This window comes from Bos taurus, chromosome 6 (genome assembly GCF_002263795.3).
Source record: "Bos taurus isolate L1 Dominette 01449 registration number 42190680 breed Hereford chromosome 6, ARS-UCD2.0, whole genome shotgun sequence".
NCBI lineage: Eukaryota > Metazoa > Chordata > Mammalia > Artiodactyla > Bovidae > Bos > Bos taurus.
In genome coordinates this window covers 104,271,680-104,342,609 of record NC_037333.1, presented here as the reverse complement: position 1 = coordinate 104,342,609, position 70,930 = coordinate 104,271,680, and the positions used below count along the sequence as shown (strand labels likewise).

Sequence of the window (70,930 nt, the reverse complement as noted above, 5' to 3'; positions counted from 1 at the left end):
AGAAGAACTACAATAATAGCTAAAAAACCTTCTAATTTGATGAAAACTTTAACCAGCAGAGTCAGGAAGCGCAATGAATCCCAAGTATAAGAAACATCAAGAAAACTTCAGCAAGGCACATCATAACCAAATTGCTTAAAGCAAGTGATAAATGGAAAATCTTAAAAAATAATCTATTTTTTAAAAAATACATTATATAGAGAGAAACAATAAGAACAATAACCACAGATTTCTCATTGGAAACAATACAAGCCAGAAAGAAGTGGAGCAAAATCTTTAAAGAACTAAAAGAAAAGAAAACACAAATACATTTTTATATCCAGTGAAAATACCTCTAAAAAGAGAGGTGAACTATAAAAAGAAGTTTAAGGTTAGGAGAAAGGACATACAAAAAAGCAGAGCGGAAAACAATACTACAAGGAGTATTAAAGGAAGCCATTCAGGCAGAAGAAAAGGTATTAAATGGAAATCTGGATCTACACAAAAGAAAACAGAGCCCCAGTAAATATGTTGTTAACTATAAGATTTCTTTCCTTATCTTTGCTGCCCTTAAAACACAATGAGCAGTTTAAAGCCAAAATGCAACAATAGCTGTGTATTATGTGGTTTGTAATGTGTGGAAGTTGACTGCATGATAACAACAGTAGAAAGGCCCGGAGGGGTTGAGTCCTACCCTGTATGTGAAGCGGCATAACTTGAGGATAGACTGCGGTAAGTTACAAATGTAAACCATCCGTCCTAAAGCATCGCTAAAAAACAAAACACAATTGTAACAAATGAGCCAACACAAAACTTATAAAAGCACCGTAAAAATAGTAATAAAATAGATACAACAGAAAAGGGAAAGGAAGGATAAAGAACAAATGAGACAATTTATAAAGCAAATAGTAAGATGGTAGATTTAAAGCCAACAATATAAATAATTGCATTAAATGTAAATAGTCTAAACACTCCAATTAAAAGGAACAGGTTGTCAGATTGGATTTAAGAAAACAAAACCCAACTATTATTCCCTACATACACCATTCATTTTTATAAAAAGGATAGGAAAAGATCATCCTTAAACTAAGCAAAAGAAAGCTAGCATAATTACCTTAATATCAGACAAAGTAGATATCAGAGAGAAGAATATTACCAAGGATAAGAAGAATGATTTCAAAATGATAAAGTGGTCATTCATCAGGAGGAAATAACAATCCTAAAGATTTAGGCTTCTATTAATAAAATTTTTAAATACATGAAGTAAAACTGATAGAATTAAAAGGAGAAATAAACAAAGGCATAATTAGTGACAGACCGGAACACCCCCTCTCAGTCTTGCTGGAAAAAGTAGAACAAAAATCACTGAGAACATAGAAGAGCTGAATAACTCTATCACCTAAGTTGGCCCAGCTAAGTCCTAATAAATTTAAAAGGATTCATCCTATATAAAGTATGTTCTCTAATCATGATGGAATTAAATTAGAAATTAATAGCAGAAAAATACTTGGTGAACTCATTTTTCAGTGGTACTTCCATACCGACATTCTCCATCCCCTATCATTTCCTTTTTAGCATCTCGTATAGCTGCTACACACCTTCTGTCAGGACCAACAACTGATTCTTGCCAAAGTGACAAGGTAACTCAAGGAGGAAAGGATAATTTTACAATCCATGATGCCAAAACAGTTGGATAGCCATATGCAAGAAGATGAGCCCTGATGTTTACCTCAAAGCACATGCTAAAACTGAGAGGAAATAGATAATAAATCTAAATGTACGTGTAATCTACACGTAAGAGCTAAAACTATAGAGCTTCAAGAAGAAAGCATAGGAGAAAATCACAGTGACTGTGGATTTGGCAGAGTTCTTAAATAAGACACAGAAGCCACAACGCATAAAGAAAATATAAAATCAAGCTGCATTTCATCAAGTAAAAAGATGTGCTTTTCAAAAGACACTCATAAGTGAAAATATAAGCCACAAACTGGGCAAAGTGTTTTACAAAATGCCTATCAAAAAAGGGCTTTAAAATACATAAAGAATTCTTACAACTCACTAATAACTCAAATTATTTTTTTAATGGGCAAAAGATGTGGATAGTCAGTTTACAAAAGATAAATGTAGATGGCAAATATTCACATGAAAAAATGCCCAACATGATTAACCATTAGGGAAGAGCAGATTAAAACCACAAGGACATATTAACACTACTCATCCTCTAGAATGACTCAGTGTAAAGAGAGAGAGACTGCGCCAAGTGCTGGAGAGGATACAGAGCAACCAAAGGCTCATGTTTTCCTCTCTGGAAAATAGTTTGGCAGTTTCTCAAAAAACTATACATCTACAGAGACGCACCCATTCTATGATTAGGTGTTTTTCCAGGAGAGATGAAAACATATGTCCAGACAGACTAAACACAAATGTTCATAGCAGCTTCACTTGTAATAGCCACAATCTAGAGAAAATTCAAATGTCCATTGGCGGGAAAATGTGCAAACTAATTGTGGTATATCTATCAATGAAATATTACTTAGCAGTTAAAAAGGAATGATCTTTTGATACATGCAACAGCATAGATGAATCTCAAGTTCATTACACTAAGTAAAAGAGGCCGGACAAAATGGTACATCCTGTATGATACCATTGACATAAAATTCTAGAAAATCTGTAGTAACAAAAAGTCTGCAGTTGCCTGGGGTATGAAGTAACGAGGAGTAGCAAGAAATTCCAAAGAAACATCAGGAAGTTTTGAGAGAGGATGATTCTTATGTTAATCAATTTCATATGATATATTCAAGGCCATGCACATTCATAAATATTCATAATATTTTATGAAGTTATACACTTGAAATATATACAATTTTTTACATCAATTATATATAAGAAAAAGGTATTTTTAAAAAAGGTTGCCAGGAAGAAAAACTGAAATAATGGATAAGAAAGATATAACAACATAAATTATAAATTCCAAATATAACATCATTTTCAGTAAGAAGAAAATAGTCCCAAAGTAAAACGGGATCCTAAGGAGAAGACCAACGAGATCAGATGTCTGAATGCTTTTCCTGTTCCAAAGCTTGGCCTTAGACGTCTGCAGAAACCAACCCAGTGCATCCCTTTCAATAGTCTCCTAGGAAGAGTAAAGAAACAGAATCACAGAGAAGTGAAGTAACTTGCCCAAAGTCACATAGCTAGGAAGTAGTCAAACGTAGAATATGGATCCAAGCAGTGTGACTCAGGACCCTGGACTCCTAACAATGGCACTTTTACCACGTCCCTTCCTCTCTCGTGTGTGTGCTTAGTCACTCAGTCATGTTCAACTCTTTGTGACCTCCAGGCTGTAGCCTGACAGGCTTTTCTGTCCACAGAACATTCTGGGCAAGAATACCAGAGTGGGTTGCCATTTCTTACTCCAGGGGATCTTCCTGACCCAGGGATCAAACCTGCATCTCTTGGATCTCCTGCAGTTCGCAGATGATTCTTTACCACTGTGCCACCTGGGAAGCCCTCAGATTTGAATAGTCTGAAAATTAAAAGTGGTAAACAAACTTGGGAACTAAAGTTAAATATTACAGAGGTAGATAAAGTAAGTCTGAGATAAAGTCAAATATTTAATTCTTATCTTTTGCCCATCTAATTATGTTGATATTTTATTCACTGGATTCGCCGACTTAAGAGTCTGTAACCATAATTGATAAAATGAATTCTCCCTGTATTTGAATAAATAGCTTACTGAGCAAATTAATAGTATAAATATGACTTCAAGGGGAACTACATAAGAAAATAACCATTTACATGCATCATTGGAAAAGACTCTGATGCTGGGAGGGATTGGGGGCAGGAGGAGAAGGGGACGACAGAGGATGAGATGGCTGGATGGCATCACTGACTCGATGGACATGAGTCTGGGTGAACTCCGGGAGTTGGTGATGGACAGGGAGGCCTGGCGTGCTGCGATTCATGGGGTCGCAAAGAGTCGGACACGACTGAGCGACTGATCTGATCTGATCTGATCTTAATCAACACGCCCATGCACTCTTTGACTAATTATCTCTTATTCACCCTTCAAGTCATAAATCAAGCACCATGTTGTCAGACTTGGTTTCCTTCAGTAGATGAAATCGCTCCTGTCTCTTAATGCTTCTCATTCAGTGAGCTGAAAGTAGCTGCAATTCTGTTCACAGTCTTACCTCACAGATGGGTTCTTTGTGGGAAGCTCCACGGTTCTTGTCACCACGCCCCTCCTACCTGGGCTGTAATGTACTTTACTTCTTATTCCTGCTGCTCCTGCTGCTGCTGAGTCGCTTCAGTCGTGCCCGACTCTGTGCGACCCCATAGACGGCAGCCCACCAGGCTCCCCCGTCCCTGGGATTCTCCAGGCAAGAACACTGGAATGGGTTGCCATTTCCTTCTCCAATGCATGAAAGTGAAAAGTGAAAGGGAAGTCGCTCAGTCGTGTCTGACTCTTCGAGACCCCATGGACTACAGCCTACCAGGCTCCTCCATCCATGGGATTTTCCAGGCAAGAGTACTGGAGTGGGGTGCCATTGCCTTCTCCTTCTCATTCCTAGTACCCCCATTACCACTGCACCCTTTGGGGGTTGCATAGAGTTCCAGAACCTTCCAGAACTTTCTGGGTGTTTCCACGCATCTAGGCTAACACTCTTGTGAACCCCCTGCCTGACACATGCCCCCTGTCTTGCTGGCTGCAGCAGAACCACATCACAGGATCAGCTCATCTGTGAAGGGCTCTGACCCAAGCTCCTGCCTCCCAGCAGAACGGCCCCCTCCTCCTGTGCTCCAGTCCAGTGCCTTGCGGAGACTCTGGGCCCTGCTGCTGTTTGCAAGCAGGAGGCCTTGCTGTCAAGGATGCAGGATTCTGGGACAGGGACCAAAAAGTCATAGTAAGTCATGTGGGAGACAGAAAGAGGCTAATTGGGGTCGGTCTTGTAAATGAAATTTTACATTGGGAAAAACAGCTTATACTTCAAAAATTTAGTCTATTAAAACTATGGATTGATTCCTGGGACTGGTCCAGACAGATGAAGGCTGACCCTTCAGGAGATCTTGACAAAGTGAGGACAATGAGGCACACCACATAAATGGCATCATTTTTTTTTTTTTAACCAAAATGCTGGAGGAATTCATCAGGGCTTGCAGAGGCCTCTCCCAAGGTTTAGCTATTCAAATTGCTCTCCTTGAAAGCTCCAATAAAGTCCTCGTGGCACTGGGTTTGCTCTTCATCAAATGTGCTCTGATTTAATGCCACCAGGTCTTCATTTGTCTCCATTTTGCTTGTGGCTGGAGAAATTCTTGAAAACAACTAGTAGGCAGCATTATAATCCCAAAGATGTCCATGTCCTAGTCCGAGGAACCTGGGACTATGTCACCATGCATAGAAAGGGGGACCTTGAAGATGTGATTAAGGTTGATGAACCTCAGAGATGGAGGTTACCCTGGATTATCCAGGGTAAGCCCAATGTAGACACAAGGGTCCTTTTAAAAAAAGAGGCAAAGAGTCAGATGTAGAGAGAGACATACAAGAATGGAAGCCGAGACCAGAAGAAATAAAAGATACTACACTGCTGGCTTTGAAGATGGAAGGGTTGGCCACAAGCTAAGAAATGCGGGTGATCTCTAGATGCTGGAAAAGGCAAGGAAGTGGATTCCCCCTAAAGCTTCTAGAAGGAATTTATCTCAATATTAGCCCCAGCCAGACTCATTTCAGATTTCTGACCTCCAGAACTGTAAGATAATATATTTCTGTTGCCACTAAGTTTGTGACAATTTGTTGCAACAGCCACAGGAAACTAAGAAAAAAACATTTTTACACTTTTGTCCACTTCCAGGAAGTCATCTTTGAAAGCTTTATGCCACAAACTGAACTACGACCCCATTCCCCCAAATTGATGTGCTGAACCCTAACTCCAGTGTGACTCTGTGTGTGTGTGTGTGTGTGTGTGTGTGTGTGTGTGTGTGTGTGTGTAGTTGTGACCAACTCTGCAACTCCATGGACCGTAGCCTGCCAGGTTCCTCTGTCCATGGGGTTCTCCAGGCAAGAATACTGGAGTGGGGTGCCATTCCCTTCTCCAGGGGATCTCCCCGACCCAGGAATCAAACCAGGGTGTCTCTTATGTCTCCTATATTGGAGGGCGGGTTCTTTACTACTAGCCCCACCTGGGAAGCCCTTGAAGTTAATTAAGGAGATTGTCTTAGATCTTAGCGTGTGTGCTCAGTTGCAGTCATAAGGATGGGCTTCAGTCTCATAGGATTGGTGACCTTATTAGAAGAGGCTGAGGCTCTCTCTCGCACAGCAAGAAGGCAGCCGTCTGCAAGTCAGGAAGAGTGTTCTCACCAGGATGTGCTGACGCTTTGATCTCAGATTTGCAGCCTCCAGAACTGTGAGAAAATAACTGCCAGCCGTTGAGCCCCCAGTCTGCGGTATTCTGTTACAGTGGCCCAAGCAATTTCCTTTGCAACTGCAGTAGATGCTGTGATGCGTTCCAATACCAGCATCCCTCCTGTCATCCCAGCCCTCACCTGGCTGACAGCAGCCTCACCCGGGTGGCATCTCCTTCACTGGGGCAGATTGAATGGAATGACTGGTCAGTGCCAGGGCGGGCAGAAGCCTGGCCTTGATTCTGAAGGTCAGCCCAGTCACAGAACCTCTGCAGAGATTGTATCAAAGTTCAGCTTCTCTGCCCAGAGTTTCTCCCCTCACTCCCTGAAAGCTGGTGTTGCCTGGATCACTCCTCAATAAATTCCCTGCCCGCAAATCGTTGTCTCGGAGGCCATTTCCCAGGAACTCCACCTAATACAGCAAATGCTGAGCTTGCATTGCTTACTGCCAGGAGGGGCAGATGGCCTGGGGAGCTGATCCAGCTTCCGCAGAGAGAGATGCAGGTTTGCGCTTTTGGCCAAATGACTTCTGGAGTTAGAGAGAGGGCTGCTGGCTGGAGATGACGTCACAGGGGTCATTCCATCAGCGTCACTCGCTCTTTGGAGAGGCCAAGACTCGGATAATGAACCCAGGTGTAGAGGGGAGCACCTTGAACTTGTCTTTCTGTGTTTGCACGTCGCCTTCAGGTCGGCCCAGCTGCCTGCGGAATATTAGCCAAAGCCAAATGGAGCTTGAGAATCACCCCACAAACCCTGCCTGGATCTCTGACCCCCACATCATGACATGAAACAAAATGATGTTTTCAGTTGCTAAGTTTGGGGTCCTTTTTTTTATCTGGCAGTAGCCAATGGGACCACGATTCCCTCTACCTTTGGATAGTCACTCAGAGCCGTGAGGTCTTATGAGATGACTAGCAAGTACCCCTGCAGAGTCGTGGGGAAATCAGAAGGGCCAGGAAAACAGTTCAAGGCCCGAAGAAACGTGAGGCCCCACACTAAGTGCTCCCAAGTCTGCTTCCCTGGAGTCTGACACTAGCTGGAGGAGGTAGCAACGCCTCTCCCCATTCCACAGAGCGGCACATGGAGGCCTGGAGAGGGGTAAGGTGACTTACTCAAGGACACGCCACTATCAGTGGCGCCCCAGTACTCCTATTTTAGGCATCCTTTAGCACTGCCCTTCTTTGGAATTTGGATGAAAACGGACCTTTTCCAGTCCTCTGACCACTGCTGGGTTTTCCAAAGTTGCTGACATTTTGAGTGCATCACTGATTCAATGGATATGAACTCAGACAAACTCCGGGAGATGGTGAGGGATAGGGAGGCTTGGCATGCTGCAGTCCCAGGGGGTCTCGAAGAGTCAGACATGACTTGACGCCTGAACAGCAGTGCTCCTGTGTTCATTCATTCACCCGGGGTCTGCTGAATGTCTCCTGGAAGCCAGGCTTCAGATGAGGTGATGGGGAGACATAGGTCAAAAGAAAGACGAGTTAAGTTAGTACCAGGGGTTGGGAGTGGCTTTGAAGGTAGAGGGTACAGATTTCATTGGGGTAGTCAGAGTGGGCCCCTCTGAGAAGGGGAGGCTTGAGCCAGTATGGAAATGGTGAGGGTCTAGAGCTGTACCACCCTGAACACACCCCACCTTGTCTGATTCAGAAGCTAAGCAGGATCGGGCCTGGTTAGTACTTGGGTGGGAAATGATGAGGGCTGGAGCCAGTGGGTCTGGGGCCCAAATGGCAGCCTGCAGCGGAGAGATGTCCCACAAGCTCCCTAGCCTGGTTTGAGAAGCCCAGGCCCCACTGGCCGTGTTGGGCACCAACCAGGCCCTCAGTCTGGGACAGGGCCGGGCAGGCTCCCTGGCTCCAGATAATGATGCCTCCTCGTCGCCCACGCGGGCGGGAGCACCAGCTCCGGTGGCTCCGTGTTAATTGCTCCTAGCACAAAGGGCCATGTAATTTGGATCAAAAGGCCCTTCCTTCCCAGCAAAGTCTTAATTGTGGCACGTCCCACTGCCCAGGGGTGAGCAGAGTCAGGAGCGCTGCCTCTGGAGCCGTGCGGTCAGCGTGCTGGTCTCGGTTCACCCACTGGCCGATGTGTGTTGCTTAAACCTCTTCAGTCCTCAGTTTCTTCGCCTATAAAATGGAAATGAAACCTGCCTCCTGACCACGTCATGGCCCTGGAAGTGAGGATCAAGTCAGGAAGATGGTATAATTCCTTAAATATGTTCCGAATCCTAAGTTCCAGCTACACCGACAATTCACTGATCTCTGTACTCACACTGAGTGCTCATTCATCCATCTTCATCTGTTAAGCATTTCCTATGTGCCCATTTTGTGAGAGGTATGGGTTTTGGAGTTGCAGAGATCACTAGAATGGGGTCACTGGCCTCTAAAGCCTGACAATCTGGAGAGGAGATAAATAAGGAAACAGGAAAGGATAAATAGAGAACCACCACCCTGCAGAGAAGGGGAGCTTGGGGTTGGGCTTTCGAGCTTGAATAGGAGTCTCCCCTCAAAGAAGTGAGGGAGGAACCCAGTGCAGAGAAGCAAAGCAAGTTATGTGTGTTGTGAATGGCAGGCAGTGAAGGGTAGACCAGGGGCTTCCCTGGTGGCTCAGATGGTAAAGAATCCGCCTGCCGATGCTGGAGACAAAGGTTCAGTCCCTGGATCAGAAAGATCCCTTGGAGGAGGGCATGCAACCCACTCCAGTATTCTTGCCTGGAGAATCCCATGGACAGAGGAGCCTGGTGGGCTTCAGTCCATGGGATTGCAAAGAGTCAGATATAGCTGAGCGACAAACACTTTCACACTTTCACAAGGGCAGACCAAGTGAGCAGGGGAGGATGCATAGGAGATGAGCCCGAGCATGCAACATCTGGATTCAAGGGGTCTCTGCAGGCTGGCAGGAGGTTTGGACTTGATCCTTCAGCAACTGGGAGCCATGGGAAGATTCACCGGGGAGAGAGGGAATGAGCTTCATTCTGGGAGAAGGATCCCGAGTGGCAGGCAGTGTGGAGGGTGAAGTGGTGAAAGGCTGGGGTCAGAGCAATTGGTGGGAGGCAGATGCAATGGTGTATGTAAACCAGACAACATTTATCCATTCAACAAATACTCTTTGGACACTTACTGAAGGCCCTGTCCTGGATAGGTGCTGTGGGTACATTCTCGTGGGAGAAGAGCATAAATAGAAACATATAAGGAAGTGTGGGATCCTGAAAGGAGCCACAGAACTGCAGCATGAATTGATGTGGAACACATGGATGTGGTTGGCTGGCTTGGCTCCAGTATCCCTGCTCACCTCAGCTGCAGGGACTGCAAAGCCCAAAACTACATTTCCCAGAATTCCTTGCAACTGGGCTCCGAGACAAACTTGGTTCCATTAAATCCATATGATTACTGGAACAGAAAAAAAAAAAAACGGAATTGAGGCTGGGCCTTCTTTCCAGTGATTTAGGCTACTTTTTATTGGCATCCAGGGTGCTTTTCTGCAGCTAGCAGCCTTATAGTGAGTCTGGGTAGGGAGAGAGGGCTGGGATTGTTTCCTTCCTCTGTGTTCCGGTGCACAGCACTGGCATCAAGTTTGGGGAAGAGAACTGTTGACATTATCAGTCTCCCTAGAGATGATGTGAGCCGTAGGTCTGCAGGGACTGCATCTTTATCATCTGAGTCCCCGTGGACGGACAAGTGGTATCCCATCCTTCCCCTCTGGCAGGGGCGCCAGGAACCTCATGGTCTAGGCCAAGGTGGCAGGTCTATTACCAGGAGCTGTGGGCACTGCAGGGAGGCACAGGGAGGGAAGAATGGCTTGGGAGGTCTGCAGAGTGGCCACATGGTCAGCGCTGCCACCCAAGCTGCCTTCTTCACATTCCAGGCTTCCCTGTGCACAGGAGGCCCATGTGTCTGGTGGGCTGGGGGTGGGCCGCACCATGTGGGCACACAGCAGGTGTCTACTGACGCCGGTAAAGAATCTGCCTGCAATGCAGGAGACCTGGGTTCAATCCCTGGGTCAGGAAGATCCCCTGGAGAAGGAAATGGCAACCCAACTACAGTATTCTTACCTGAAGAATTCCACTGTCAGAGGAGCCCGGCAGGCTACAGTCCATGGACTCCCAAGAGTCGGACACGACTTAGTGACCAAACCAGCACCTGATGCCGAGTGCCCAGCACACCTCCCTGAGGGCCAGAAGCTCTCGGTTCCAATCCCAACTCTGCCGATTTCCGGCTGTGGAACCTCATTGAGTCTCTTACCTTCTTTTTCTTTTTTATCGAAGTAAATTTGACCTAGAGTCAAATTTATAATATTGGGCTATATATATATAATAATACCTATATAATATTGGGCTTCCCAGGTGGCTCAGTGATAAAGAATCTACCTGCCAGTGCAGAAGACACAAGTTCGATCCCAGGGTTGGAAAGATCCCCTGGAGTAGGAAATGGCAACCCACTCCAGTATTCTTGCCTGGAAGATCCCACGGAGAGAGAAGCCTGGCGAGTTACTGTCCACAAGAGTCGCAAAGAGTGACTGCATACACATACACATACATTATATCAGAGTGGTTTCAGGTGTATGTCATGGTGATTGGATAGTTTTGTCCATTATGAAATTATTACTATGATAAGTCTAATAACCATCGCTTACCATACAGAGTTATGACAATACTGTTGACTATATTCACTATGCTGTACATCCCATCCCTGTGACTTATTTATTTTATAGCTGGACATTTGTACCCCTTAATCCCCTTCACCTATCTTGCCTTCCCCCCTATACCCTCCCCTCTGGCACCACCAGTTATGAGCAAGGTTTTTCTCCAGCTTCATCTGTAATGGCAAAAGCTAGAAGCAACATAAATCTCTGTTAGAGGAGAACATTAAAAGTTGTTTAAAGTAGTAAGTTGGCTCAATGTGTGTTTTGGTATGGAAGATACTCAAGATAACCAAAAAAGGTACATTTCAGGTCAGTATATATTATCCCACTTATGTGAAAAAAGGGAGATTGAACCATATATTTATGAACTCATACTCTATGCCTCAGTTTTCCCATCTCTGAAGTGGGCCAGCTGCTCTTAGGGTTTGTCACAGGTCCAGTTCCCTGGGAAACAGATTCATGTGCAGACAGAAAGAGGGAAGGAAGCAAGACCTGGCAGCACTGCAGTTATTAATACACTATGGGCTCAGGAGAGGGACCCAGGAGAAGGGGTGGCCCTTTAAATAGAGCTGGCCCCTCCCTGCACTGGGGCTTCTCCTCCGTCCTCCCCTTGAGCAAGATGGATCTCTAGCTGAGGGCCTGTCTGGAGAAGGACTCAGGAGACAGCGTGGGCCACCAAAGCTCCCTCTCCAAAGGTGGGAAATGAGGGATCCCTCCCGAAGGAGGATCAGGTCCAGAACCTGTCCATCCACTGCGGCCCTGCTGGGAGAATCGGCTGTTGCTATTTGTCTGTTAATGAATCCAGCAGCCACACCTCTTCTGGTGTGAAAAGTTACTGTTTTATTTGTAGGGGAGCTGAGTTTGGCTTCCCAGGTGGCACAGTGTTCAAGAATCCGCCTGTCAATGCAGGAAACCTGGGTTCAATCCCTAGGTCGGGAAGATCCCCTGGAGGAGTGCATGGCAACCCACTCCAGTATTCTTGCCTGGAGAATCCCCATGGACAGAGGAGCCTGGCGGGCTACAGTCCATGGGGTCACAAAGAATCAGATGCAACTGAGCACGCACACACGCTTAAGTATGGGGCAGGCTGCCCGACCCTGCAGCTGAGAGAGGTAAGGGAGGCAGTGACCTTGGGTGAAAACAGCCTTGTTCCCAGATTCTGGAAAGTGCCTCCACTGTGAACAGAAGGATCGGTCAGAGCAAACTCAGGGGCAATGCCAAGTTGAGAGCCGGGTGACTGGGGCTGCCTTGGATCCAGCCATGTTTCCCAGATAAATAAACTGCACACCATGCAATTCCCCACTTAAAATAAACCCGATTTCCCCGTGGAACATAAACTACAGCTTAGCATTTCTTGGCAGCCAACAGTTTCCAGAATTTCATGCAGGTTAAAAATAAAAATGTAAAGCATTATGATAATCCCTCCTGTTCTTGTGGCACTTTGCAGTTTGTAAAGTACTTTCCCGACCATGTTTCACCACACAGCCCCAAAACCAGCTTCGGAGGGTGCTTGTTTTGTTCCCCACGATAGATGAGGAAACTGAGGTCCAGAAGGCAAAGTGGGTGAAACAAGGTCGCTGGGAGGAGCAGCTCCCTTTCGAGCTCCCTTCCACTTTGCAAGTCGTTTTCATTAAGGAGCAGGGGTTGGGTTTAGAGAATGAGCCGCCTGTGTGATGTTCTTGTCCATGAGTTAGGTGAGACTGGGAAAAATATTCAGCCTCAAATCAGAAGAAGCCCAAAGCTCACTGACCCAAATAAGGTTGGAATCGGTGTTCTCATCGTTTGAATCTAAACCTAGGGGACATGTTTCAGTCTATATTTTATTTGGTGTTGATACCAGTTATGGTTCAACAGGAAAGAGGTGGTATTTTTTGTGTATGGCGATTCAGAATATTTAATCAGGAGACAGCTTCCGGGGTGGGTGGTGTATAACACAGGGCTTCCCAGGTGGCACTAGTGGTAAAGAATCTGCCTGCCAATGCAGGAGACTCTGGACTTGTGAGTGTGATCCCTAGGTCTGGAAGATCCCATGGAGGAAGAAATGGCAACCCACTCCAGTATTCTTGCTGAGAGAATCTCATGGACAGAGGAGCCTGGCAGGCTACCTTCCACGGGGTCATAAAAAATCAGACACAACGGAGCATCTGAGCACACACACCATGTACACACAGAGATCTGTTGGTGGCAGCTCAGCCTTGATTCCAGACCCATTTGGGGGCCAAGTTCCAAAGACCTGGGGGATTGGTCCACCCTGGAGGAGAGAGAGAAGGAGATTCTCTTTCCGTTGACGGGGGACTGCGTAGCCTGGGAGGCCAGACCAAGGTCACAGCTGGGCTCAGGCAAAGAGGTGTGGATAAATGAAGGCCTTGCCAGAATTCAGGTCTCCAGAAGGAGTGACTTGGAAGGCCTCTCCCACAGGTAGAACCCAGAAGAGGATGGGATCTGGGGTCTGTGGCCATCACTGCCAGCTGTTCACCAGGCTATGGGCCATGGTGCCTGGAGTCCCAAGTTTGAACACACATCTTGCAGAGTTGTCAGCCCCAGATTCACTATCTGCTCCGCCATCTACTAGCTGGGTGGCTGTGGGCCTGTTACCCTCTTTGAACTCCAGGCTCTTAATCTATAGCAGTAGATGCCTTACCTGTGGTTGTCAGTCTTGGGTAACAGCAAGGTATTCCCAAAGTGTGCTCACAAATAAGCATCTGAGAAAGAAATGTTGCCATGGGATGTGCTGGGTTGATGCCACGGGGGATCTCAGCCATGCTGACGTACAACATAAGCATGTAATTCCTGTCTCCTCTTCCAGGAAGTCCTCCTGACTGATGCGATCCTCTGGCTAGTTAGGCGGCCCCTTCAGGCTCCTACCCACCAACCCCAAAGCCTCTAGCATGGTGTTGTCCAGTCTACTTCTTCAGGGTCTCTTCATCTGCCATCCATCAAGACTGCGAGATCCTTGAGGGAGAGCAGGACCTTGAGTTTTTCTCCCTGTAGCCCCAGACCTGGCACATTCCTGGCACCTAGGAAGCTAATATGTTATGGTGCTGATGACTCGGCCCATAGTGGTAGAACGAACGAATGAATGAACCGATGCTCCAGCATCCCTGTAAGGCAGATGGAGCAACCAAGTGCATCTTAGAGGAAGGGAAACGGGAGCCCTAAGAGTTGAGGTGACTCACTAAGGACGCATGGAGGCCACTCAGTAGTTGACTTTGGGTGAGAAAGTTCCAAGGACTTCTGTAGGATGATAAATCCTGGGGCTGTCTTTTTCCAACTGACGACGGAGAGCACTGCTCCATGACCCTTGAGAATGACTCCTGGCCCGAGAAAAACCAGAGGAGGCCCAGCGGCCTGCAACTGGCCAAGGGAGCAAAAGGGGGCTGTTTCTCAGAAAATAATGGTGCCCAAATCCCTGTTCACCTTGTTTAATGCTCCAAATTTTCTGAGAGGCCTAATTGAACATTCCTCCATGGAACCCTCTAGGTGGAACAATTAACCGGCCTCTTAGCAGCGAGCAGTTCCCTGGGCAGGCCCCAGATTTATGTCTCGTGGGGAGGCAGCCTATTAGCTGTGGTCATAAATCTCAGGGCCCTGGCTGGCAAGGTGGATTTTAATAAAATCATAGGGGACAGAGCCAGGCTAGGGCGGCAGATTTCCGGGGGGAGAGCCAACATTTGCCTGTAATTAATCGGGGCCCTTTTGAGCTCTGGGGAGATGCCCAGGATTTTAATGAAAATTCAGGAGCTGGAAGCAGTGACCAGTTGGCAATCAAGCCGGTCCTGCTGGGAGGAAGATCAAGAAACTGGGGGGAGCCCAGGTCGCCCCTGCCAAGGAGTTTTGGTGGTAGGTGATATTCAGTGGACTCTGGGGTGATTATTCTGGTTGTTTAACTAGCAGAATACTTTCATACCAGTTAGCAAATTGTTTCTCCAAGCCCCAAAGGGCCTCTATTTTTCAGGGACCCTTGTCCAAGAATCCTTGGACCTCCCCATAAGCCAGAAACAAAAGTGGGAATGCCTGGCCTGGCAAGGGGCTTTCTGACTCTGACATAGGCCTTCATTCCTCTTGGTCAGTGCTCAGGGCCTTCGTTTGAACTTGGCTGACCTGTTAGCCAAACTCTCCCATGCTGGAGACCCCAAAAGCCCATCCCAAAGCTTCTTTTCATCTCTCCCCTTATCTCCTACCTGCATTCTCATGCATGTCTCTTTCCACCCCTCTCTTGAGCTCCAGAATCATATACCCATCTGCTCTCTTATACGTCTAATGGGCATCTCCTATCAAACATGTCCAAAACCAAACAGTTTCTTCTTACCCCCTCCCCTTGGCCCCTCCATCCTCATCTTAACCAGTAGAGCTACCTTCACTCCATGTGCACACGCCAAATACGCAGTAGTGTCCTTGAGCCCTCCCTCCCATTTCTTCACCCCTCAGTAATTAGCCAGACCTTCCTCCAAAGATCACATCACCATCTTGACCAGTTCTGCCCTGGTCCAAGCCCCTTGTCTCAGTGAGCACTGGCTGCCACAATAAAATATTGTAGACTGGAGCATTTAAACAATGGATATATATTTCTTAAGGTTCTAGAGGCTGGAAACTCCAAGATCAAGGCTCTGGTTGATTTGGTTCCTGGTGAGAGCCCTTCCTGGCTTATGGACAGCCACCTTCTCACCAGCAGAAAAAGACAGATTTCTGGAGTCTCTTCCTCTTCCTATGGGGCTTCCCAGGTGGCTCAGTGGTAAAAGCATCTGGTTGTCAATACAGAAGACTAAAGAGATGGGAGTCTGATCCCTGGGTGGGGAAGATCCCCTGGAGTAGGATATGGCAAACCCCTTCAGTATTCTTGCCTGGAGAATCCCATGACAGAGGAGCCTGGCAGGCTACAGTCCATGGGGTCACAAAGCATCAGACATGACTGAGCATTCATGCACTTCCTTTTCCTATAAGGACACTAATCCCATCATGGGGCCCACCCTCTTAGTCTCATCCAAACCTAATTGCCTCCCCAAAGCTCCACCTCCTTATAGTATCACATTGAGGGTTAGGGTTTCAGCATATGACTGGGAAGAACAGAAACATTCAGCACATAGCACCCCAGTGGGCTCCTGCCTGGATGACTGTGAAAACTCCTACTTTTTATCCTTGTTTCCATTCTTGCCTGCCTGTTTCCTCTACACAGCAGCCCAAGAGAGCTTTTAAAAATGCAAATAAGGTCATGTCACTCCTCTGCTAGGGACAGTGAAGGGCCTGGGATTTTAACTGCTTGCCAGCTAATGAGTTAGCCCATCACAGTTCCATGGATGTTGGCAGAAGCCATGAGGCTCTTGGGTCAGACAGTGGTGTATTACTGACAATGTATTACTGACAATGGTGTATTACTGACAATGATCGCCATAACCAGGGCATCATCCTTTTCCCGAACCATTTCCCCAAGCCCCCTGTTCCCATAGGGTGATGCAACAGGGCCAAGAAATTACTTCATGGGAAGTGGGTTGCATTGCACTCAAAGAGTCCCAAACTTAGGGAGCCCGAATATTTTCTAACTAGCTGCAAGAAAACCTGCCCAAACTTTGCCCCAGAGGGAGATGTTTATCTTCATTATAGCAGATGATAAATGGATCTGCCCTCTGCTTGGGAGGCAGACACTCTTTGTCTTCCAAAACTGTTCGCCTGCAAACATCTTTGAAAAGATAATGCGGAACAAAGGCCGTCTGTACTTCTGATAGTCAGATGTGCAGAAATTGACAGACCCACAGAGGATTGTCATTGTCTACTGTTGTGTAACAATATTGCTACAATCTTAGTGGCTTAAAACAACCTATATTTATTATCTCCTAGTTTCTGTGAGTCTGAAGTCCTTGTGGTGTCACGTGGAGTCTGGGTTAGACACCAAGCCCAACTCTGTTGTTGTGGTTCAATCACTAAGTCCCACTCTTTCTGACCCCGTGGACTGCAGCACGCCAGGCTTCCCTGTTCTTCACTATCTCCCAGAGTTTGCTCAAATTCATGTCCATTGAGTCAGTGATGCTCTGTAATCCTCGCATCCTCTGCCACCCTCTTCTCCTTTTGCCTTCAATCTTTCCTAGCATCGTGACTCTTTTCAAATTAATCGGTTAATATCCCAAGACACAAGAAACAGCTTAAGGCATATGTGCATGCTAAGTCACTTCAATCGTGTCTGACTCTTTGCAGCCCCGTGGACTATAGCCTGCCAGGCTCCTCTGTCCCTGGGATTCTCCAAGCAAGAATATGGGAACAGGTTGCTGTGCCCTCCTCCAGGGTATCTTCCCAACCCAGAGATCGAACCCATGTCTCTTGTGTCTGCTGCATTGGCAGGCAGGTTCTTTACCATTATCGACACCTGGGAAGCCCCAACCCCAACTTTACCTCATGCTAAATAGTGCGATGTGGCTGGAGACACTTTTCCTATGAGTCTCCATTGGTTCATCTGAGGTCAGGGGGTTCCAGGACGGTGGGCTGCAGCACCGCCTCCAAGAATCCAGCTAACCCTGAGCAGGTGTGAATGTGCTGGGCACTCGGGAGGGCTCGCTGACTGGCAGCTGTTGGCACCACCTATAGCAGAGTCGAGGTCTTTCACAAGGCTGGACCTCTGGGCGGGTTGCCACATTTTATTATAGGAACCTACAAAGGGCAGGAGCATCACCACATTCTCTGTGAGAACACTCAGACATTCTCCAACTGGACCAGTTATAAACATCACAGACCACAAAAGAGTTCTACTAGTGTGATAGCTTTCTTTGTGGAGCATTTTGAGGAAATTTAAATCCAGTATAGAATGTCCATGTAGATCCTGGATTTCCACCTCCAGAGGACAGGGGAGACGTCTCCACTGTCTGGGGACTGCTGTGCCTGGGAATCAAAGGTGGATGGTTATTGGAAGCAAAGTATTCCCTGCAGAAGAGAGCTTTTACTACCATCTAATAGAAATTTCTCATGGGGACCTCTTATTGGGCTCCTGGATCATGGAATGGACAGTGTTTTAGGGAGGACTGGATCAACCAGCATTCCCTTTCCCGAAACCCCCTGACCTCGGTTTCCCCATCTGTAGCTGCTGCTAAGTCGCTTCAGTTGTGTCTGACTCTGTGCGACCCCAGAGATGGCAGCCCACCAGGTCCCCCCGTCCCTGGGATTCTCCAGGCAAGAACACTGGAGTGGGTTGCCATTTCCTTCTCCGATGCATGAAAGTGAAAAGTGAAAGTGAAGTCGCTCAGTTGTGTCCGACTCTTCTCGACCCCGTGGACTGCAGCCCACTGGGCTCCTCCATCCATGGGATTTTTCAGGCAAGAGACTGGAGTGGGTTGCCATTGCCTTCTCCAGCCCCATCTGTAGAAAGGGAGCAAAATCTCTAACTCTGGGTGCACTTGTGAGGATGAACTAGTTAGAGAGTGGAAGATGCTTTGTCTGTCTGTCGCAGGCGCAGAGCTAGGGCACCATAAGTCCTGGGTCTCATCCCCACCCCAGGCCCCCCGCACATTCCACCACTTTGCACCAGCTGCTCCGTGAGCTCCTACTGTGTGCAGGGAACCATGGCAGGGATTGCAGGAAAGATAGGTGAGGCAGACAAGGTCCAGCTCTCAGAGTGATGTGAGGGATTTGTTGATTCCTTGTTTGGAAACAGAAGAGCTGGCCTGGTAACAGGCCTTTCAGCATGGAGATGGAGAAGTGTGTGTGTGTGTGTGTGTGTGTGTGTGTGTGTGTGTGTGTGTGTTCAGTCACTAAGTCTGACTCTTTGCCACCCCATGGACTATAGCCCACCAGGCTCCTCTGTCCGTGAGATTTCCCAGGCAAAAATATTGTAGAGGGTTGACTCTTCCTACTCCAGGGGATCTTCCTGACCCAAGGATTGAGCCCATGGCTCTTGTGTCTCCTGCATTGGCACACAGTTTTTTCGGAGGTGAAGAGGCAAGGCCTTTATTTGGCTGTGTATGGCAGTCCTGGAAGGAAGGCAGAATTGGTTCTTCAGGTAGAGGCTCTCAGATGTCCCCAAGACAGACATTAGGAATTTGGACTGGGACGGTGGCTACCGATAGACAACCATTTTCAAAGCAATTCCCAGTCCTTCAGCACAGGAGTCTTACAGACTTTTAAAGACCCCAACCCCACAGGCTCAGGGACCTGAAAGGTCATCTAGAGTGGCTGATCACTATCATTTTTACACACGAGGAAACTGAGGCACAAACAGGGTGAGTGGTTTGCCTGAGGCCCTGGAATTCCCTGGGGCTTCCCTCTGTCTTGGGATGGAGTTATCAGTTGACTCCTTCTGTGGATTTGTCATTGAGTCTCCTGCTGACCCCTGGTGTTACAGCTTAAATGTCACTTTTCAGGGAGGTCACTGCTGACTTCTCTCCCAGGGACTCCTATGAGCCCAAAAAAGCCTGCTCTGTGCAGCCTCACAAATCTTTCTGGAAGCTTCTCCATTCAAGTCTGCTTCGCTAGTAGAACATCAACCTCCTCTCTTTTGCTTCTCACCTCTGGTCCTGAGGGCCTGGCTCAGTGGTGCTAAGCAAGAGAGTGTGTGAATCTCTTTCCAAAGCATAAATCCAGCAGTGGGAGTTGGACCAAGGAGATTCTTTAGTGCTGTATTTAGGACAAAGCCCACCTTTGATGTGTGCCCCTTGTCACGTCATGTTGCATCCTCTTGGATTCCAGCGGACACACCAGATCCCACGCATCTCTGGACCTTGTCTGCATGCGTGTGTGCTCAGTTGCTTCAGTCGTGTCCGACTCTGTGATCCCGTGAACTGTAGCCCGCCAGGCTCCTCTGTCCATAGGATTCTCCAGGCAAGAACACTGGAGTCTGTTGCCATACCCTCCTCCAGGGAAACTTCCCAACCCAGGGATCGAACCCAAGTCTCTTGCATCTCCTGCTTTGGCAGGCAGGTTCTTTACCTCTAGTGCCACCCGGGAAGCCCTGCATCTTGTCTACCTCGCCTATTTCTCTTGCAACCCCTGCCGTGGTTCCCTGCACATGATAGATGCTCACGGAGCTGCTGGTGCAAAGTAGTGGAGTGTGAAAGAGGTCTGGGTTTAAATCTAATGCTGCTATCCAAGACCCAGGTAGGCTTGACCTCCAAGGGCTTCAGCTTCCTTGTCTGAAAAATGGGAGCATGTTCCCTGAGGAACATGGATGGAGTAGATGAAGTAATGTTACGACAGGGCTTAGCAGAGTGACTGGCACATAGTAGGCACTCAGCTGCAGTGTCCTATTTGGTATCTGGTCATTAAAACACCACACACACACACACACACAGTTCCCTCAGTCTTGGTCCTTCCATGGTGACCTCCAGGCTCTACACTTTCTGCCCCACCTAGAGATCAGTCTCTCCTGCAAAGGAACAGCCATGTCATCTGCCACCAGCCTCTTCACACTGGGACCCCTGCCTTCAGGGCCCCCCTCACTCTCCCAGCAGTGAAGACTTTTACCTCTCAAGTTATCACCTCCACTAGGAAACCCTACTTGGCCACCTGCACAAGAGAATCCAGTTCACCCCTCAGGTAGATCTGATCATCCCCCCCATAGGTAGATCTGAACACCCTCACTGGTGAACCTGACCCCCACATAGCTAGATCTGAACACCCGTACAGGTGTACCTGACCCCCGCCATAGCTAGATCTGAACACACATACAGGTGAACCTGACCCCCCCACAGCTAGAGCTGAACACCCTCACAGGTGAACCTGACCCCCGCATAGTTAGATCCGAACACCCTCACAGGTGAACCTGACCCCCTGAGAGCTAGATCTGAACACCCTCACAGGTGAACCTAACCCTCGCATAGCTAGATCTGAACACCCGCACAGGTGAGCCTGACCCTCGCATAGCTAGATCTGAACACCCTCACAGGTGAGCCTGACCCCCCATAGCTAGATCTAAATACCCGCACAGGTGAACCTGACCCTCGCATAGCTAGATCTGAACACCCACACAGGTGAGCCTGACCCCCCCATAGCTAGATCTGAACACCCGCACAGGTGAGCCTGACCCTCGCATAGCTAGATCTGAACACCCTCACAGGTGAACCTGACCCCCCCCACAGCCAGATCTGAACACCCCCACACGTGGATCTCATCACCCTCACAGGTGAAACTGACCACTCCCACGGGTGGACTTAGTCACCCTGCAGGTGAGTCTGACCACTTCCTCCCTCATTCACTCCCTGCCAACCTGTGCGTCCCTTTGTCTGTGTGTCTGTCAGTCTGGCCATGTCTGCTTGGTGGCTATGCCTCTAGGACTCAGCCCAGGCCGGGCACACTCATGGGCCCCAGACAGCCTTTCAAAGACCCGAAGGACCCAGGAGTGGGCGCCCCTTCAATACCCACCTCCTCTGATCAAATAATTTCAATCAAAAGCACAGGGACACCTCCTGGCTCCCCAGTTTGCCCACGTAGCTTTTCTCTCCTCGAACCCAACAGAGGCCCCCACCCCATTACAATGAAGGATCAAGGCTTCACCCAGCTGCTGGGCTGCCTAAGAGTAAAGCAGCATAATTATATCTTAATAATTGTTTTGCAGCATAGGATTTTAATTACTAAATGTGTGATAACTGCTCCTTAAATGCCCATGCTCTTTAAAAAACCTAATTTATAATTTAAAAAGCTGACACTTCTCCGAGGGCTTTATTTTATCTTGTCGGGAGTAATGGAAGAATAAGTTATTGAAAACCTTTATTTTTCATTAGCCTTAAATTCAACGACAATTAATGTGCCCAATTTGATTATAAACTGCACAAATTAAACAATAAAGAGCTGTCTAATGAGAAATTAATTATGAGGAAGGGAAGGGGCGCAGGACTGGATAAAAGCCATAACTTACAGCCCGTGGCAGGATGTGTCGGGTTTTAAAGGAGATGAAGGGCCCTCTCCTCAATGTGTGTCTTTGCTGATAGGCTCCATCACAGATCAGTTGATCCAGAAACCATAACAGGCTAGTAATTGAAACTGCCAAAATCAATAGTGCTGACAGCCTTAATTAAATTAAATATGGCTGTGAGGGGCTCCCAGCGCCCAGCAGCAGCCGGCCACTTGACCCTCCTGCGGAGCAGGCCTGATCGAGTGGTGTGATGGATCTGACCCCAGGGGACAGTTAGGGACCGGCTCCTGCAGAAAGCGGCTCTGGGAGGAATGAGGCCGGCCAGCCACCCCGCCCCGCCCGTTGCTCGTCGGGCTGGGCCCCGGGAAGGGAGGACAGATAGAAGAGGGTGGGTGAGACCAGGATGCCTTCCTCCTGTCAGAGGTTGGGAGGCCTGGGTTCTGAAGGGTGGAAGGCAGAGAAGCCTCCAGAGTTAGAGGAAGTGGAAGCAGGAGAGGAAAATTAGAAGCACGGGTGAATCCCTTTTTGATGAAATGTTGCATTTCCCACCCTTCTCCCAAGGGGCATTTTGTGGCCCTGAAGGAGAAGCTAATCAAACCTGGGTTCAAATCCCAGATCCGCCACGTAGGACCTCCAGGAACCTCGGTTGAGTGACTTGACCTTGCCAAGCCTCACTTTCCTCTTCTGTCAAATGGGTACATATGCTCAGAGAGTTGTAAATGATGGATGAAAAAAATTCACAGGAGGGACAGGATGGCCTCTGGTTTTGCAATGAATGAGCAGAAACACAAGAAGTGATGTAAACCGTTCAGAGGACGCAGAATCAGAAGCTCTGAGCCGGACCCAGAGCTCTTTCCTCATCATCACCGGGCTGCCCAAGAATTAAACATATTTGATGTTTGGCAGGTGCTCCTTTCCTGTGAGGAATCTGACCTGTGAGGCAAGGACGGGGATTGTCAGCTTTGTTTTACAGAAGAGAAAACTGAGGTTCAGAGTGGTGAGGAAACTTGCCCTACCTCACATGGTCACAGCGGGCCAGAGCAAGGGGTGGAACCTTGCCAGACAGGTAGAATGGGACCCTAAGATTGAAGCCCAGGATGGACAGAGGAGCCCCAAGCCCCAGGGTGAGGCCCTGGTGGTCACTGGGCCCTGCCAAGTTCCTAGAATCTGGACCCTTCCCTTTTCCCCCAAGACCCACAATAAAGGGGCTGACTAAGAAGAAGAAATATAAAACCAACAGCAGCAAGTCTTTGGTTTTGAGAGTGCTCTTATAATTCTCTATTAGAAAAAAAAATCACCATCAAGTTGATGATAATAAAAACCCACAGAAAGATCGAAGACACACACTCCCTGTCCGGTTCCAACTGTGAATTTGGGTAAAAGATATTCGGTTCCTTGCATGCCTTGCAGGAAAGCATCACTGCACAGGAAGAGGCAGGAACTGTGGATTTTTTCCTCGAAAGCCTCAGGTGGATTCCTATCCTGCTCCATCATGCACCCACTGTGCGGCCTTGGATATGTGACTAGACCTCTCTGCCTTCCTTCCCCACCTCCGCGCACAGAGACAAGCATGGATGCCCTGCCTTCTCTCAGAACTGACATGTCACCAAAGGAGCAGTGAAAAGGCTTTGTAAACCAGGAAAGGGCTTCATAAACCAGACAGTCTGGAGCAAATACGGTCTCCCCCCATCTGTTGTTATTGGTGTTCCATTTGCCTTAGCTGAGGGTCAGCTGAAGGAAAGAAATGTACATGATCACTTTCGGAGACATTGTTCTTTTCTTAAAAAAAAAAATCAACGACTACAAAAAAAAAATCCTGGCCTCATAAACATTGGTTTTCACCGTAGGAAGCTGAACAAATAAATATCTTCACAGTTTGCTGGGCTGTCGGCCGACTTGAGCTGACTTCTTACACGACATGAAATAGACAGCTCGGGTAACCCAGTGTTTATGTCAGCGCTAACAAACTGTCCCTTCATTACAGGCCTGCCGGAGATCAGAGGCCTAGATTATTGAAGGAGACGCCTTTGAGATGCCCAAGCCGTTGCCGTGACAACCCCCAGAGGGCGGGAGATGGCGAGGGAGGCGGCGGCTGACTGTTGGATGGCGAGGGCTCTTCAGGCCGGAGTGGGGATAATCCCAACCCCGGGGCAGCTGAGTGGAGGGCTCCCTGCACAAGAGGCTCTCGGCTCACCTGCAGGACCACCCCCGTCCACAGAGGCCTTGGCGAGCAGCCGGGGTGCTCAGGGCCATACGGCTCAACCATGACACTTTTCTTAAAGCTGGTGAAAGAGCAGTGTAGGTGAAATTCCCCAGCTTTGGCAGCTAGCTGCTAGTTATCATTCACGACCGTGGTTCCCGTGCAGTGCCAAGAGCTCAAGCTCTGCCTCAGAGCCACCTGTGTTGAACCTCAGTCCAGCTGTGTGACTTGGGCTGTCACTCAACCTCTCTGAGTCTTGCGCTGACAACATCTGCCTCGCTGGTTTGCTGCTGTCCCAAGAGGACCTCCCAGAGGTCAAGCGCGTGGGCTCTGGAGCCACAGCATCAGGGTTTCGACTCCAGCTCTGCCACTCTCGAGCTGTGTGACCTTGGGCAATCACCCACCCTTCTGAGCCTCCATTTCCTCATCTGAAAAATGGAGATCAAGGTACCCAACTCAAATGCATTGATATACGTGAGGCACAGATGCAGCCGATAAATGTTTATTATCTAATATCCTCAGGACCAACAGACATGGAGAGGACTGCTGTCCCCAGTCTACATACCAAAAGGAATCCGAGGCCTCCCAATGGTTAGACACCCCTTCCGAGGGCTATCTCCACCCTGGAATTTACATCCCAGCTTGTTTGAGTGCAAAGCTGGCGTTGGCTCCTCTGTGAACCATCGTAGTTCTACAGGGAACAAAACATCACACACACAGTACACACACACACACACACACACACACACACACACACGCCACCATATATCATGAATTGCTGGTGAAATTATGGATCCACTGGGGGAAAATTACAACAGGTAAAAAAAAAAGCCCTCACTGAATCAGAGCCCTTCACTGGCGTGAGCCCTCACTGACTTGAGGGACGACAGGCCAGGCTGCCCTTGCCCTGAAGCTAGCTTCTCCAGGTCCCTGGGGTGGTGGCATCAGACAGATGTAGTTTGCTCTCCTGATCTAGAATGATGGGAACTGTAGCAAAGAAATGCAGGGCAGATTAGTTCCATCAGGTAGAGGGCTTAAAAACTGAGCTTGGCTTACGGAATTCATCCACAAATCTCTCAAGCAATGAACTCATTCATTCAGCACATTGTGACTGAGTCCTGCTCTGTGTGACATTAAATGCTGGTTGTGTTGTTCAGTCGGTAAGTCATGTCTGACTGTTAATGACCCCAAGGCCTGCAGCACGCCAGGCTCCCCTGTCCTTCATTATCTCCCAGAGTTTGCTCAAACTTATGTCCATTGAGTCGGTGATGCCATCCAACCATCTCATCCTCTGGCGCCCCTTTCTCCTCCTGCCTTCAATCTTTTCCAGCATCAGGGTCTTTTCCAATGAGTCGGCTCTTCTTACCAGGTGGCCAAAGTACTGGAGCTTCAGCTTCGGAATCAGTCCTTCCAATAAAATATTCAGGATTGATTTCCTTAAGGATTGACTGGGTTGCACTCCTTGTAGTCCAAGGGACTCCCAAGAGTCTTCCCCAGCACCACAATTTGAAAGTATTAATTCTTTGGTGCTCAGCCTTCTTTATGGTCCAGCTCTCACATCCGTACATGACTACTGGAAAAACCCATAGTTTGACTAGACGGGTCTTAGGTGCTGAGGATGCAGGTAAATAAAACACAATGTCTTTGGGGCACCAGGTGTGAAAAGGAGTCTGAAATCAAGGCTACAATGAGATATCACCTCGTCCCCATTAGAACAGTTGCTATCAAAACCAAAAAAAACAGACAATGGCAAATATTGACAAGGATGTGGAAAATGAGAATCGTGTGCACTGCTGGTAGGGATGTAAAAAGATGCAGCTGCTGTGGAAAACCACATGGGGATTCCTCACAACAGTAAACACAGAATTACCATGTGGTTCAGCAGTTCCACGTCTGGTATACATGCACCCCAAGAGCTGAAAGTAGAGACACAAACAGGTATTTACGCACTCACATTCACAGCTTATTCATGATAGGCAAAAGGTGGGAAACCACCTACAATCCATCAGGAGATGAATGGACAAGGCCGTCCATCCATGCAGTGGAGCGTAATTCAGCCTTTAAAAAGAGGGAAACTCTTGACACCTGCCACAACTTGGATGAAACGTGAGGTCATTAGGCTAAGTGAAATAAGCATCAGTTCAGTTCAGTTCAGTTCAGTCGCTCAGTCGTGTCCGACTCTTTGCAACCCCATGAATCGCAGCACGCCAGGCCTCCCTGTCCATCACCAACTCCCGGAGTTCACTCAGACTCACGTCCATCGAGTTGGTGATGCCATCCAGCCATCTCATCCTCTGTCGTCCCCTTCTCCTCCTGCCCCCAATGCCTCCCAGCATCAGAGTCTTTTCCAATGAGTCGACTCTTCGCATGAGGTGGCCAAAGTATTGGAGTTTCAGCTTTAGCATCATTCCTTCCGAAGAAATCCCAGCATCAGTTGGTCACCAAAAAAAAAACCCAAACAAAAAAAAAAGCAAATGCTACATGATTCTGCTTATATGAGACACTTAGAGTCAAATGCATAGGCTGAAAGTGGAACAGTGAGTGCTCAGGGCTGGGGGAGGAGAAATAATTTGCTTAACGAGACAGTTTCACTTTGGGAAGATGAAGAAGTTTTGAAGATGAACGACGGTGGGAGGCTACACAACGGTGTGGATATACTTAACCCCACTAAACTGGAGACCTTAAAACAGTTAAACCGGCAAGACTTCCATGTATTTTACCCCAGTTTTAAAAAAGAAATCTGGAGAGGAAATAAAAGATACAGAGGCTGGAAGGCCAAATTCTAAATATTAGGGGCTGGACAGAGGTCAACTCATCAGCCAATCAGAATTGATTAAGTGCCTACCCTGTGTCAAAGGAGGCGGCTGGTACAGTGAGGACATGGAAGGCTTGCCTGGAGAGGAAGGAAGACCTGCCCTCCCAGCCATGGCGTTTCTCACAGCAGTGTACTTCTGCATCACCTGGGCTCTTGTTGAGATGCTGTCTCTGGTTCCCTCTGACCAGACTCAGATTTCTAGACTGCACACTCCAACCAGCTCCCAGTTGATGCGGAAATGCTGCTGCTCCGCGGAGCGCACCTTGTGTGGCCAGGGTGCAGACACCACCCACGAGTGCCTGGGGCATCTCATCCATGGGCCTCTGCAAGGGAGAGGGCGGGCAGAAGCTGGGGCCAGGCAACCCAGCATTTGAATCATGGCTTCATTGTTTATGTAAATCAGGCTTCTCCAGAGACACAGAACCAACTGGGTGGATAGACAGAAAGATAAAAATGCTTACAGCTACATCTATATCTCTGTGTCTAGATCTCTGTGTGTATCTATATCTATATGTGCTTAGTCACTCAGTCGTGTCTGACTCTTTGCCACCCCATGGACTTGGGACTGACAGGCTCCTCTGTCCATGGGGATTCTCCAGGCAAGAATACCAGAGTGAGTTGCCATGCCCTCCTCCAGGGGGATCTTGGCAACCCAGGGATTGAACCCAGGTCTCCTGCATTGCAGGCGGATTCTTTACCATCTGAGCCAGCAGGGAAGCCCAATATCTATATAGCTATCCTATATGGATAGATAGATGAGAGAAAGATTACTCAGGCAAAGTTTCTAGGGCACAGTCTTTTTATTTTAATATTAACTTTAGTTTAAAAAAAATTTATTCATTTCAATTGGAGGCTAATTACAATATTGTAGTGGTTTTGCCATACATTGACATGAATCAGCCACGGGTGTACATGTGTTCCCCATCCTGAACCCACTCCCATGTCCCTACCCATCCCGTCCCTCTGGGTCATCCTAGTGCACCAGCCCTGAGCACCCTGTCCCATGCATTGAACCTGGACTGGTGATTCTTAGGGCACAGTCTTAAGGACAATTATTTTCTCTTCTCCAAATCTTAGTCTTTGCTCTTCAGCAAAGAGCATCATCTTCGGATGGGATAAGGCCCACCCACACTATGGAGGGCCATCACTGTACTCAAAGTCCAAAATTGGTTTACTCAAAGTCAAAATTGGTTTATTTTTAAAAAATCTTTTATACAATTTAAAAGGTTGCTTCCCATGAAAGTTATTTAAAAAATATTCGCCCTGATTCCCACATGGTCTAATACATCCTTGAGCCTATCTTACCCAGGAGTTCATACCTCCCTCTTGCTCACCCCCATGTGGCCCCTGCCCACAAAGGTAACCACTAGCTTGTTCTCTGTATCTGTGACTCAGCTTCCTTTTTGTTACATTCACTAGTCTGTTGTATCTTTTAGATTCTACATATAAGTGAGATCATATGTACCGTCTTCCTCTGTCTGTAAAGTCCGTTGATACAAATGTTAATCACACCTAAGAAATACCTTCACAGTACCATCTAGGCTATTGTTCAGCTGAACAACTGGGCCCCGTGGCCTTGCCAAGGTGATGCATTAACCACCACACTCTCACTGGCTGACGGCAGAACTGCTCTGAGCCTCAGCACCCACCTCTTTAACATGAGGCTAAGCAAGTCCACAGTGACTGTGTGTGTGTGTGTACGTGTGTGTTTAGTCACTCAGTCGTGTCAGACTCTTTGCAACCCTATGGATGTAGCCCGCCAGTCTCCTCTGTCCATGGAATTCTCCAGGCAAAAATACTGGAATGAGTTGAATGAATTTCCTCCTCCAGGGGATCTTCCCAACCCAGGGATCGAACCCACATCTCTTGCATCTCTTGCATTGGCAGGTGGATTCCTTACCACTGAGCCACCCCACAGTGGTTGGGAGCCTTCAAATCAGAAATTAATTCAAAGCACTGAGCATTATGCCTAGCTTGTGTTAGTCGCTCAGCCGCGCTTGACTCTTTGCAACCCTATGGATGATAGCCTGCCAGTCTCCTCAGTCCATGGGACTCTTCAGGCAAGAATTCTGGAGTGAGTTGCCATTTCCTTCTCCAGGGGATCTTCCCAACCCAGGGATCGAACCTGGGTCTCCTGCATTGCAGGCAGATGCTTTACCCTCTGAGATACTAGGGAAGCCCATAATGGCTGGCACCCAGGAAGTTGAGAAGTAAGCATCCTGTCCTTCCAGCCTCCTCAGAGGATATGCAGCTGGGGAGCCAGGCATCCCCAGGGACCCCAAGGGTCTGCGCTCAGGGAGCCCAAGAAGGTCTGGGACAGGGAGAACCAGGCCTGGCAGACAAAGCAGGGGACTTCCCTGGAGGGAAGGGAAGGCCTTCCGGAGACAGAACTGCTGTAGGAAGAAGGAGAGCAATGCCAGACACCAGACAGGGGGGCTGCTGCTGGGCTGACTGCATTTCTCTACCTTAACTGTTGCCAAGGAATAAACCTGCAGAGTTGGTTTTGGTAGAGAGGAGGCCAGAGACCCTCGAGTTCAGACAGCCCTCTGGAGATGCAAACCAAGGTCCCCTTCTGCAATATTCTGCAAGGATTTTCCACTCAGGCTCATCCATCTGTGTTCCTTGAGCAGGGGACGTGTGTTTGTTGACCTTGCAATCCAGGGCCAAGGCTCTTTGCTGGCCTGCAGCGCACCCCAGTCTGGCCTCTGCCTCCCCTCTCTAGCTGGGTCTGCTCAGCACCTCTCCCTGCTCTCAGGTGGAAGTCAGTGCCACCGGGCCCTCTGGCACTGGGGTGAACATGGTCATCCACCAAAGTCATCTTTACCTGGCACCTGTGAATATGACCTTATTTGCAAACAGGATCTTTGCAGATGTGATTAAGATGAGGTTGTACTAATTCAGGAGCGTTAAGTACTTTCACAGGGTTATGCAAACATCATCTCTCTCCATTTGCCCAGATTTCTCATGAGCCACACAGAACTGGGCACCCATTAAGCAGTAATTACGGGTCCCTTCTTTCCCAGCCTCTGGGAACCTCTATTCTACTTTTTGTCTCTATGGAGAAAATTTCTTTTTAGTGCAACAGATTTGTTGATGATATAAACAGTTAGATGATATAAATGTAGTTTTCTACTTCTTGTAGAGTGTCGATTACGAATGCATTTCTTTTGAACAAGAAGTACCACATACGTTAATGTAAATTTCAATTTATTTTTGCCCTTCTAAACAAACAAAAGATGAGGTCGTACTAGTTTAGGGTCGACCTTAATCCAATACGATTGGTGATCTTCTCAGAAGAGAAGAAACACAGACACAAGGGAGAAGACTGTGTAAACGATGTAGGAGCTACAATGATGCCTCTACAAGCCAACCCTCTCCAGTATTCTTGCCCGGAGAATCCCACGGACGGAGGAGCCTGGCGGGCTACAGTCCATGGTGTTGCAAAGAGTTGGGCATGACTGAAGCAACTGAGATACAAGCTGAAGCTTGTAGCTACAAGCGGAGGACTGCTGGCACCCACCAGAAGCTGAAAGGAGGTAAGGAAAGGTAGCTCCCCAGATTTTCAGAGGGGGCCCAGCCCTGCTGACACCTTGACTTTGGATTCTGAACCCCGGAACTGTGAGAGGCTAAGTCCCTGTCGTCTAAGCTCCCCGATCTGTGGTTCCGTGTTACAGCAGCCACGGGACACTTAACACAGTTGAGGGGCAGCTTCCCACCCACCCCATCATAGCACCTGCCCCAGACTACCTTCTTCCAGTGCTCGCCAAAGACGTCCCCGCCACACCGGGGTCCCCAGCCCCAAGTCCAAGTCCTTCCTTGCTCTCAATACTGACTACATCCCACTGTCATTGCCTGGTCCTGCCTGCTTCCTCCAGACAACGGCCTTCACCCTGGAGGGCCATTGTTGGCCCTCCTGCACCATTCTTGCCTCTCAGATTCCCTGGTGGCTCAGAAGGTACAGATTCTACCTGCAAAGCAGGAGATCCAGGTTTGATCCCTGGGTCGGGAAAATCCCCTAGAGAAGGGAATGGCAACCCACTCGGGTATTCTTGCCTGGAGAATCCCACAGACAGAGGAACCTGGTGGGCTACGGTCCATGGGGTCGCAAAGAGTCAAACACAGCTGAGTGACTAACGCTTTTCCACTTTTGCCTCTCAGCACTGCCTGGCCCACTGCAGGGACCCCGTACATGAGTGTAGCCCCCACCCCCTTTCCCCCAGGACCAGAGTCTGGAGGGCAGACCTCAGCACAGCACCTTTCTAGGGACAGGGCTTACCTCTGAGGCCATGACAACGTGTTTATTTTTGGCCTCTCTGACCTGGAGGTGTAAACACATACCTGATCGAGACACTGCCATTCCTATCTTGGACTTCAAAATAAACTCATCTCCATAATTGACGGTCTGCACACATCACAGGCCCTTATTAAGCCTGGCAGGGCCTCAGAAGGGCAGGAAGGTCTCCCAAGGGCATGGGGAAAAGGTTCCTGGCTCCACTCCCCTCTGGGCAGAGTTCTCTCACCCCGTCCCTCTAAGGAAGAAATCAGCTCCTCCTCCCCCTCCTCCCCACTTCCCCTCTTCCTCCCCCTCCTCCCCTTCCTCCCCGCTTCTCCCCCTCCTCCCCACTTCCCCTCTTCCTCCCCTCCTCCCCCCTCCTCCCCTCCTCCTTCCATCCTATTCCCCTTTTCCTCTTCTTCCCTACTCCTTTCTCCTCCTCCTCCCAGTCCTCCACCCTCTCCCCCTCCTCCCCAGCCTCCTCCAGCCTTTCCTGCCTTTGAAGGGACCATCCCTGTTCACAGTCACTCCCACCAGGAGCTAGGCAGTCCCTTTCCACTCCCACCCCACCCACATCCAGACAGTCACCCAGCTTTGTCAACTCTCCCTTCCCTGTATCTTTCCGAGTTTACCACCCACCCCTCCCCCTCGCCAGACCACGTCCCCACAGCCCTCCCTGTATTATGAAACAGTTCCCACACTTGCTCTTGCTTTCTTTCTCTCTCCTGGTCTACCCTCTTCACTGATCCACCGGCATCTCTGCCTGAGCCCTTCAGTGGCTCCTGGTTCCTCTGGGTTAAAGATCTAACCGCTCAGCTCCACCTACAAAGCATTTTGGGATGTGACTCCTGCCCCCACCCCGCCCCCCGTCTACCCCCTTGGCCATGTCCAAAGGCTGACTGTACAGTCCATGTTCCACTCCATCCAGAACGAGTCACGCTGCACACAATGCAGGTCAAATCCCAGGCCTTTGAAGACTCTGTCCCTCTCCCCTGAACTTTCCTTGTCTGTTAAGCTCCTACTTAACCCTTCCATGCCTGGGTCAGACGTCTGCTCCTTCTCAAGTCCATCTGATATCAGAGTTATGTACCTCATCTGCAGCCTTCTCAGCTCCCTTTGTGGAATTAGGATGATGGATCTAGAACTTGCTAGTAGAGGGCTCACGTGAGCCAGTCCCCTTTGTGGGCACAGATAGGTCAGTCAATGTAAGACAGGTTCCTTCAGCAGGTGAGTGGGTTCCTGTGCTGTCTTGACAACAAGAAGGGGTTGGCCCTGAGAGCCTGAGCCAGTGGTCTCTGGTCCACTGAGGACATTTTCCTCTTCCTTGAAGGCGAAGAGCAAATGTTTGATTTATCTTTGCATCCCAGGAGCTAGTCCAAGCCTGCAAAAAACTGTCAACAAATCTTAATTGGATAAACAAGAGAAAGAATCAGCAATGTAAGGAGCAGGCAAAAGATGAAAGAAAGAGACCAGGGAGGATGAAGACAGGAAAAGTAAGGATAAAAAACACATTCAGTTGAACTCATAGCATGCTCCCAAGGGGACCATTGTGGCGCCCATTTTATAGATGTGAAAACTGAGGCCCAAGGAGATCTAAGTGAATTGCCCCCAGTTACGCATCTGTTAGAATCTGTGACACAAACCCACAACTGTCTTATTTTTTCAGGGGTTTAGGGTCATTTTTATGAACCTCTGTTAAGCTGGGTTTCTCCTCTTTCATTTTTAAGCAATTCAGTTTTCCAGTGCTGCTTCTAATTCACAAATACAGGGTTTTTTCCTATTTATAAAAGTAGTGTGTGTTCATTTTAAAGAATTAGGAAACTAAAGAATTTAAATAGAGTATTTATTTAAAGCAACAGATATAATTTCCATGAATTCAATCATCCTAAGACAACCTCTCTTAAAATTGTTATGTTTTCTAGTCTTTTCTTTGTGTTTATATTTGTTGTACACACAGTTAGAAGTAGCTTTCTAATGGCATTTTAAATCCTGATTTTTTTTTCATATAATATTGTATCTAAAGCATTTCTCCATATCATTAGAAACTCTTCATAAGCATAGCCTTTTAACTTTTTTATTAAGCACTTACTAAGTCTTGGACTTCCCTGGTGGCTCAGATGGTAAAGCTTCTGCCTACAATGTGAGAGACCTGGGTTCGATCCCTGGGTCAGGAAGATCCTCTGGAGAAGGAAATGGCAACCCACTCCAGTACTCTTGCCTGAATAATCCCATGGATGGAGGAGCCTGGTAGGCTACAGTCTATGGGGTTGCAAAGAGTCAGACACGACTGAGCGACTAAATTTTCATTCACTTTACTAAGTCTCAGGCACTGTCCTAGATCTGGGTTTGCATTTATAATTTACTGTGTATTAATAGATGTACTATAATTTATCTGGCTTTTCTCTGATGGTTAGGCATTTAAGTAGTTTTTGTTTTTCACTATTACAATAATTTTGCAATAAACTTTTATGAACATAAATTTCTATCCACGCTTAGATAAGGAGTGAAGTTTTAGAGCTAGTTACTGCAAAAGATTGAGTTATATTCCCCCCTAATTTGAAGCCCTAACACACAATGTGACTATATTTGGAGATAGAGTTTTTATGAGGTAATTAAAGTTAAATGAGTTCATAGGCTGGAACCCTAGTCCGATAGGATTGGGGGCCTTATAAGAAGAGGGAGAGAGGGACCTGCCTCTGTCTCTATGAACACACATCAAGGAAATGCCACGTGAGGGCACAGGGAGAGGGCAGCCTCCTGTATGCCAGAGAGACAGGCCTCAGCAGGACCTGACCATCCCACAACCCTGAAGGTGGATTTCTAGGCTCCAAAGCTTCGAGGAAACAAATGTCTGATGTTCAAGGACCCTGGTTTGTGGCGTTTTGCTGTAGAGGTCAAGAGGACCAAGACAAATATCAAGTTCATGATCTTGACTGAGATGAAGTCTTCACGGGTGTTTAAATTTATTGATACTTGGGACTCCCCTGGTGGTCCAGTGGCTAAGGCTTCTGGCTCCCAACGCAGGGTTCGATCCCTGGTCAGGGAACTAGTTCCCACATGCCACAACTAAAAAGATCCCGCATACCACAAAGGAGATCCCAGGTGCCGCAACAAAGCCCCAGCTCAGCCAAATAAATATTTTTTAAAAAATTTGTCAGAGCTTAACAAATCATGCACTTTAAATATGGGTATCTTATCGTATTTGCTTATAACTCAATACAATTGTTTTAAGTAAATCTCAGCATTTAGACTTAATCTTGTTAAGCCTCTCTTTTTTTGGAGATCCCTGCAGGATTCCCCACACTACCCCTTCACCCACATCAATATCATTTAGAGATTGAGTCGCTCATTACATCACAGAATTTGAAACCTAGTTCCTCAGAGGCTCCATCATTCCCTAGCTGGGTGCACTTGGGCAAGACTTGTCCCTCTCTGAGCCCCAGTTTCCTCATCTGTAAAGTGGGGATATGACTTCTTCCTCTTGGGTCACTATGAGTGGAGAACCGTTAGCCATCTTGGCAGAGAGCTTGGTGCGTGGCAAGTGCTTCAAACTGTTTTCAGTATTATTGCCATGAGAAAAGCATGACCCCTCTGATCTGATGCCAGATTAAATACAGGCAGACCAAGCCTTCCACCTTCCCAGAACTAACAATAGATCAGGCTCCTCAATGAAAACAAGTGAGCTTTCTTAAGCCATTGCATCAGATCACCCAGGAGGCCCGTTCAGAATGCAGATTTCTGGCTCCAGGCCAGGTTTACTGGATTAGACCCTCTAGGACGGGACCCTGGCATAGACTTTGTACCTTGAGTCTGGGGAAACTCTGAAAGCTGCTCCTGTGGCTACATCAATCACGTTAATGAGAATATCATCAGTTCTTCTTCCTGACTACTTTCCCCACTCCAGGCACAGGGCTGGGAATGCAGCACGGATGTTCTCAAGCCATTGTGGCACACCCATGTGAGATGGGGCTCATCATGTCCCCATTTGACAGGAGGGAAAGGTGAGGCTCAGACAAGTTGTCACTTGCTCATTCTGCGGAGCTGGGTTTCCAGTCTGGGTCTGTCTTACTTTGAAAGGCTGTGCTATCACCCACTGCACCATCTGATGTATTCATTTATTGAGCAGACATTCATTAAGTACTTACGAAGTACCAGATTTGGGTCTCAGGCACTGGGAACCAAGAGTGAACAAACAGGCAAGGTTTTTTCCTACATTGCAATAGTGGGAAATGGGCATATTGAAAGTGTAACAGTCAGGATAGGAAAAGTTATGCTGCAGTAACAAACAACCCTTCAGTTTCCATGATGACTACAAGTTTATTTCTTGCTCAGGCTGAACATCCACGAGGGCCACCTGCTTCTGCTCATCACTGGGGACCAGACTGATTGTTGCCAAGCCTGGGAGGAAGGGTATTCAGTGGGACTGCACAACAGATATGAAGTCTTTTACCAGAAGTGACATAAGTTACTTCTGCCTCCGTATCACTGGCTAAAACAAGTCACATGGCCCTATCCACTGATGAGGGGCCAAGAAAGGCTGTGCTGGGACTCCCCATGTGCCTAAGGGTAGAGCAAACAGGACACTGACTACCATTAAAAATAAACTTCTGGCAAAGGAAGCTCATTGAAAATCAGGATGACTGCAAGGAAGAAACAAAAACAGGTTTGTAGGGTAAAGAGAGGAGAGTGCAAAGGGTAGGAGGTCCTCTAGATGGGACCCTCTGAGTAAGTGACATTTGAACTGTTGGAGGAAATATTAACTTCAGGTTAAGGGAAATGACTGTTTTGATCAACTTTGTTTTGGTGAATAATCTGGATTTATCAGGTTCAAGCAGTTGAGAAAACCCTAAAAGCTCTCAGCTCTATTTCAGGTTGTTAGTTCTTTTCTTGAGCAACCCTGGAAAAGCCGTTAACGTTTCTGAACCTCAGTTTCCCCATCTGGGAAATGGGTGCATTGGCCCTTCTAAGAGGTTCTCAACTGGCTGCCCCCAGAATGGTTGGAACCTGAAGAGCTGTGTTGTTGCTTTTAGTTAACACCATTAGCCAGCATTTCTGTTTGTTTTTAATTTTGGCTGTGAAGGGTCTTGGTTGGTGTGCAGGCTTTCTCTGGCCGTGGCAAGTGGGGGCTACTTTTCGTTGTGGTGTGCAAGCGTCTCACTGTGGTGGCTTCTCTTGTGGGGTGCAGGCTCGAGGCACATAGGCTTCAGTACTTGCCGCACGCAGGCTTCAGTACTTGTGGCATGTGAGCTGAGTTGCCCCTTGGCATGTAGAGTCTTCCTGGACCAGGGGTCAAACCCATGTCCCCTGTACTGACAGGCACATTCTCAACCACTGGACCACCAGGAGAGTCCAAGCCAGTGTTTTTAAATTGTGAAATTCCTAATAAAAATTCAGATCCACAGCATCTCTTAAAATCACAGTAGGGTAGCCCCATCAGCCAGGGGTCAGCCTGCGTCTGGGCCAAGTGCATTCGCAATTGCTGGACCAGAGAGCCTCTGAGGTTTCTTTGTAGCATCAGCAGTCTTACGAGTCTGTGTATTTTCTCAGTTAAAGCTGGGGAAATTCTGTGTGTGTGTGTGTGTGCAAGAGAGTTGTGTGCCATGTATATGTGATTTGAGTGTATGACTACATGTGAGTGTGTATAAGCTTGTGTGTGTGAGTATGTTATCTGAGTGTGGGCGGGTGTGTAGGAGCACTTAGTATGTATGCAAGTGTGTGAGTTGTATGTGCATGGATGTGAATGTGTCTCCATGTCGAGCGGGTCTGTGTTGTTTTGGGGAGGAGGGCTCAGCATTAGAGGTGGAGGTTGAAGCCCAGGACTGGGGCTAACTGCCTCAGAATTGGAACAAAAACATTCATTTTTAAGACCCAGAACAGAGGCAAGAAACACGAAACCTTTTAATTCTATCTCTTAGTTAAATCTTTTAAGGTAATCTTGATGCAATGGACAGGAACTTGGGTAAACTTCAGGAGATGGTGAGGGACAGAGAAGCCTAGAGTGCTGCAGTCCATGGGGCCACGAAGAGTCGGACACTGTGGAGATGCTGGAGATCCGAATTTTTATTAGGAATTTCACAATTTAAAAACACTAGCTTGGACTTCCCTGGTGGTCCAGTGGTTGAGAATGTGCCTGTCAACACAGGGGAGATGAGTTCGATCCCTGGTCCAGGAAGATTCCATATGCCAAAGAATCTGCCCACAATGCAGGAGACCCAGGTTCAATCCCTGGGTTGGGAAGATCCCCTGGAGAAGGGAATGGCAACCCACTCCAGGACGCTTGCCTGGAGAATCCCTTGGACTGAGCGACTGAACAATAACAACATCCCCTATCTCGCAAACCCTAATCCTTCCTTACTGGCTAAACCTCGGGACTGGATGAAGACAGAGGCGTTTCTCTCTCTGCAGTACTCGAGTGATAGCAGGTCTATCTCAGGGCAGGGCGAAGGATGAAGGGAGAGACAGATCTCCGCTGATGAAAGAAGTCTGACGATTCCCACCGCCCCTGATTGTGTCTCCTGTAGCCTACCTCCTGGAAGCAGGAATCAGGCAAACAGGTCTTGATAGGTAAGCTGTCCCGGCCTCTGCCCGACCTCAGGACGGGCTTCCCAACCCCATCCTCCCCAGAACCAGGGCCTGGTCAGCATAAAGTTCCACTGATGCCGCTGCAGGAAAGGGGCCTGGGGTGATGAAGGGAGGCCGGAAGCCCAGTTCAGGGCCGCCCAGTGTTCCCAGACCAGCCTGGGTCACGTGGACATCTGACCCCAGGGCCTTGGGGTGTGTCCTAGCCCCTGCTCCACCCTGGCTCAGATCAGGGAGAGGGGTACCCGGCCCCACCCAAGGAAGGCGCCTCCTTGCAGAGATTCCAGGCCTGTGGTTTCCCCCTCCTATTTGTAATCATTTGAATGAGGTCAGAATTAAAATCAGTTTCCATGGTGAAAAAGGAGGGAGACACTTAGAAACAGACATGCAAACACAGAGAGAAACAAGAAAAGGGGCAGAGAGGGAGACACGGAGGCGGGTGGCTGGGAGGAAGAAATAGAGATGGGTAGGGGACTGGGAACTGGGCGTGATCGCCAGTAGCTTATTTTAGGGACTGTCCTGACCTGGCAGGCTCAGACAGTAAAGAATCTGCCTGCAATGCAGGAGACCTAGGTTCAGTCCCTGGGTTGGGAAGATTCCCCCGGAGAAGGGAATGGTAACCCCACTCCAGTACTCTTGCCTGGAGAATCCCTCGGACAGAGTAGCCTGGGAGGCTGCAGTCCATGGGGTTGCAAAGAGTTGGACACGACTGAGTGACTAGCACTCTCACTCCCTGACCTGGCGCTTGTCAGGACCAAGAGGACAGGGGTCAGGTGTGGGAGGAATAGAGAAGAGGCAACCAAGGACCTTTCCCCACCTGTGCCAGGGCAGAGGGCAGGGAAGGAGGGGAGAGAGGAGGGTGGGAGGCTGGGAGAAGACACACAGGAGAGAGGGTTGGGATCAGAATGACAAAGCAGGTGGCAAAGCAGGTGAAGAGCACAGCCATCTGAAGGTGGGGGGCATGGACCAGGAGACACGCTCCACACACACACACCAGCCCAGGCAGGAGGGAAGGAAGACCTACTACCCTTGGCCTTGATCACCATTGCCCTCCGCAGACCCCAGGGTCCTGCGACCAAGGCTTTCTGAAAATAGGGCAGGAGAATGTGCAGTGGGGGTGGCGGTGTGATGATGATCAGGGGAACTAGAAAGCATCTCCCCAGAAGCCCCAGGAACTTCTCCAGCTCAGCTCCTGTCCCCATAAAGTCCCCACTTTGGGGCACTTAGCTGTCACCTGGGTGAGCCCGCTGAGTGCGGTTCTGTGGGCTCCTGCGCTGTGAAGGACCCTGGTTCACTAATCCACCGATGTCAACACATGACTCAGAGAGGCTCAGAAATCGACCCAAAGTCACACAGCTGACCAGCTGCAGAGCCAGCAGTCACATCAAGCTCTGGTTTGAGTGACAAAGCCTGCACTCCCTGTGACTTGCCCGACACGACCCTTCCTGAGTCAAAGGTCGGGACAGACACCCCAGGAGCAATGGGGGCCAAAGGCTACGCAGACCCAAACTCCAGTTTGCAGACCCAAGTGCCAATCAGGCTTCTTGGGGGTCCTGTAAAAAGGCAAATTCTGTCTTGGCGGTGCTCTAGACATTGCTGACCATCCCCAGTGAGGCTGCTGCTGCTGCTTGGCGACCACCCTCGGAGTGGTGGGGGCTCAGCCATCTAGAGGATGGGAGTGGCTCAGGACTGAGTTTCCAGGTTATTCAACCAGGAGATAGGAAAGTATGAAAGGACCCCTGAAGCCAGATCCAGGGGAGCAGCGAGGGGGAGAGCGAGAAGAAAGAGGGTGCTGGGGTCAGAGGTGTTAACACCTGTCCCACCGGGAGCCCAAGACAGGAGCAAAGGGAAAGAAGTCCCAGTCAAGCCCACGGGTGGGCATTTGCCTGCAGCAAAGCTGCGCAGGGAACACACACTGTTTGGGTGCGGATACATCTGGTCTGGGATCCTGGGCGCTGAGTGACCCTCAGCACTTCACCTTTCTGACTCTCAGCCTTCTCATCTGCGTAATGGGGAGGAACATACCCTCTTCAGAACATTCCTGGTGGGACTAAAACCAAATCTGTATTCACTTCCCAGGGATGACATAGCAAAGGATCACAGATAGAGGGCTTTAAACCACAGAAAGCTCATCTCTCACAGCTCTGGCGGTGAGAAGTCCAAGGTCAAGGCATCAGCTGAACCTGTGCCTTCCAACGGCTCCAGGAGAGAAGCTGTTCCAGGCTCTTTCACTTCCCATGGCGTTCCTTTCCTTGTGACTGTATCGTCCCCATCTCTGCCTCTGTCTTCACCCAGGCTTCTCCCCAGATCTCTGGCCCACAGTAGGAACTGTCAGTCCTTGCCTCTCTCTCTCTCTCCCAGGTGCAGGTGTCCATTACCTGCACAGCTCTGGGCCCCCACCTTCCTTAAGGGTAGTAAACGGGCAATCCACCTCTCTCTAAGAGAAAGGTCTAGTGATGAGAAACAGGCGGAACACAAAAGGAGCTCAGATCACCCTGCACTGATTCTCAAGCAGCTTGCTGCCCTTCCTTCCCAAGGCTTCCTCCCAGGCTGCTTGGAACCCTGGGCTGTTTCCTTCTCAGATTGGAGCTTCCAGCATTCCCTCAGTAGGGCCTGCCCCAGGGGCTGTTTCCTTCCTTGAAGCTCGAGGAGGCCTTGGGAAGGGAAGGCGCTCTGCAGATCTGTGTGTCTGCCGGCATTTGCTGTTACAGACCCCGGATCACACACTCCTTTCTGGTCAGCATCTTGCCATCAGAACAAAACCCATGGCTTCATCACAGCACGCAAGAAGGGACATGGAGTCCCCACTGCCTCTCTGCGCCAACGCCTTCACCTGCCTTATCCCGGGTATTGCTCTCAGCAGCTACTCTCCTGTGCAAGAGTCTCCTGGAGGGCTTGCTTGGCCCCACTCCAGACTTTCCAAATCAGCGACAAGTCAAAGGTAGGGCCTGAGATCTGCATTTCAGATGAAGTTGATATGGGCTGGTCCAGTTGACAATATTGTTCCAAGGCGAGCATCTAAGGTGGGTGTCATTATCACCAGAATATAAATGAGAAATGACAAGATTCAGAGAGGTAAAGGAATGGATCTCAAAGCCTCACAGCTCAACCAGGTTGTAGTCTCACCTGGATTATGACACTGGTCCCCAGCCGATCTTCCTTGTTTGTCATTGACCCCCAACAGGTTAGCTGCCCCCACCTCAGGGCCTCTCATCCTGCTCCCACTCCCCCCGGGGGTCAAGCCCCTGCCAAACTACACCCCCTCGTCCAGAGCCTCTGCCCCTACAGAGAGGGAGGAGGCAACTGCAGTGCCAGGTGGGAAGAATGCATTCCTATGAACAGAAGGGCCAGCCAGGAGTTCTGGAAACACACAGGAGGGGAGAATCAAGGCTGGCCCCATGGAAGAAGGTCATTTGAGCCGAGTCCCGGATAATGGCTAAGCATCTAGGCTGGAGTCGACTTCAACATCGGTACGGGTCCTCCACCTTCTCAGTAAAGCCCCCTCCCATCCTACCAACCACCTCCTTCAACTCCCCCAAGGACAGAAAGGAGAGGGAAGGGAAGGGAGAAGTGGAAGGAGGAGGTGGGGAGCTGGAGCTGGACGGAGGAGAGAAGAAGGGGAGGAGGGAGGAGAGAAGAAGGAGAAGCGGGGAGGCTGGGTCTCAGCGCAGGGTAGCTGCTGCTGCTACTGGGATCACACCCAGAGCTCTGAGATGTGATGACTGCAGACAGCCTGGAAAACAGTGCAGGTCGGCATGACGGCTGGAGGTTAAACGCAGCCCCGAGGCTCAAGTTGGGAAGCCATTCTTCAATTTCTAATAAAAACCCTGAAGTAGGGATGACACGCGATAAATCAACCATCCACCAGTCCCATCCCCGGATAATCTTTTCAATTATCTTCTTGCTCCGTATGCGTCTCCTAAGACGATCAGAAATGTGCAGGGGGGGCGCCCGCCCTGACCAGGAGGCCTGAGCTGTGTTCAGCTGATGGGCCCTGCACACCTGGAAGACCAGGCTGGTGGAGTCAGAAGGCAGCTGAGAGAGAGGCATCCGGAGACAAAAGGACCTCAGAGAGTCAGGGACCAGGGAACCTGGTCCAGAATGTGTGCCCACCACACGGAACCCCAGGAAAGAAGTCTTTGGGCCCCCGCTGTGCTCCAGGTGCTAGAGACAGGGAGCCACGCAAGGTCACTGCCCTCTTGGAGCCAGCCTCCCAGTGGGGTAGACAAGGCGTGACCAGACAGGGCGTGAGGGAGACAGGCAGAGGGAGACTCGCAGAAGCAGTCCAGGAAGGCCTCTCTGAGGATATGAAACCTGAACTTCTCCAGTCGCCTCTACCAACAAAGCTGAGTGACTTGGAGGAAGTTACTCAACCTCTCTGGATGGGTGTGAAGGCTCTGCAAAGGAGAGGAGACACCAGCACGTGGGACTGGCTGTGGAAGAGTGAGTTTGCTTCCCAATTGCCTCTTTGCTCACCTCTGCTGCCCAAATTCTACTCCACCAAGAAGCCCCTCCCTTCTGCTATTGCTCCTCCCAGGAGCCTTCCCTGATTCCCAAGTGGAGCATCTCTGTGGGCCCCTCGGTACCTGGCCTTCCCTTCTTTGAAGTATCTTCCTTTTCTCTTATGCCTCAAGGGCATTTCCATTCATGGTTCTTCAGCCCTACAAGACTGAGAACTCCGTAGGGCCAGGGTACTCATCTGACTTGACCCTGTGGGCCCTGCAGACCTAGAAAAGGATGTGGTTCAGAGTCTTTTGCCTGTTGCCCTGATGGGTAGATGGCTGGGTGGATACATGATGGAAGGATGGATGGGTGGGTGGATGGTGGAGGGATGGATGGATAGATAAATGGATAACAGGATGGGTAGATGGATGGATGGATGAATAGAAAAATGGATGACAGGATGGGTGGGTGGATAAATAGATGAAGGAGGGATGAATGGGTGGATGGCTGATCAGCTGAGTGCTAAATGAGTGAGTGGATGAATAAAAGTCAAGACTTGAGGAAATAAGAGGACTAGAATTAAGGACGCTGGGGCAGCATGGCTTTGCAGAGGAGGAGGAATATTTCTTTCTCAAAGACAGGAGAAATTTTTTTCCAAGGAATACAAAGGGAAGTTGAGAAAACACCTTCCTTTTGCCCTTCATTTTTCAAACATTTGTTTGGCACTATGCCGGCTTCTAAAGAAACAGGGTTCAGGGCCAAACAGTGAAAGCAACAAGTGAACAGGCAGTGACTACGTGCTGCGGTCAGCATTATTTGAGCGGAACATTTAGGAGGCTTCGGGGCAGAGCCACTCACCGCCCGCTGGTTGACACAAAGAAGGTTGCTGACGGGGCTCCCCGTGGCCAGGTGATGGTGCTTTCCAAGCAGCCTCAGCTCTTGGCAGTGAGGTGGTTTGGCACCATTTCTTTGCCACCTCTGGCAAGCCTGCCCACGCCTGAGCCCCGACTCCAGAGCTGATGCCTGGCTTCCTTGGGGACCGCCGTTTGGCAGAGGCTTACGGAGGCAGGGGGTTTCTTCAGCCGTTTGATCTACACGGGGGATGGAAGTATTCTCCCTCATCTTGCATCTGAGAAACAGGTAGCCCAGGAAGGTGTGGTGTCTTCCCCAAGGTCACCCAGCTGGAGAGTCGAGGGGCTGGAATTCACACCCAGGACAGCGTGACCCCACCCCCCTTGCCCTTCCCACTGGGCTGTGCCGCTCCTCTGCATGGATGTCCCGTCTCCGTTGCTAAGGGTAACCTCCCTCCCGGCCCAGCAGTCACCCCTCCTGGAGTGTGATTCTTGCACCTGACATCATAATCCTCTGTGACATCTTAATCAGCTCCCAGGCAACGGACAGGGCCCACGGGGAGCAGCCAGAGCAGCAGTATTAAGGCCCAGTGAGTCAGCATGGCTTGGACTGAGCCCACCTGCCCCGCCTCAGCCTTAACCCTTGCCTGCCCACCCCAATCCCTGGGGACAGTGGTTGGTTATCCAGTCAGATTGATACTATTTCAGATCCAGGCTTTCCTACTGAATCTTTCCAAACGTCAACTTCCTCATCTGTAAAATGGGTCTAAGGGCGCCCCTCGGCTATTGCACAAAACGGCACTGGGTTCCCTTCAAGGCACGTTGCCATCATTCTGCTCTTGGGTTACTGCTTTCCGAGCCCAGGTGTCCAGCAGCACCAGAGAGCTCCCTGGGCACAGAGGAGGACACACACACATCCTACCGTGGATTGTACATGTCGCCTCCCAAGAAGCCCTAACAGCCCAGCCCTGTGAAGGGGACCTTACTTGAAAAGAGCATCTTTGAGGAAGTGATCAAGATGAAGTTACACTTCGTCCATAGGACTGCTGTCCTTGTAAGAACAGAGGAACTCGGACACAGAGAAGGAAGACAATGTGGAGACAGAGAGGAGACAGAGCAGAGACTGGAGTGATGCAGCTGGAAGTCAAGGACTGCCAGCGGCTACGAGGCCAGAAAGAGACAAAGAAGGATTCGACCCAGAGTCTTAGAGAAAGTGTAGCCCTGCCAAGACCTTGATCTGGCTTCTAGAACCGTGAGAAAACACATTTCTGTCTTAAGCCATGCCTTCTGTGGTATCGATACTTCATTACACTGCCCTTGGAAACAAACAGAAAGGACAACTTCAAGTCAAAGTCTGCCCCATGGCAGGGATGTCGCTTTGCTGAGCGACCTTCAGCAAGTCACCCGACCCATTCTCCCAGAACCGGTGGGACCACAAGGCTACCTTGCAGGTCGGACTTGAAGAGCACGTGGCAACCAGTCTGTGAAGCACCAAGAGAGTAGATGGGATTTCTGGTGCCGTGGCGGGATTCCATAGCACTGATTTTTACCTTTTAGCTTCTCTTTGGGAAGCCCTGTGTCGCCACTCAGGAGCACCCCAGTACCCAGGAGGAGGCTGAGCTTCAAGTCTCCTGCTTGAAGACCCCCATCCCACCCCAGGGGTTTGCACACGCACAGCAAACCCAAGCGGAGCAGGAGGGAGGAGCCACTTTGATGAACCTTCATCTCCTCCTCCTCGGGCTCATCTTCCTTCCTCTGTCCCTTTGATCTGGAGACCCGCTCTCGCAGAGACCCAGCCTCTGGCTTGGGATTGTTCTGCCTAAGATGCACCAGCTGAGCAGAGGGAACCTGCCTCCCTCACCTTTGATGTCAGAGCACATGTGGGGAGGGTGCGATCGCGGGGGCTCTTAATGAGGGGCGTGGGGCAAGGAGGCCAGGCAAAAAATTGGTTTCCTTTCCTTTTAGTTTCACCAGCCTCTACAGTCTTCCCCTCGCCGCACCCCCCGCCAAAGTGACTACTTCCTCCTCTTTTGCAAAGCTGAATGACCTTGGGCAAGCTGCCCTGTCACGTCACCCCTCACCCTTTTGGCCACCCAGGAAATGGAGACCACAGCATGAACCACATGCAGCCAGGAGGATTAAACAAGATCATGTATGAAAAGTCTGTACACCATGGGTGTTTGGCAAGTTTCATGGTGGTAATTACTTCATGAATATCCTACAGGTGCCTGAGGTCAGAAGCAAACAGTCCACTAAACTCCTAGCCTCGGACCACAGCCTCTTGTTTTCTCCTCTGTTTTCCCATCTGTTGAATGTAGGGGTTAATAGTGCCTGGATGTAAAGGTTGTTGGGTGTGATAAGATAATTAAAGCACTTTACACAGAGCCAACATGACTGACTTCTCTGCCTTCCCTTCTCACTGCCCTCCTTTGCATCGTAACGGCAAAATCTTAACATTAGTCCAGAAAATTCTTCCGAATTTGCCTTTCAAAATGGAAAGTCTCCAACACGCCCTCACAGGCAACAAGAGGCTATAAAAGTCACTGCCCCGTCACTAGACTCTCAGGGAAGACTTCTCTCTGCAATAAGAAGGGAGAACCGACATGCCTGCCTATGATCCGGGGAGAGGCGTGCTGGGCTGGCTTTTGTTTTTCTGGAAGGGTTTATAAACACAGGATAATGAGGGCTTGAGAAGACAGCTTTAATGACTATTATTGCTGGGAAAACAGAGTCCATGTAAGGCCACACTGGCCCATGCCCTCCCCTCACCAGAAGCCCAGAGTGTCTGGGAATGCCAGAGGGTAGGCTGGGTGGCTGTAGAGCCCCAGGGTCACCTTTTCTGTCTTCAAATGCTAAACAACCTACCTTTTCCTCCCCCACCTGCCTCTGTCCTTCCTCTTCTTCCCACCTGGACTGGCTGATTCTCCTCTGCTCAGCATGTGCAAACACTGTCCAGGACCTTGACTCAGCTACAAACTGTCCTCAGGGCACCGTGGGGGTGCAAAGATCATGGGCTTGCAGGGATTCTCTCTCTAGATATCGGCCAACCCAGGCCCCTGTACCTCTTGGGACCCTGCCTTTCTCACCTAGTAAAGAGGCACAGCAGTGCGAACCTCCCAGGTTTGGAGGAGTCACCTCCTGGGGTCACTGTGATGGCAGAAATAAACCACCAGATCGATCACTCCATCTCAGCACTTAAGAGGCATTCCTATTCATTTCATCCTCTCCCAGAATGAGAAAGGGAGGGAGGCAGAGGAGCGGTGGGGAGGGCACAAAGCTGGAAGGGAGCTGGGAGCTGAACCCACGGAGCAAACTTCTAGAGATGGCTCAGGGTTCCAAAGGCGGCTTCCACCTGTGCTCGCCCATTCGCCTTTCCCTTCACCACGTGAGCCAGGCCTCCCTTTACCTGGCAATCAGGCTTCGGGCTGGCTCTCGTTACTGGGAGGCCCAGAGGGGTCTGTTTAAACAAGTGTGTCTGAGCAGGAAAATCAGACAGGGACCCTCTGGGGCCGCCGGGGGACCACCGAGGGTACCACGCCTGAACCTGATAAGCCCAGATATATTTTCACTTAATTGGGCTACGACCCAGGACCCACCATTGGATCAGATAGGAGGTCTCTGTGCGGACTGATTTCCTTTAGGATTGACTGGTTTGATCTCCTTGCAGTCCAAAGGACCCTCAAGAGTCTTCTCCAGCACCACAATTTGAAAGCATCAATTCTTCCATGCTCAATCTTCTTTATAGTCCAACTCTCACATCTGTACATGACCACTAGAAAAACCATACCTTTGACTATAAGGACCTTTGTTAGCAAAGTGATGTCTCTTTTTTAATATGCTGTCTAGGTTTGTCATAGCTTTCTTTCCAAGGAGCAAGAGTCTTTTAATTTCATGGCTGAAGTCCCTATCTGCAGTGATTTTGAGAACTCAACTTCAGGTTTAAAGGAGGCTTAAACTTGGCAGGGCCAGCAATTGAGTGTTCTTTATATATATATACACACACATACACACACATACATATATATAATTTGTATTTATTTATTTAGCTGCACCAGACCTTAGTTGCAGCATGAGGGATCCAGTTCCCTGACCAGGGAGTGTTCTTTTAAAAGGCCATCAAGAACTATTTGATAGCGCTGAGATGGACTGTTTTCACACTTGAGCCTAGGGCTCAGGTCTCTGGCCCTAATGGGTCTGGCCTGATACTCTGGGTTAAGGGCCCGGCTCATGCTGAAGATCTGACACTGCCTTCTGGTCATCCATTCACCTCGACTCTGAAGTGTCCCCTCTTTGCCTGGCCCTGTCCTAGTCCTGGGGGCTCACACAAGCTTGTTCTGGGGAGCCACCCCAGAGGCACTCCCAGGGATCAGAGCTGGGCAGCTGGAAGCACCAGTGCTGTGAATGGGCCAGGCTTTGCAGCCTGCTCTGCCCTTTCCCCACCAGGGAGTCCAGAGCAGGGGTCTCCAGAGGGAGGTCCATCCATGCAGTGGCGGGCCTGAGAATCCCCTGGGTGCCATGGGAAATCCTAGAACACCTTGTTTTTGTTCATTGCTATTGTTGTTTAGTCAATCAGTCATGTTCTGCTCTTTGGCGACTCTGTGGACTGTAGCCAGGCTCCTCTGTCCAGGGAGTTCTCCAGGCAAGCATATTGGAGTGGGTTACCATTTCCTTCTCCAGGAGATCTTTCCCACCCAGGGATCGAACCTGTGTCTCCTGCACTGGCAGATGGGTTCCTCACCACTGAGCCACCTAGCAAGACCGTTTTTGCTCATGTAAACTACTTTACTCCATCTTTCCCCTATGTGAAGTGCAAGTAGCTCAGTCGTGTCCGACTCTTTGCGACCTCATGCTCTACACAGTCCATGAAATTCTCCAGGCCAGAATACTGGAGTGGGTAGCCTTTCCCTTCTCCAGGGGATTTTCCCAACCCAGGATAGAACCCAGGTCTCCCACATTTTAGGGAGATTCTTTACCACCTGAGCCACAAGGGAAGCCCAAGAAGACTGGAGTGAGTAGTCTATCCCTTCTCCGGGGGATCTTCCCAACCCACGAATCGAACCTGGGTGGGGGTGGGGGTCTCCTACATTGCAGGCGGATTCTTTTCCAACTGAGCTATGAGGGAAGCCCTTCCTGTACGTAAACCAGGGTTAAAAATAGAGTTGCTGCCAAGATTCAAAGAATTAAGTCACCCTCAGAGCTCAGAAGAGTACTTTGCAATAGTCATTGTTGTATTAACTATTATTAATATTAATAGAATTTACGATTCCCCATCTTGGCATTTGTCTCCTCAGTTTTCCAGTTTCCTTGGATTCAGATCCTTCTCACACACTCTCAGGGAGGGCGGCAAAGAGGAGCTCAGGTCTCCATAGCACTGATGCAGCAATTGAGGTCCGGCAGAGGGTCGTCATTCATTCTGTAACACACTCCAAAGCCCCAAGGCAAGCCCGGAGTCCAGAGGGGCGTGGCGAGGCGAGGGGGCGTGGCGTAATGAAGGGCGTGGCCCCAGAAGAAGCCGTGACCCTGCCCCTTCCAAGAGCTTCAGGAACCTGCGGGTCTGAGATTCCAACCCGAAACCTGCTGGCAGTGGGGGGAAAGCAGAACGGAATCAAAGCCTCGGGCATTTACAACCTCCACGGCCCGTCTACCCCTTGCAGAGGCTGAGCGAGGCACAGCAGACTTCCCTTCGTCCCTACATGCGTGGTGCAGCGAAAGTGCGCCGTGACACCGTTCCCAGCTCCGGTGTCCCCAGGCTCAGCTGCGCGGCCCAGAATGTGCTACTTCAGTTCTCTTTTTTTTTCTCATCTGGGAAGGAGGACGACCACCTCGGGAGCTGTGATGATGCATCGAAAGCACCTAGCACAGAGGCGGTGCTCAGTCAAAGCGGGTCCCTCCAGCCTGCCTGGCTTCAAGAACCTAACCCCGCCTGGCCCAGAGTGCCAGAGCCCCTGCTCCGGCCCTCACCGGAGAGGCAGGACAGACGCTCCCTGAACCTACCAGGGCGAGAGTGCGCCAGTGCGTGCGTGCTAAGTCGCTTCAGTCGTGTCCGACTCTGTGCGACCCTATGGACCGCAGCCTGCTAGGCTCCTCTGTCTATGCCTGGAGAGGCAAGAGTATTGGAATGGGTTGCCATGCCCTCCTCCAGGGGATCTTCCGAACCAGGGGTCTCTTACATCTACCTGCGTTGGCAAAAGGGCTCTTTACCACTACAGCTACCTGGGAAGCCCCGTTTGCAAATGAGTCCTCGCAAATGGACAAGGTCTTCTGGATGGTCACAGAGATTCAAGCCACTGGGCACAGTTGGAACGTCCAGGGTTTCCTGACCTTCCTGAGGGTGGGGACGGATGAACACTGGGTAAGGGGCTGGGCTTCCCGGATGGCTCAGGGATAAAAGAACCCACCTGTGAATGTAGGCCACACCAGTTCCATCCCTGGGTGGGGAAGAACCCCTGGAGGAGAAAATGGCAACCCACTCCAGTATTCTTTGCCTGGGAAATCCCATGGACAGAGGAATCTTGAGGGGGGGCGGGGCGGCGGTGGCTACAGTCCGTGGGGTTAAAAAAGAGTCGTGACTGAACAAAAACAAAGGAGTTGGACAGCTTACATTTTAGTGCCAGTTCTGTCCGTTTCTAGCTCAGAGACCAGGGGGAAATGACTCCTCTTTGGGTCTGTTTCCCTGTCTATGGAGTGTGTGTTCCGTAGCGCACTGATTAAGTGCAGGCTGGAGGCTTTCCCGCCTGTGTCTCCCAGAGCCCTCCGCCCTCCCCAGGAAGGCAGCGCCCAACTCATTTTAAATCACGGAGCAGCCCTGCTTCGTGCTCATCGGCAAGGAAAGCGAGGTCCAAGGATAGCAAAGGCGTAAAAGCCGTGGAGGGCAGAGGCGGGTCATTGCCTTTTCCAGAAGGCGGAGGGTAGTTAGGGCCGGAGCGCAAAGACCTGGGACGGCCTGGCCGGACCCTTCCGGGCCCTTAGGTCGGGTCCTGAGTAGCCAGCCAGGAGGGAAATGGCTGGGGTCGGGCCTAAGCGCCCCAGGCTGGGTCAAGGACTTGGAGCAGGGCTTCTCCTTACAGAACCTCCCCTCCCCAGTTCTCGGCGGTTCTGGTGGGTTCCCCGGCCACTCCCGCGCCCTCCCCAGCGTGCTCTGTGTTTCCATTTGCTCCGTGTTTCCACTGTCAATCCTGGGACGCTGGGGGTGAAGGACTCTGAGCGATACCTTGGAGGTCTGCTGACCCCACTGGGTGCCCACGCTGGGCACCTTCTCGGCTCTGCCACCTCCCTTTTCCATCCTTTCGAGAACCCTAGAAGGAAGAGACCTTGTAAGGTCCAGACAGGGAAACCGAGGCTCAGAAGAGAAACGATCAGCCTCGGGCAGGGGGTGGGAGGGCAGTACCAGGGCCCGGAAGAGCGCTTCCTGCCGCTCCCGAAGGTGCCAACTGCCGCTCCAGAAATGGGAAACGGGCCGGGGCGGGAGGCGAGAGAATAAGATAAAAACCTCGGAGAAGGGATAGACGGGGGAGTGGGGCCGAAAGAGACTTGGTGATAGAAACCGAAGGACCCAGATACGGCAGAGGGGTGAAGAGATCGAGGTTTCCACATCTCTCCGAAGAGACCAAGAGAGACACGCTTGAGGCAGAGACCCGCCTCCGAGACAGATGAGAAACACGGAGGGTGAGAAGGAGGACGCAGAGAAGGAAAAGTCAGGGACCCAAGAAAAAGAGGAGGGGAGGTGGGAATCGCGGTGAGAAGGGGGCCCAGGGGCCTCCAAGACTACCTAGCCCCACCCAAAACCCTCATCCCCGCTGTTCCTCTCAAGTCCCGGGGACCCCTCCTGGCCCGCGCGCGCTCGGCCCAGCCACGGTGGGGTGTCCGCCGCACTTCGGAGGACATTCCCTGAGCCGTCCCCGCCCCGCCCCACCTTCGACTGCTCTCTTTTCCCGTGTCAGCGCTGGCCTTCCTAGGCATCCCAAACTCGCCTTCCATTCCACTTCATATTTAGGTCCTTCAAGAGTCCCCGGATGGCAGAGGTTCTTCGGCTTCTCGGCATCGTTGTATCCAGGGCTGTTATCCTCCGCCATCCCCGTGGCTGTCTTTTTTTCATGTGTCTATTGATGACTGTTCCTGCCCATCTCCGCCCTGGTCTGGTTTCCCCGTTCAGTCTCTTTTCCCCGTGGTCGAGCTGGGGGTGAAATATGAGGTTCCCCACCTGGAAGGTACCTTGGGCTACCTTCCATTCGAGGGGTAGGGCCGCCCATGCCATCCCACGTCCTCCTGCAGGAGAGGAAATGGCAAGCCCTGAGGAAGGCTCCAGACCCCCCAGCCCATCCCGGATGCCTCAGATGTGCTCAAAGCGCTGGGAACCTGCCACAGTGCGGTGGAGTCCCGCGGTGTGGCGTCTTCCGGAGGGCCAACAGCGTTATCTGAACTGAGGAACAGAGTACCTATTTTAAATCCGACAAATCGAGGCTCAGGAAAAAAAAAAAAAAAGTCCTCGGCCTTTGGTTGGTGTATCAGCTCGCAGCCCAGATGTCTTTTTTCTGAAAGACCTGAGATTCTCTACATTTAATAAATTCATGGGAAAACTGGACAGTTTTCAAAATTCTAGAAGGCGGTGGGCCGCAGGAGAGAAGTGTAGTAAGTGATGGACCAAAACCCATTTCTCGGATTGAGGGAGGCAGTGTCATTAAGTCCTAACAGCACCCTCTGGGTTTTAGAGCATCTCCTCTTTTGAAAGCTCCCTGAGAGAGACTGCCACAGAGTGAAGAGTGGATTCGGGGCTCAGACCCACCCGTGTCCAGATCCTGGCGCCACTACTACCTAGCTGTGTGACCCTGGGCAAGATACTTAGCCTCTCTGATTCTATTCTCTCATCTGGAAATAGTGGGAAAGCCTATAATAATACCTATCTCCCAAAGTAAAGAGGATTAAATCAGATAAAGTTTGTGAAACCTCTGACAAGAGTCCTGACACCCAGCTCAAAAAAAGTCAATTCTTTTCCTTCCACTTCTTCCAACCCCCTGCCCCTCCAGGCCCCTGCTGGAACTGAGATGGGGCCCTCGGTGGAAAGCCTGGAGGTGGGGGTTAGAGGGGGCGGGAAGGGCGAACCTTCTTTAGCCCAGGGTGGAAGAGCCAGGATGGAAGATGTTTGGTCGGCCCCTGGAGCCTCGGGGTCTGCCTGACATCTCTGGGCTTAAATAACCGTGCGCCTTTGTTATTCATCGGCAGCAAAGTGGTTCGTTACGCCTGATTGGTCTAATTGCTTTGAAATGGGATATATTATCTATAATTATAGAGCTCTAGGAGGAGCCGGCCGGCCTCCGCTTTCATCTTCCCCAAGTGCACCCTCATGTCGCGATCACATTAATTTGGGCCATTTGAAAGGGGGGCCCACTCTCTCCCCCGCGGATCTACACCCCTCACCCTCTTCCGAATTTAAAGACACAAGGAAGCCCAGGCCCGATCTGGAGGAAAGAAGCAAGGGGGAGGGGATGGAAGGGCGGGAAGGGGAAGAAGCAGGGAGTCGGACTTGTCGATTTCTCTCTGGCGCCGGGTAAAATGCACTGCACTTGGGCAGTTCCACTGCACAAGTGGGGCCCGCTTAAGCGGAGGAATAGCAAGAAGAAGAAAATATTTTTTACAACCAGTTTTTTTTTTTTTTTACTTCGAATTAAAAAGGGCACCAAAACTCTTAAAAGGCGTAAGTTCTGTCCAGGTCCCAGGCAAGCAGAAAGCTTTTTTTGCTCCGCATCTGTGCTGCGGATATTCAGGCAATAGCTGAAGATTCCCTGGAGTTCTGAGCTCTCCAGTGTCTTTCTCTGGAAAGCTGTAACTCTTCCCAAAGGATTCCATCAGTGACTCCCAGTTTCCCAAACCTCTGACTCCCAGCCGCTCACTTCTAGGAGACAGAGGCCAATAGGCGGGAGAACTGGGGTCGGGAGGCCCCCCTCCGCAGGTTGGGGGATCCCCTGGTCGGGCTTTCTGTCTACTTGTCAACCCGCCTCCATCCCCATGGCAAAATACCCCCACCCCCGTCCCCCTCCATCGCCCTCCTGAAGATTGGTGAATTCCCACCAAAATAAATCGTTCCGGGTAATCGGTTTTCATAGCACATTCATTCTATTAAAGAGGACTGTTTGGGGCTCGCTAATTGCCGGGGGATCCCACTGAGCTGCACATTTTTAAAAAATGCACGCGGGACTCCTGGGTCGAGGCCACAAAATGCATTGGGAAACGGGGGAGGGGGCATAAACAAAAACCCGACGGAGGTGACAACGAATGCCAGAAGTGAGGGATCTTGCTGCGGGCTCTTCGAACCCGCCGCGCCAACACCAAGATAAAGACGGCGGTCTCTAAGACGGGATGCCTCGCCAAAGGAATCTTTGCCCACAAGGAGGCGGGGGCGGGGGGGTGTGTGTGTGTGCTAAAAACACCACTTTTCCTCGGCCGCCACACAGTCCTATAAAATAGGCGTGGGGGGGGGGGTATTGAGGGAGAGAAAGGGGAAGAGCACCACCACCACCAGTTGCCCAGAGAGTGGCTGCAGGACAAGCCGTCTTTAGGATCCGAAACGTGGAGGTGCTCCCATCTGGGGCGCGGGGAGTGCTTTAAGATATCCGGGAACAAGGGGAGAAGGAGCGAGGCTGGAGGGGAGGGGAGCGGAGTGCGACAGCATGGAAGCCGAACGCCAGTCCCCGAGCTTTATCTGCGGCGAGCCAGCCCTGCCCTTGCCAGGCATGAATTACAGCCCGGCTTTCTGGGCTGCCGCGGCCACGCCGAGAAATGCAGGCAGTAGAAGCGCCTGGGGGCTAGTGCTGGCGGCGAGATAACAGGCGCAGCCCCCCGGCCCTGTCAGCTCTTGGAAACCGCCAACCGGGAAATCCGAAAAGGCCCAGACAAAAAATCAACGCAGAGAAGGCGCTCTCTCACTGCCCCCAACGTGTGCCCTTCCTTCCTCGGGAACCACACGCCCCGGGAGACAGATATTTTGTTCCTTTTCTCCAAGTCCCTTCTCTGAGACTGTGGGCATCGTTTCCGCTACCCCGCAGCCCAGGGGCGGATCGGTGGAAGATCCCGGCGCGATTTCGAGCACGGATTCCACATGGAATCCACGGCTCTGCACCCCTTTTCCTCCGCAGACATCCTTCCCGCCGTTTCCGTGCCAGAGGAGACACGAACCCAGTCCGAACCTAAAAAAAAGAGGCCCTGGAGTTCGGGCCGGGCTCGCGAAACCCAGGGGCCGGCGGCAGGGCCCTGGGCTGCGGGTGCAGGCAGTTTGCTCCCAGGAGGCGGGGGCGCGCGACTTCAAGGGCCCCTGCGCCGGCTGCTGCCTTTGATCGGGCCGCCGCTGGCGCCTAAAAACAACATCCTCGTCTGCCTATTAGGCGCGCTGAGGGATCGTGACAGATTGTTTATCCCCGCAATTAGCGATGCGGCCCTTCTCCCGCCGCCCGGCCGTCCGGTCCGCGGCCTGGCCTGGACTGGCTGCGCCGGCCAGACACAGTTTTGAGCCCCCTCTGCGCCTCGCGCCTGCACTTTCGGGGTTCGAGCCCCAGGTCCGCCCTAAAGCCCTAAAGCAGGGGGTGGTGGTGGTGGTGGTGGTGGTGGTCTTATCTGGCGGACTCCAAGGGGGTCCTCCTTTGAAGTTGTTTTTACTGGTGTGCATTTTCTAGTGAGAAAGTTCTGAGATATAGTAGATTCTCAAAGTGATCTGGAAGCCAAACTTGTTGAGATGGGAGCCAAGGGCGGAGCAAAAGCAAGTCCCAACAGAAAGTCGCACTGATCAATTTGAAAAGGTTGACCTAAACAACTTAGGGGCCTCGGTTGTCTCTCCCTCTTGAACCCTAATGCAGAATAACATTCCCACGTGCCTGTTGTCCTAGGGAGAGTTTAATTGGAAATGCGGGTGATAGAAGTTGGTCATCCCGACTGGGAGCCTCGCTGAGTGCCAGTTCCTATAGTTCTAAAGTGGGAGTATATGTCCTTTTATCCTTGAACCCTCAAGCAAACCTCCGGGGCCTAGGTTTCCTGGCCTGGAAGAAGGACTCTATTCTCCTGTCTCCCCCAGGGGTCCCCTGTCTTTAGAGAGGCCGCAACGGTGCGCCGCGCCTCCAGCTGGGCCAGACGCGAGCTGGAGGCCCTAAACCCTGCCCAGGGCTTGGGAGTGCAGGAGGTCTGCAGAGGCGGCGTGAATTTCACAGACGCGAGGATATTCCCTAACCCGCCCCAGGCCTTAAACGTCGTGGAGCCTGCGGACTTCTGCGAGGCTGCCAATCTCCCCGGCGTTTGCATCCCGACCCCTTCCGCCAGACCCCGGACGCCGTCCAGGTAATAAAGTTCCCGCTCTAGTAATTCATTTTCCTTAATCTGGACGCCCCTAATCTACAGCTTTTATTGCGCCCAGTTAAAAGGCGAGGGAATTCGCTGTCCCTCCGCGGTCGGATAATTACCCCTAAATGGCCACAGCAGCCCCTTGTGTTTCCTGGAGATTAGAACCCCGCAGCCATCAATAGCCGGTGCCGGTGAGCCGCCAATCACCGCCGCCAGCTCCCGGGGAGCCGCCGGCCTGGGGCCCGGGATAAGAGGCCATAAAGAGGAGGCGCAGAAAACAGCGGAGCCACGATCCGAGTTTGTGTAGATCTTACGTCTCCGCACACCGCCCCCCCCCCCAACTCATGTTCCCCTCTTTTTTTAAACAGCAAAAATAAAAATCACGTTTCCTCCGAAATTGGCAGCATAAAAGTTCTCATACCCAGCGTGGAGGATCTGTCCCTGGGAGTGTCCTCATTTCTTCGCCCTCTCTCCCAAATGTACCACCACACCTCCCTAACCCCCCAAGATCAGATCCAGAGATGGAGAATTATCATTGTTTCTGCGGACACGCGATCGAGGTCACATTAAGGCCAGGTTAGTGTTTTGGGGTCGTTTCTGTTGGTTTTATATTCAGTAACTTCTTTATCAAAATGACCGGCCTTCCCCCAGCCGGTAGCCAGTATAGGTGTTGTAATCCCACCCCACCCCCACCCCTAAAGTTCACAGCGAGAAACTCGATTATGCATTCCAGATAACATAATGCAATCTTATTCTTAACATCCGTAGCACCACGCCAAAGTGGCTTCTTAGGCAAACTTCAGTCCAGCACTTCGAAGACAAAGGCCCACTTACACGCAGAGGTAAAGTTTTGAAGATTGAAACAGAAGAAAATGAAAGTGTTTACAGAATACATTAATGTTATGTCTTTCTACTATAATAAATAAGCCTGCAGGTTTTTTTTTTTTTTTAACTATAAAAAGAATATACAAGAAATGACTTCAACTCCAATTACCGTGGTAAGGAGGGGAACCATCCTCTACTATCCACTAGGGAGAAACACACACCAGCAGCTGACACAACAGAAAGGTAAGGGGGAGGCAGGAGAGAAACAGGAAAGGAATAGAGAAAAAAAGGGAGAAGTTGGAAAGAAGGGAGATAAGGCAAAGGGAGGAAGGGGGTAGAGCAGAAGAGTAGCATAAAGCACAAGGGGAAGTCCCCCAGGAACACAAAAAAATAAGAGACCCAGGGGGACCCACACAGGGACAGGCGGCACGGGCTGTAGCTTGGAGGAAAGTTTTTCCGGCGCCCACTCCCCTCCTCTGCCCTCCTGGGGCCTGGGCCCAGCCCCACGCGCCCCGAGGCCCAGCGCGCCTCGGGGCAAGTCCGCCCGAGCGGGGCCCAATGGATCGCGCCGGACCCTCCCCCTCGCGCGCTGATTGGCCGCCGCCGCGCTGGCCTCGCCTTATTAACAAGTTCTCTGGGGAGCGGCGGCCCGACCCGGAGCCGGCTGGTGAGCCCGAGAACTCCGCCTGCGCGGCGGCGCCAGCGGATAACCAGGCCCGGAGCGCCGGAGCTGGCCTTCTGGGAAGGGGCGGGAGGCGCGCGCGGTAGAGCCCGCCCGGCCAGGGCCCCGGACGCTCCAAGAGGCCGACCGCGCTCCCAGCACGCCCGAAGCTCATGCCCGGCGGCTGGCCGGAGCTGCGGCTGGAGGGGTGGCCCGGCTCTGCATGGCCCCGGCTGCTGACATGACTTCTTTGCCACTCGGTGTCAAAGTGGAGGACTCCGCCTTCGGCAAGCCGGCGGGGGGCGGCGGAGGCCAGACCCCCAGCACCACCGCGGCCACGGCGGCCGCTATGGGCGCAGACGAGGAGGGGGCCAAGCCCAAAGTGTCCCCTTCGCTCCTGCCCTTCAGCGTGGAGGCGCTCATGGCCGATCACAGGAAGCCCGGGGCGAAGGACAGCGTCCTGGCGGCCTCGGAGGGCGCACAGGCGGCGGGCGGCTCCGCGCAGCCTCTAGGTGCCCGGCCGGGGTCGTTGGGCGCCCCGGATGCGCCGTCCTCGCCGCGACCGCTCGGCCATTTCTCGGTGGGAGGACTCCTCAAACTGCCAGAAGATGCGCTCGTCAAAGCCGAGAGCCCCGAGAAACCCGAGAGGACCCCGTGGATGCAGAATCCCCGCTTCTCCCCGCCCCCGTCCAGTGAGTAGCCAGAACCCAGGCTGCGGGGGAGGGGGCCGGCGGGGTTGTGGGACCCGAGGGCGCCAGGCCGCGCTCCGGCGCCTGTTTGTCTCCGGCGTCTGCGTACCTGCGGCCGGGTACCTGGAACCGGTGCTGCAGATGAGTGGTCGCGGAGCACGGGGCGGGGGGGCGTCGACGCCTCTCCCCACTCCCACCCAGGAAGAGGGTTCGAGGCCTGGCCCAGGCCCAGCTCTCGGTCCACCTTCTCGGGCTTCTCGCCTTGTCCAAGCGACGCTGCGGGTAGGAGTTCACTTGTAGGACACGGGTGTCTGGGCACCATCTCCTCGGGCCCCCACCAAACGACCCCAGGAGTCTCGGCTGGCTCCTCTGTCAGAGCCTAAGCCCTGTTACTTCGCCGTTACCCCAACGGGTGGGTTCGAAGAGTGCGGGACATCTTTCCAGAGCAGAGTTTCACTTTCTCATCGTGGAAGCCTAGTGCGCCCCCCTCCCCTTCTCCACGTCCACCCACCAGAGTATTTCTTTGCCCACTGTGTTTCCGAAACTCTTGCAAAATCCCCCCTCCCCCGCCCCCTTCGTGTTTCAGGTGGATACTTGGTGCTCAGGGTGGATGGATCATGTAGGGGGAGGAGGCGAAGCGCTCAGGTTCCAGTGGAGGGGGCGGGGCACCAAGTCAATTAGTGGGAGGCGCCCCCTCCAACATGATCTGGAGCTCCCAAATGTCTCGGGCTGGGTGGTGCAAGCGGACTCCAGCCGCCAAAGACCCCTTTGGGGTCGTTCCGAGGCCTCGCGGGCCACCGGGCTTCTCTGCCCAGCGAACACACTCGGAGATATTTCAGGAGCACGGGAAATTCCCAAGTTTTCCTCGTTTCCTCCGATTATTTGGTGCGGCATAATAGCAACCCGAATTCAATGGCGTGATGCTGAGGAATGATTTTTATCGGGGGATTAAACGTCTTTGAAAGGCTAGCCCCTCCCCGGGCCTAATGGCCGGAGAAGGTGGCCTAGCGCTGGGCTGTTAACTACCGAAGGGTGTGACGTTTCCCTCGGCGCCCGCCCCTCGGGTGGCCCGGCGGAAAACGAGTCGGGGGCCAACTGCTTCCCGGACTCCCAATGGTCTCGACCAGGGAAGAAGGGGGGATGTTAGCACCAGTTTTCGTTTGACTCACATCCTGGTGGCCTGAGAGCCCAGAGGATCATCTTTTTTTTTTTTTTTTTTTAAAGCATTCCAAAAAGAAAATTGCATAATTAGGCAAAACCCGTCTGGTGAAAACATTCTCTAGATTTGAATTCATTTCTCCCCCAGTGAAGCTGCTGCGTAGGCAAAGCGTCCCTTCCAGGACTTAAGAATTCTTTTCAGGCCTGGGTTCTGACCCAAAGTCGGGGTGATCTCTGTTGTCCTGGGAATAACTGTGTTCCACGTTTTTAACTAGGCGACAGCTGCTGGGTGTGGCAGGCGTTGACTCGCCCAGCCGACCCTGTCCAGGGCCGCGTGAGCCCTCTGCCAAGGTGTTCTCACCGCCCATCCTTGAGGGTATATTTTGAAGCCATAAGTAAAAAGGCAGCTGGGCACCAGCAGCGTTGATCTCTGTGGACTGGAGCACTGGTCGAGGAGAAGCCATTGCATTCTGCCCATAACAGGCACACATATGAGAGAGACCAGAGGCCAAGGAGCTGGGTGTGGAACAGGCCTAAAACACAATTGGAACAATCATAAGAAAAAGCCCCGTTAAAAGCAAGCCCCAGACTGTGGCACATTTTTATATTTGAGATTCGGCTATGGTGTGACATCCGGGGTTGCTCCACCTCTGGTCAGCGAGGCCCGAGCTTAGAATAGGCACTAAGTCCTGCCCGACTCTTTGCGACCCCATGGACCACACTGTTATAAGTGAAAGAGTGTGGGATTGGGAGATACGGATTTTCAGCCACAGAACGGCGTATCCCCAGGCGCTGAGCACTTAGTGGGCACAGATGATAAATGTTTAGCCAACGCCTAAAATTAAATATGATCTCGGGTGCAGGGCCTCTTTCTGCGCATTTCTTGTCCTGTTAATATCCACCCGTCCCAACCTGAGTGGTGGTGGGAGAAAGCCTTCCTAAGCAGCCACTTAGATTTAAGGGCTGTTTACCTCTTCCCAATTATATCTGGCTTTGAACACGGCTGAGCTTTACCTGGAAGCTTCGTTTCCTCATTTGCAAAAGGTAGACAAGAACGTCTACCCTGTGGGCCGGCGGTGGGAGCTGGAGAAGACATTTTCCAAGTGCCGCTCCAGGAGGGCGCCTGGCGCCGAAGTGCTCGACGCAAATGAATTGCGGGCGTTGTTATTATTATTCCCACTTCGGGGCGGATGGCGCTCCACTTTCTTAACCCTCTGCATTTCTCTCTCTTTCGGCCCCTCAGGGCGGCTGAGCCCTCCGGCCTGCACCCTGCGCAAGCACAAGACCAACCGCAAGCCGCGGACGCCCTTCACCACCGCCCAGCTGCTGGCGCTGGAGCGCAAGTTCCGCCAGAAGCAGTACCTGTCCATCGCCGAGCGCGCCGAGTTCTCCAGTTCGCTCAGCCTCACCGAGACGCAGGTGAAGATCTGGTTTCAGAACCGCCGCGCCAAGGCCAAGAGACTGCAGGAGGCCGAGCTGGAGAAGCTGAAGATGGCCGCTAAACCCATGTTGCCCCCCGCAGCCTTCGGCCTCTCCTTCCCACTGGGAGGCCCTGCCGCCGTAGCAGCCGCCGCGGGCGCCTCGCTCTACGGGGCCTCTGGCCCTTTCCAGCGCGCCGCGCTGCCCGTGGCGCCCGTGGGACTCTACACAGCCCACGTGGGCTACAGCATGTACCACCTGACATAGAAGGCCCAGGGTTGCCTACCTAGGGTGCCAGCCGATCCCTCCAGCAAGCAACAGGAGCCTTCCCACGAGGTGCTCCCCTGTTCAGCACCGCCTGGCACCTTCTCTTTAACGCCCACACTGCTCTGGTTTGTCCTCCGTTGCTACCGGAGTAAACTCTCTGAAGTCTGATTCCCTCCCCCAAAGTGGCTGGGAGGGCCCCATGACGCTCTTCTAGAAGCTAGATCTATCCCTTCGAGTTACAGATGGGGGAACTGAGGACAGAGAGGTTTCCAAAGGTATCCACAGTCCCCAGCAGAGTTAGTGGTTGGACCAGATCTAGAGGCCGTGCCTCCTGCGTGGCTGCCTCCTGTCCTAACACCTGGCAGGAAAAAGCACAGAGAAAATTCATGTTTGAAGATTTTGGAAATGAGAACAGTTGGGGAGAAAGAGAAGAACTTTGCAGGAGAGGCAGATCCTGGGTCTTGCCAACAGAAAACTTTAAAAGAACTTCAACAGTAAAACATTTGCTTTTTTTTGGGGGGGGGGTAGTGATACACAGATGCGTGACAAAGGTAGGTTGAAGGGACCTCTCTCTTACCAGTACCAGAAAGAAATTGTAAAATAAAAATTAAAAACTTCTGTTTCTATTTAACAGTACATTTGGGTGGCTCTCAAGATTCCCTTTGGAAGGGATTGTTGTAATATACTGTATATTTGAAATTTTATTATCATTTATATTATAGCTATATTTGTTAAATAAATTAATTTTAAGCTACAAGAAATTTATCTCATTCGTTTAGTCTTAATTTTACTCCTTGCCATCTCTTCAGGTTTGGTTGCTTTTCAGTTTGGTGGTAGTTGGTGCCAGCAACTTTTCAAAGGTGACAACAATATTCAGGGACAGAGGGGTTGCCTTTTTGAACACACAGGACAGATCTGCCTTAGCAAAGTCAAGTGGAGAATTGAAGCAATTACCTTGGATAATTAGGCTCAATTTTCCAATTCACTTTAAGCTGAAATCGACACTTGTTCAGGCGACCCATAACCGAGTCTTTTCTTTTCTCTCCCCTTTTAACCCGTCTATGAAAACAAAGAGAATCACCCAAATGGTTTGATGACTGCAGACAGCTAATCCAGACAATTCCCACCCCCGCAAACCTGTTTTTCCCACAGGAGGCCAGGTGGGGGATGGAGAGGCATCCTTTCCCTCTCTTAAATCACCCGCCGCTGTGGCCAGTGTAGACGCAGTCTGAGGAACTAATTTTGAGGCTGCCAGAATGTGAGTGCCTTCACACTCCCTATTACGACCCCTTTAAAAATTGTTTGCTGAAAACGCAGGGCAGCCATACACTAAGCGCCGTGGGGTGTCCTTTGCATGAGGCTTGCCTACAAACTGGGTTTTTCTTTCATATAGTAGGTTATATTCAGGCTACCAGGAGAATATATTTGAACAAGCGCCAAGTTTAGCCTTCCGGGGGCAATTTTGCTAGCATGTTGAAGGCAGAAAAGGATCTCTAGTAAATAAAGCCTACTATGTTCCAGGAGCCGCTCTGTTCTCCTTCGAGTTGGGGGCCCTGACTTAATTCTCACCAGATCAGGGCTCCCCGCTCACCTCCACCTCTGTCCGGCTGTGGGGGCGTCTCCAAATTTCACGACAGGGCAGCCCCGGGCGGCCTTTTCGAGGAGGAAGCCAGGAGACCAAGGGCTGTCAGAACCCGAAGTACCTGACGTTGGACACGGGGAGGGTAGACATCTCTGCAGATAAGAGACCGGCTATGGCGTGGGGAGGAAACCTGGGGCTCACTACGCGGTTTCTAGCCCCAGGCGGAGGTTGGCCTCGGAATTCCAAGAGAGCTCGGGGTGGTTCGCAGCCACCCAGGGTGGGCTCTCAGCTGGTGCCGGCGAGTTCCGAGGTACCCTGCGTCCTGGATCCTTCGATCTACGTAGCTCTGACAAAGGCTCTGTCCCGCGGATGGGGCTACAGTCGAACTTGTCACCACTCCCTTCCCTAAGAAAAGAAAGTTCCAATGATCAGGCAGTCGGGGTTGGGGGTGGTGGTCTCCGGCCTCTGGGTCAACAAGCATGGCCCGAATTGGTCCTCTTCATCCCCAAGAGAGGGGAGTGATATTTAAAAATGTCTCAGACTCCGGCGCCCACGCGGCCCCTTAAAAGCGCTTAGGTACATCACTATTTCTTGCAGACACGGAAAGAATGTTTACCCCCCGTATAAACTCAACATCCCGAGTGACCTCGCGCGGGACACCCGGGCTTCCACAAATCTGAGTTCCTTTCTGAAACTCCCCCGGCCACTCTCCTATACTGGGGGTTTGTACTAAACTTTTCAGAGAAACCCGTTGGTTGATGTCCGCTGCCTGACTCTGCGTAGGGAAGATCACTCTATTCCTCAGTTTCCTCATCTGCGAAATGGGCCTGGGAATCCTTCCCTTGTCCCCGGGATTTTGGGGACGTGTTAACGAGCTACTGCGCGGGAGGGCGCCCCGGTTATGTCGAGCAGAATTGAATCTTCTCAGCTCACGGTGCATCGGCCACACCGGAATGTTTTCCACGCGTGTGGGAGAGGGGAATGGCAGGGCGGGATCGGGTGTCTCCCGCGGCCCGAGCTCACCGGCCTCCTGGCTCCTCGAAACTTGGCAATTTAGGGTCGAGGCAAACTTAGAGCTACATAATTGCAGTAATGAGCAACGGCTCGAGCTCGGCAGACGCGCAGAGGCTCCAGCCTGGCGGTAGCTGCAGGCGAGGCGGGCGCGCCCCCATCCCCCACTCAGAGCCTCTGCTTGTTTGGAACCGACCGCCGCCCTGCGACCCCCGCCCGCGCCCGCCTGCGCGCGCGCCCCAGCCCTGCTGTGGGCCTTGGGTCTCTGTTTCCTTTCACTCCTATGTCCCCAGTTTTCCCCATTTTTGTTTTCGTTCGTTCAGCCCCTTCTTTGCACCGCTTTTTGTTTCTGGATTTCCTCCCTCGATAGGGCGTGCACACATAAGGTGCTCAATAAATGGTTGCTGGATCAGGAGGGTGCTCTGCTCTGGGGTGAGGACCTGAGACAGATTCAGCTGGGTCCGGCGGGAATTCGAGGCGAGGTGGGGGCACTGCCTCCCGTCCAGCCCAACCCTTGGAACGCAGTTGCTTGTTTATCAAGTGAGGACAGAGTGGGCTGGGGTTCCCGCGTCCGGTCCTCTACGGATCAATTTCCTTCCCCGGCAGGAAACTTGGGATCAATCACAACGGAGTCGCCACCTACCTCGTTTAGAGGTTGTGATGAAGGAGGAGCCAGCGCTTAATGCAGCCTACTGTGTGCTGAAATTCCGGAGGGCACCACCTTCTCTACGCTTCCCAACAAATTAAGATTTTTTGTTTTTTTAAACAAGGATCCAGAGAGGTTACGCGGTTTTTTCAAGGTCACACAGCCAATAAAGGGGAGAGCAGGGATTCCGAACACAGATTCCACTCGGGGATCCACGCTTTTCCGGTACTGCCCGGCTCCCTTTCGTTGAGGGTCCCACAGTGCCGGGCCAGCAATTTGGGTCTGGGAAAGCCCGCCCCTCAGAACTCGGGCCCTGGCTCTCCGAATTTAACTCCTTCTAGCCCTGACCCTTGGGGATCAGGAGGGACACCTCACCTGCCCTGCACAATGTCTGTGAAGGCGTTTTCGTTGTGTTGGGGAGGAGACATAAGTCTCGGTCAGCAAAAACTCCGCTTCTGACCGCTCCGGCGAGACCAAAGCCCATGGCGCGGAAGCCAGTGAACTGAGATTAGGGGGCGGCAGGGGACCTGGGACGCTCCTAGCTGTGGTTGCAGGTCGGCGGGGCCTGGGCGGTCAGGGACTCTGCGAGGCTGGAGAGGGGCTGGAGAGCGCGCGCTAAGACCGCCTGGTGCGAGGGTTCCCTTCTCCGCTCTCTGACCCGTGGCGGAAGGCCCAGCTAGCTCAGGAGACTCAGTGAAGACATTTACGAAGCACGAGGCCGGAGCCTTGAGTGCGAGTCCCACAGCCCATGAGGCTGGTCCGGGCCGCGCACCGACCACTGCCCCTGAGTGACCCCCGGCGCGGAGGAGAGGCCGCCCCGGCCTCGGCAGGCGCCCCGCCTGGAGCCCTCGGGGGCGCAATGGGAAGCAGCAAGGAGAGGCCGCGGCCGCCTTTCAACTTGGCGGCTGGCGCCGGCCTGGCCGAGCCCCTGGGGCCGTGCGGCCTCCCCGGCTCCGTCCCCGCCCCTCTCAGCCGCTCACACCGCGGCCGGGCAGGGACACTTCCCCAGCCCCGCCGCTGGCCGCCCGGGGAAACACCTTAACCTTCCCTCCGCCCCTGGTCCATCCTCCAGGGCACCCCGGCGTGCTCCCCACTCCAGACTCTGGGATTTCCTGCCGCTCCACTCAGCTCCCACTGCCGCACCCCTGCTCCACGCCTTCCGCGACCCTCTCATCACCCCGGCCGGCCTCCTCCGCAGCGCCCTCCCGCGGCCTCGGGGGCCCACAGCCCCTGCTCTGGCAGTGCTGGTTGCTGCCTGACGCCCGGCTAGGCGCCCTCGGCGATAGACAGCGCCTGCGCGCGCGCGCACGCGCGCAAGCATACGCGCAAGCACACACTCGGACATACAGCACAACACACATCTAACATACACAGAACTGACCCATGCAAGACATGTTACAACGAACGCTGACACCCAACACACATCAGATCAACCTTTGTCACACACACAGACAACTCGCACAAGTCACCAACCATGTACACCCAGCACACGGACCCACACAGTCAACAGATACACACCCAAACAGGACTTGCCAAACACATGCGATGCAACACCCACAACCAACCCACGCAGACACCCAACCACGCAAAACCAAAGACGCTGCACACTGTGTGCACACAAAACCAACACACATACTCAACCAAGCACACACAGCACACAACCAACACCCAGAGTCCCAATGAACAGCCCCAACACTTCTAAGCTGTCCTCGAACGTCCCTGCAGGAGTTCTGTCTCTTTGCCCCGGTGACTCTGATATTTACAACGTAAAGGCGGCAGGGGAGACCCATTGATAGACACTGACTGGGGGGAGATGAACTGAGAAATGAGGTACTGAGAGATGTCCAGCCCACAGAAAGAGACTTCAGGCAGAGGCAAGGCACTAGGAGATTGGCCCACGGGGCGGGGGTGGGGGGCTCCACAGGGGAAGGGCATACACAGCTCTGAGCACAGCGGGTGAGAACCGGGTGGGGGAGATCCGCTGCGTGAAGGACAAGGTGGGGGGGGGGGCAATGTCCGGCGCGCGTGTGCGCCGGATCAGTTCTGGGACGCAAGAGGTTCTCCCGGGAGGCATCGAGAATGCCAAAGGGAGCTCCGGGCACTCCCTGGAACCCCGTGGTGACTCCAGCTCTTCTTCCTCCTCCCAGGGGCTCCTCCTCCGGAACCCCCTCCCCTAACCCTTCTTCTCCCAAACCGGCTTTCAGCCTCCACAGGGTCTCCCTGGAATCAGACCCCACGCCCTGCTTGTGCTCAGAAGAATCCAGGCTCAAGATCTGAAATATGCGTTCAGCTGCCGCCCCCCTTCCTGTCCCCAAGCGAGAAGGTGGTGCTTCTAGAAGCAGCAGCCAGTTTACCGCTGGAATCAGACCATCTGGTGTTAGGAATCCCGGTTTTGGTACTTCTTAGCTGTGTGAACTTGGGCAAATTTCATAACCTCTCTGAACCTGACTTTCCGAAAAAGAAAGTGCGGAATGCGGCAACAATCTCTTTGAAATATTTTTGGTATAAAATGAAAGAAAGTGTTCTGTGAGATGCTGGGCACTGCCGGCAGTTACCCTGGATTGTGAGTACCTAAAAGAGGTGTGTGTGTGTGTGTGTGTGTGTGTGTGTGTTGTACACACTTTCCTAGATACTCCAAGAGTCGGGGCTGACGACTCAGACATGGGGGGCTGAAATCCAAGTTCATGCTTTTCTGGATGATGAATTCTAGCAAATTAATGCCCCTCTTGGAACCTATAGAATCAGCCCCTAAAGCCTGCCTGTCAAGACCTAGAACATCGCAGCGGACTGCCATATCGACCTGTTTTTGCGAGGAGTAAAAGCGAATTCAACCGCCTGCTCTTAATTCGGGGGGCCTGGCTGGACAGAAGGATCGCCCCGACCAGAGACTCCGGGTAGGTCAGGGCAGCCCAGCCCCGCCGCGGCCCCCTTTGCTGCCCATTTTACAGACCAAGAAACTACAGCTCCTGGCGGGCGCCGAACGGTGGCTGGATCGCAGTCTGTTGCAGTGGGGCCGCAGGGGCTGTCTCTTCCACCCACGGGAAGCAGGTTTCACAGACGGACGGGACTGTGGTCCTGCTGGAGTTCTCCGCGCTTGGCGCGGAGGCACCGTGCGCGCACGCGGGGCGCTACAGGCTGCACGTGCCGCGTTGTTTACCCGGAACGAGGCGGGTTAGGTTCGGGCAGGTGGGGCGCGACCTCAAAGCCTCCTCTGCGCGGGGCCGCTTCCCTGCCTCCCCAGCAGGGCACCATCCGGACTCCCAGGCGGTGAAGGCTGAACTCTACGTTTGGGGATGCTATTTGAAAAAGATACCTAGTTTTCTCTCTGATGACCCCTCCGCTGTTTCTATTTCCCAGTGGCAGTTGGGGCTCTTCCACCAAAGAAACGTCCAGTGGCAAGCCCACACGGGACTCCCCTCTCAGATTCTCCGAGCCTCAGGCTCCATGTCTGCTAAATGGACACAACAGTGACTCCGTGGAGCTTTGGAAAGAGTGAAAGGAAAAGCGCTCCTCCCAGGTCTGTTGGTCTAGCATGTCACCTGCGCTCCCAGGCTGGAGATGGAAAATAACCGCAGACCTGTCCTTCCTGAGATAACTGAAATTAACACGTATAGAGCCCTGGCACGTATAAGGACCATTCCAAGCGCTCCATGTGGATCATACCAAGGAATCCTCACTACTGGGACAGCACACAGTTCTGGTAGCCCCATTATAGACAAGGAAACTGAGGCATAGATTGACTCCGGAAGAAGCACAGAGATAGTGAGAGCTGAGCAGAGCTTCTGTAAGAGGCAGGCTTTTGCTGGGCACTGTCACCTACCTTTTCGCTTCTCTGAGCCTCAGTTTTCTGGTCACCAGAAAGGAGTCATGTCCAGACTGATGCAGAGGAAGCTGGGGTGACTTGAACTAGGACGTCTGGAGGACACGCGTCTGCCCGTGTCTGGCTGGTCTGGTCTTGCTGGTAGCCTCCTCAGATGCTTTGGCCGCCGACTGAAAGACATGCCTGCTTGGATTCCCCAAGGGCTTGGAGGGTGGTCCTAAGGTGTTGAGTGAGTCTGAAGCGGCAGGAGTGTTCTTTTTGCTCAGTGTGGTGCTCTTGCCCTTAGATGCTGATGGGAAGGATAGAAGATTCTGAACCCTCTGTGGATCCAGAAAGTGAAAGTTGCTCAGTTGTGTCCAACTCTTGGAGACCCCATGGACTATACAGTCCAAGGAATTCTCTAGACCAGAATACTGGAGTGGGTAGCCTTTTCCTTCTCCAGGGGATCTTCCCAACCCAGGGATCGAACCCAAGTCTCCAGTACTGCAGGCAGATTCTTTACCAGCTGAGCCACAAGGGAAGCCCAAGAATTCTGGAGTGGGTAACCTATCCCTTCTCCAGCAAATCTTCCCCACCCAGGAATAGAACCGGGGTCTCCTGCATTGCAGGCAGATTCTTTACCAACTGAGCTATCAGGGAAGACTTGTGGGCCCGGAATTAATCCTTAAATCCTCTCCCTGAGACACAGGCACTCTTATTAAGCCTTATTACAGCCACAGGTGGCTTCCCTGGTGGCTCAGACGGTAAAGCGTCTGCCTGCAATGTGGGAGACCCGGGTTCAATTCCTGGGTCGGGAAGGTCCCCTGGAGAAGGAAAAGGCAATCCACTCCAGCACTCTTGCCTGGAAAATCCCATGGACAGAGGAGCCTGATAGGCTACAGTCCATGGGGTCGCAAAGAGTCGGACACGACTGAGCAACTTCACTTTCACTTTCACTTTCTTTCACAGGTGAGGAAAACGACACAAAGAGATACAGTGACTTGCCAAAGGTCACACAGGTGCCTAAGACCACATCAGTGTCTTCCACCAACCTCCTCACCTCCAGCATGAACTAAGAAACTCATCCGAATGCCAACAGAGCCACCAGGAAGCGCTGGCACCTAGGCCAGAGCACTTGGCAGAACCACCCCTAGGACCACAGTCAAGACTGACCAGTTGCCTTGCTCTAGATTCTTGGTGCCCCCCTAAATCCATGTTGGATTTGGAGAAACCATTCTGGACATCACCTTAGAGATGCGATGTTTTCACCAATGGAATTATGTCCTCAGTGACAGATGAGAAAACGGAGGCTTGAAGGGGTCCTGCTATTTGGAACAGGTCGTAGGCAGAAAGTGTGGGTCTGGTGTACCTTCATTGATTCACTCAGAGGTGGAACAAGGCGGACACCGTAACAAACAAATACCAACTGCAGTTAGAGACGAAGGCCTGGAAGGGCGGTGATGAGTATAATGGAAGCAGTCAAGGTGGACCTCTTTGCGGAGGTGACCTGTGAGTTGAAACCCAAAAGGTGAGGAGGAGCTGGAATTCAAAGAGGAGCCAAGAGAAGAACCTCCTGTGAAGAGGGGCAGCCAAGTGCAAAGGCCCTGAGGCTGGGCCGAGGCCGGAAGTGGCCTCCAGGGTCCGCTTTGCATTTTCAGAAGCTCTGAGAGATGTAGTTGAACCAGGAAGGTGGAAGAGGAGGGACCGCCCTCCTGGTTAGAGGGAATGTGATAATGGCTTGGATCAGGGTAACCCTGAAGAGATGCTTTTTCCTTGGCACCCTTCATTCTCTTCTGTGCCTCCACTGCCCGCCACCCCGACCCCCCACCGCCCCCCACATACAGAGAGGGTTTCTGGAGGAGCTTCGCAACCTGGAGGGGGTGAGGTAAGCCCCAGGCCCCGCTGTAGTTTCCTTCCCTCTAAGCCCCAGGCCCCGCTGTAGTTTCCTTCCCTCTCGAGCTTATTCAGATATGAGACTCCGAGCCTCCCCCCAGCTCCCACCCTGGAGTCTCCAGAATCGCTGGAGACCTTAGGAGCCAGCTGGGCCTCAGCTGTGAGGCAGGGTCCGCCCCCCGCCCCCCCCCCCCCCCCCCCCCGTCCCCGACACCCCCCAAGGCTACCGCGGCTCACAGCTCCGTCGCCCCCCTCCTCCCTCTGGCACCCGGCCTGCCTCCTGGAGGCCCAGCTGTGAGCCAGTTGTGAGACCCCACCCCCGGCCTGCGCTCCCCACTCCCCGGAGCTCAGCCATTCTCCCGGGCCTGCCCTGAATTCATTCCGCAGCTTAGCAAACTGAGGCCTGGATACCAGCGAAGGCAGGGGATTGCCTGGTATTGTGCCCTGCACAGGTGCGGAGACTCTGAGCCCAACGCCCGCCCTGCGCCATCCCATTTAATCCTCACAAGAGCCAAGGACATACATAGGATTATTATTGTACACAATAATAACACTGAAGCTGAAACTCCAATACTTTGGCCACAGGATGGGAAGAACTGACTCATTTGAAAAGACCCTGATGCTGGGAAAGATTGAAGGCAGGAGGAGAAGGGGACGACAGAGGATGAGATGGTTGGATGGCATCACTGACTCAATGGACATGAGTTTGAGTAAACGCAGGGAGTTGCTGATGGACTGGGAGGCCTGGCGTGCTGCAGTCCATGGGATCGAAAAGAGTCGGACACGACTGAGCGACTGAACTGAACTGATTGCACAGAAAAGCACACTGCTGTCCAGAGAAGTGACGGTACTTGCCCAAGGCCATGTGGCCAGACCAGATTCCAACCTGGAAGTTAAGCCAGGAGCTCAGGGTGCAAAATTTGGGGAAGCACTCACTCTCGGGGTTGTGTGAGTGCTGGGTGGGTGCCTGGAGGGAAGGGACTACGTGTCCAAAGAGTGAAGATACTCCCCCCTCAATTGCCTCATTATTGAGGCACCTCTGCTCCCTTGGAGTTATTAACAAAAGGGGACCTTCAGCTCCCTGAGTCCCTCCTTTCACTTTATTCATGCTTCAAGTCTTGCACCAAGTACATCTGTCAACATCTTTCCTCCTGTGAATGGAGGGCAGGCTATGGTCTGGTAGGTTTTTTTCAGGCCAGTGCTCAGTAGGGCTAAGGGTGGAAAAGCACGTGCTGGCCACATCCCCTGAAGGAGCGCTTACTCTGAGCCAGATTCTGTACCAGGTGCCTAACACGTGTTATTTCATTTCATCCACCCCAGGACCTTTAAAGAAAAGATTGTCTTTTACTCCTTTTCCCAGAAGGGTCAGCTGTAGTCTGCACACATCAGGTGACCTGTCCAAGATCACAAAGCAGCTTCCGGGTGAACCCTAGACACTTGACCGGAATACCCAGTTTTTCCTCCACTTTGGGGCGGGACTGGGGGAAGTGGTTTCCAAGGAGACAAGGAGAGATAGGAGAGATGGGGGCTGAGCTGGAAACTTCATAGTCCAGGGAGGCGCTTTGAGAATTTTCCTGAGCTCTCTTAAAGTGCCTATCAGTTAAGATCTAAGGCTCCTCCAGGTTAAATCAAGCTGCTCAGAGTCCAG

The 70,930-nt window shown here is 51.5% G+C and overlaps 1 protein-coding gene and 1 long non-coding RNA gene across 2 annotated transcripts; both read left to right on the top strand.

The window, feature by feature from the left end:
- The first annotated feature begins 53,031 nt into the window (after positions 1-53,031).
- On the top strand, positions 53,032-55,329 carry LOC112447021 (uncharacterized). The gene is made up of 2 exons (XR_009494946.1): positions 53,032-53,580; positions 55,070-55,329. It is a non-coding gene; the product is annotated as an uncharacterized lncRNA (long non-coding RNA).
- Positions 55,330-56,807: 1,478 nt separating this feature from the next.
- On the top strand, positions 56,808-61,112 carry MSX1 (msh homeobox 1). Its single transcript, NM_174798.3, has 2 exons — positions 56,808-57,510; positions 59,909-61,112. Exons 1-2 carry the CDS (start codon positions 57,042-57,044, stop codon positions 60,349-60,351), a joined length of 912 nt encoding a protein of 303 aa, NP_777223.2. The 5' UTR covers positions 56,808-57,041; the 3' UTR covers positions 60,352-61,112.
- The last annotated feature ends 9,818 nt before the right edge of the window (positions 61,113-70,930 follow it).

What these genes read in the sequence shown, in the direction of transcription:
- MSX1 (NM_174798.3), top strand. Translation starts at nt 57,042, where the DNA reads ATGGCCCCGGCTGCTGACATGACTTCTTTGCCACTCGGTGTCAAAGTG. An exon ending in CTTCTCCCCGCCCCCGTCCA is followed by an intron (nt 57,511 to 59,908) that starts GTGAGTAGCCAG and finishes TCGGCCCCTCAG; the next exon opens with GGCGGCTGAGCCCTCCGGCC.